Below are 72,089 nucleotides of genomic sequence, written 5' to 3'. Positions count from 1 at the left end.
ACACAGCTCCTACATTATAACAGAAGAAATGATAACCAGTTCATCCTAATTGAGCATGTTTTGATATATGATACCTCCTAACATCAAAATCAAAACTTGACATAGAAAATAATAGCCAAAAAAATAAAACCAAAATCCAAAAATTGAACCCAGCAGTAATAAATCCAAAAATTGAAAACCCTTATATGTCAATTTTTTTGGCTATCCTCTCCAAAAATTGAAACCCTCTCAAAAGAGGCAACTTTGGCACCAAATATTTATTAGAAATAAAAGTTGCTATACGGAAGGGGTTCTATACTATAGAAATAAAAGTAAATATATACAAAGACTTACAGCAATGGGCTCTGTGATTGATAGTTCTACTAGTGAGTTAGGTCTGTGTGAACTTGATAATTTTGCAGCCGACGCCCAACAGAGCCAAGACAGACGGGCGCAGTTGAGAAAACCATAGAAAATTGGAGAGGAAGCTATGAGGATGGGGTTCTGCCTTCTGATTTTGTTTCTAGAGTTTTGGGTAAAGAAAAAAGAAGAAGCTATGTTTAGAGTATTATCAAAATTAGAAAAAAAAAAAAAAAAAGAAAAAAAAAGAAGAGGTTTTGGCGGTTTTAGCAAAAAAATTGAGGTGGGAAATATGGAGAGAATTAAAAACCGTCCCAATAAAACTTTTTTCACAAGATTCGTTTTCCCAGATAACTCTATTGGGACGGTTATATAACAGAACCTATGGCAACGGTCTCCACACAATTACAACGGTTTAATAACCAAAGTGTATTGATAGCACCCAGACATTATTGTAACGGTTATAACCGTTGCTAAATCATGTCTATAGCAACGATTTCATAATTGTTGCCAAAAGGTCTGTCGCGATAGGCCCATTTTCCAGTAGATTGTCAGATTTGACCTATCGAATCTCTCCTGGAAATCGGCCCATACCTTTTTTGCATTCGATGCATATACGATGCTAGGCATTAATTCATTCGAAACAGTACTACCAATTCACGATAGAACAATTGCGTTACATTTCTCCCATTGCTTTGCTAATTCACCTCTATACATACCTTGTACACAAGATCCATCCACAAATCCAAGCTTGCTCTTTTCTCGGAGTGCCAATTTTATCGCCATGCTCCACGGTGGGTAGTTTTCTAGGCCTGTGAGCTTGAGCGGAATTAATACGAGTCCTGGAGCGTCTGAAGCTTGCAAAAACAACGAATGATTATGATCGAGTGAACTGACTTCGCTGTCTGCCATGGCTGCTTGAATTTGAGCTCGAAATTGAGGAATTTCTCAGCTCTGTATTTCGCCTTTATATTTTGACGAAAAGTTTGAATCTCGTCGGAAATAGATCGGAATTACAGTCCTAACGATTCCTGCTCTGATACCATGATAAATTATGAGGAAGAAGAAGATCGAGAAATGAAGAAGAAGATGATAAATCGAAATTGTATTCCTTTTATTTGTTAAGCCATCGTTCAATACAATGCTCTACAGAGCTTCTCTATTAACTAAATGACAGCTCTTGTACAGCCGTCTACTAACCACAGCCAGCAGGATCGACAAAGGCAGCGGTGTGAAAGACGCTACCACATCCTCGAAAAGCTTCCGATAAGCTTTCAACTTGAGTTAGACTTGCCATTACTACTTCTACGTTGTTGCTAGACTGTCCCATTTCCCCAGATATTTCCATATCTCCTAGCTTTTCCAAATCTTCAGCATTTCCAATTCAGTTTTGTTTTTTCAGTTGCAAATCTAAAATATTCCAAATGATAAATAACTTATTATAACATGTTATATATTTTTAATAATAAATAAAATTAATTACACAGTATATTCTTCTTAAATTCAATTAGTACTCTCCACGCAATATCTTCATCATCAGGTCTTTAAGCTCGAGTGACTATGATGTCGACTTAAACCATCCCTTTGAATATTCGCTACTAAAGATTTATTAATTTTAACCTCAGTCCTCAATGTAGCATTGCAAGAAATCAAACACATAAGTTGGGTACAAAGTTCGTGACGTGTATTTATAATATAAATCCATCCTTCTCAATGGTTGCATTAATACGTTAATTTTACAAAATAAAATTCTAGCTTCAAATACAGTAGGATATGCAAACTATGAAAAGTAGATGGTAACATAAATAGCCTTAAAACTTAATGTGTAATTTTTTCCGCACTTAATGTAATCCCTCTGGTCCATTTTACTTGTTGCTGTTACTAAAAATAATTGATCCAAACTAATTTTATTTTTCAAGACATGTCTTACTTTATAAGTGTGGAGGGAGATTAATTAATATATTAAAATTAAGAGTAGCATTAAATTAACATCAAAGAATAAATAAGAACAATTTAATCAAATTATCCTTGTACTTGATATTTCTTAAAGGGTGTAGAAAAAGACAAAACATGCAAGTACTATGGATCGGATGGAGTATGTATATAAACTAATTAGGGGATTAATGATCCTTTTAAAATTAAATTAATTTTTTAATGCACCTATAAATGTAATTCAATTTAAATCATAATATCACGAGTTTATCTAAGCAATTACAGGACCAACACTGCTGAATTTAAATATTTTTTTGTTTGAAATTAAATTTTTACATCAATGATGTATAATTTATTTACAATTAGGTCTTTTATCAGCCGAGTATAAATGAATCTCTTGATATAAATTTAGTTAAACCTGATAACAAATATAAGTATATAACTAACCTATCTTCGTCCCGACCGACTCGGCAAGTGGCAGAATATATAGTTTCCACTAAAATATGTGAAAACAAAGTCTTCCATTTTGCTCTTTTGTTTCTCTTCATTCTCTTCATTTTTGGGTTCAAATCACATCTCACGGAATAAAACTATTACGCTCCATATCATAACATGTACTCTTAGGGCCGTTTGGTACCTGAGATAATAATAATAATTTAGGAATAAAGATTGCGATTAACTTTATTCCACATTTAGTTTGAGTATTACCTAACCTTGGGGATAACTTTAACACTAAAATGGTGAGATTGGTTATCCTATATATAAGGTAAGATAATTAATCTCATGGGATATCCCATCATCATACCAAGCGACCCCTTATGTCTCAGCGACAAAGATTGTAATGCAGCCAGAGGTTTCGAATACAAGCTTTGGATATGAAGTTGTTTTGTTAGGGAGCACTTTACTTCCACTGTAAGATTTTTTCGATGCGGATCTAGATTAGTCAAGCTCCAATACAAATATGGAATATCGGATGAAAAACCAAAAAATATTTCTTTCTCAATTTATGGTAACTTCTATATTTTACAATTTTTGATAATATTGATTCTTAACTATTAAGAACTTAACTAGCTTTTATAATCTTTTATTGTAATGCCGTATAGCATTTTATCCACTAAATTAGCTTTGTAATCTCAAGTAGGAATCAACTTTTTAATCATTTTTTAGTGTTGACTTCGAAAGATTTAATTTTAGGACATACTATATATATATATATAGTACTCCCTCTGTTCACTTTTACTTGTCCACTGTACAAAAAATACATTTTCACTTTTATTTGTCCAATATACTAAATCAAGAGAAAAATAATTTTTTTCCCTATTTTATCCTTATCATCAACTACTCATTCTCCAATCATTTCTCAAGACTTTTGAAAATGCTATTATTATTATGGGTAAAATAGTAAAATACAAACTTCATTTATTTTTTGTTAAAGGGAGTACAAAATCAAAAATGAACAACTAAAAGTAAACGGAGAGAGTATTAATTAACAATGAAATAATATTATTGTGGGTGTAAAATAGCAGTTCGACGAGGGTAAAAACTATCAATATCCAAAGCCTTCTTGAGAAGAGAACCAAGAACGAGAATGGTGAACTGACTTTTCCATGTTCAGTGCTCAATAGCTAGCCAAAAATCCAAGATTGTAGAGAGCAAATGTGCCTGATTGTGTGTGAACATCTAATTTTTTATCGTGTTTGAATATTTTCGGCTCCCATCTTCCCACGCATGTCCCTACTCTTTGTCCCCCACACTTTGTTCCCACTCCACCAAACTTGTTCCACATGCTTTGTCCCTCATGCTTGTCCCCCATACACAACCCTCCACATATCCCCATTTTCTTTCTTCACGTGAGGGGGCAAAAATATCACCCATAAAATACCATCTTCTTCCCTCTATTGTGGGGAGCAAAAAAAAAAAAAAAGGGACCCACAAAACCAGCCCCTATTTTCTGCTCAAAAAAGGAAGCAAAAATAGCTCTCAAACCGACCAAAAAATCAGCCAAAACACAACTAAAATTGCTCCTTAAAACCAACTCAAATCTCACCCCAAACGGGTAGCAAAAACAGCTGCAAAAACGACCTCGAATCTGTCCCAAAAAATCAGCACCAAAAACCGATTGAACACTATCAAAATTCGGTCCCATAACAGCCCCAAATCAGCTGTAAAATCCAGCCGAAGAGAGTTGCAAAATCCAGCCCAAGAGAGCAGCAAAATAAGCTGCGAATCGGCTGAAAAAACTGTCAAAAACCACCAGCAAAGCATCTCATTTTCAACCCCAAAGCGCTGTAAAAAATACAGCAGTTCACCTCCCAAAAAAAGAACCTTTAAATACCATCCAAAAGCAGCTAAACATTCACCACCAAACAACTTCGAGTCTGTCCCAAAACTAGCATGAAAAATCCAATAAAACGCTGTCGAAAAGCAGCTCAAAGCATCCATAAAGCTCACTCCAAAATCACTGAAATACGATAATGTTTGTCCAAGGTTTAGTTAGTTGAGTTCGACCAGTTTCGAGGTCGTCGTTGAGGCTTTGGGAGTCGACGTTGAGTCTTACCATGTTCAATCAGTTAGAAGTTTTTGTTGCCTTTGTACAAGTTTTGGAGAATACTTTTCAACAATAAAGGTTCTCTCTTCACTTTGTTGATTATATCTTTTCTTATAAATTTTATATTGTTTGAATTTGCTGGTCAAGTCTTTGCTGGATACCATGATTGGTTTTGAGTTTGGAATGATTATTTTATGTGTTTAAATTGATGAGTATGAGCATGATTATCTAGTAGCTTAAGAATATTTGTTTTCTAACCCTTCTGATGTTGCAACATTGGACCATGTGCTATTGAGATATTTAGTTGATAGAACTTTAGGCCTATGGTAACTTAATAGATAGTGGACTGCCTTTAATTTGGAATAGATGGGGGCTTAAAATCAGATTTCTTTAGAACAATAATAGGCTCAAATAAGTCGATCCATGCTGGCCCGTTTCCTAAACCGATTTGTCCAATTTTTGTAACTACATAAGATGTCCTTAACTACTCTATGGATTAAATATCGTTGAAACTCTATATATATTTTTACAATGTTATATCCATGAAACAAGAGCCTCACGGTCAATATTAAAATAGCTTAGGAAAATATTTATGAATAAACATTGCTAGTATGCTTATAGGCGCGATTAACAATAAATTATCGTGACTATGGGTACGGTTCTAGTGGCATAGTCATGATACGTAAATCAAATTTCAAGTGCACATATACGGAACTTGATCCCAACTTCAAAATAATAATAAAATAAATATGTTTTAAATCGCGGGTACGTTTCACATGACGCGATTCACAATGTGCACAAAAACAAACGAGTGCGCGACATCGCGACTTGTTCAAACAAATTCCATAAATAATAAAAGCGGTATAAAAACGGTAATGTATAAAAGGTTCTAAAACATGTAATAATTCAGATATTCAAGCCAAGTTAAGTCAATAAAGCGACCGTGCTAGAACCACAGGATTCGGAGAATGCCTTACACCTTCTCCCCGATCAACAGAATTCTTTATCCGGACTTTGTTTTAGCAGACCAATAATAATAGAGTCAAACTTTCCTTTGACTAGGGATTCAAATAAAAGGTGACTTGGAACACCCAAAAAATCAATTCCAAGTGGCGACTCTGTAAATAAAATAATCCTTATTCAAGTTTGTCACTTTAATTGGAGAAACTCTTTAACACACCATCCACAACAAACCAATAACACATATATCTTTTGTGGGCAAAAAGGAGGTGTGACAGCTCTGACGACTCTGCTGGGGATTTCAAGAATTCGGGCTTGTACATTGACTTTATTTGGCTTTATTAATTTTTGTATATATTGTGATTTATTTGGGCCTAATGTGTTACTTGTCGAGTTTTTACCGTTTTGATATTGTTGAACTGTACATATAAATTGTATCTTCTCTCGCATCCCTCTGAGTCTTTTGATAATTAGTTATGTTGTGTTTGCCTACCAGCATCACAAAATTTCTGTCTTGAGATAAAACCAGTTAGCCTACCAGCTTCTGGTGAAGGATTTAGTCACACGTGTTTAGGCGGGAGAGCCGTTAGCTAGCCAGTGCTGTTCTACTACTGGTGACGCTTGACGCTCCTCGGCTCGGGTTGTCCGCTCAGGTAAGCCAGGTCTAGGTACCATCTCCTTTAGGATTTACAAACTTAGAAGAACAAGCCACAAGCAATGAATATCCCTAGTAGGCTACGCTTTATTTGTATCATGTGCATTTGACTTAGAAGCGCTCGACACAGAGGTCGAGTTGTGTTTTAGGACAAGCTTTGTTGAGATCATTATGTCATGTTATGTGCTACTTGTTGCATTATTTGGGAGGCTTGCATGTCGACTGATTTTAGCATATATCAGTTGAACGAAGAGAAAAAATGATATGGTTTAGTGCATATGGTTGTTAAAGATTAATTTTCATTAAAAAACAATTAAAAAAAAAGAACATAGTCGATCTTACCGAACTACGCGAGTCTGATTCTCACCGGATGTGAGATACGTAGGCAAACCTCATCGGTTCCGGCCCCCAATTTTCAAAAATCCAAAAAGATATTTTCCTTTAATTGCTTCTTTAGAATATTTTTTTTAGACCAAAAATCCAAAAAATATTTTCTTTCTTTTGAAATTTAAAAAAAAAAATCAAAATTCAAAAAAATTCTTTTTTCTTTTTTAGAAGTTTTTTGTTCACCAATTCCAAAAAATAAAAAAAATAAAAAAAGATCGAAAACAAAAATTGAAAATATTTTCTTTGCTAGGAGATTTTGTCGGATTAATTGTATATGAAAAAAAAAGAGTTAGTTTATCTATTTTATTTCTCATCCACAGAACTATGCGGGTCTGATTCTCACCGGATATGAGATACGTAGGCAAACCTCATCGGTTCCGGGCCCAATTTTCAAAAAAAAAAAAAAAAATTCAAAAATAGTTTCCCTTTCCTTGATTCTCTCTCTAGAATTCTTTCCTTAGAAAATCCAAAAAGAAATTAAATCCAAAAATATTTTCCTTCTTTTTCGAAGCCTTTCATTCGAAAAAAAAAAAGAACAAAAACAATCTTCAAATCAAAATCCAAAATATTTTCTTCCTTCTTTAGAATTCCTTCTTTTTAAAAAAAAACAATTCAAAATTTCATTAAAAAAAAAAACTCAAAAAATATATTTAAAGGTCTTTATATATAAAAAAAAAGAAAAGAAAATGAAAAATGGGTCTGTCTATTCCCAATCCTCCTGAACTACGTAATGATCTGATTCATGCGGCGACATGATACGTAGGCAACCCACAAAAGGTTCGATCAAAATATTTTTTCAATGATTCTAAGATGAGGGATCAAAATGAGGCATGAGTGAAAAAAAAAGAGCGTCAATAAGAAGCTACCTCATAAGCCGGAATGAAACATGAAGCCTCCAAAAGCATGTTAGAAATAGTGGCAATGATAGGAGCATGGCACATTATGTGTGATTCATATCTATAAAATGCTTAACCCTAACACGTTTGCTGTCTCTTACGTAGTAAGCTTAAGGTGGTTGGTTTGTGGTAAAACTGGCAACACACCATTACTTCACTAGATCTAAGGGAGCAGTAGTAATGGCCAACGATGATGAGATCGAGTTGATCAGTGACGACCCCCAAGGTCAATCAGTTGAACAAGAGTCGGAGGAAATAAGAAAATTGAGACAACAATTGTCTGATGTGTATCAAGCTTGGGTGTCTGGTCAGCCTCCACCCCATGGTCCCTCAAAGGGAACTTCCACCGTACCCCTGGCTACTCAACCACCGCCCCATGCAACGAGCGACCACATCCTACCACCAAGGTATGTGCCAAACTACAGCCTCCACGTTGCTCTCGGTACCTCTAATGTGCGACCTCCAATCGCACTAGTCAGGAACACTCCTCTAGTCGTGTCTAGCGCACCGGCATACACAATCCCGCCTCCACATCCTATGACGAGGCCAATAAACGAGCCACCATCTCATGCTTATGATGGACAATACTACTCTCCAAACATGGCTTTCGGGGTCTCGGCTCCATATAATCAGACTCCTCAGTACGAGTCACCAGTGAAAAATGAAAAGCCTGCCAAGACGGTTGAGCCGGATAAGATGGCCAGGAAAATAAAAAGTCTTGAACAGAACATAAAGAACATACAGGGACTAGGGGGTCACAAAAGTATTTCGTTCAGTGATCTATGCATGTTCCCTCACATCCATTTGCCACCAGGGTTCAAGACCCCAAAATTCGAGAAGTATGATGGACACGGCGACCCTATCGCCCATTTGAAAAGGTACTGCAACCAGCTGAAGGGTGCAGGTGGAAAAGAAGAATTACTGATGGCTTATTTTGGGGAAAGTCTTGTGGGGGTAGCCTCCGAATGGTTCATTGACCAAGATATCTCTCACTGGCATGTCTGGGACGACATGGCCCAAGCCTTCGTCAAACAATTTCAATACAATATAGATATTGCGCCGGATCGCAATTCCCTGACCAATATGAAGAAAAAACTGACTGAAAGCTTTAGGGAGTATGCAATCAAGTGGAGGGAGCAAGCAGCTAGAGTTAAGCCACCCATGGATAACCACGAGTTGATCACTGTTTTTCTGGAGGCCCAAGAGCCTGATTACTTTCAGAACATGATGTCCGCAATGGGTATACCTTTTGCGGAGGCGATCAAAATAGGAGAAATGGTCGAAAATGGCCTCAAGACTGGCAGAATTGTAAGTCAAGCTGTCTCAAAGCCACCACCCAAGCTATCCAAAATGGGTCGGGAAGTTTGGCAAATAGAAAGAAGAGAGATGAAGGGTCCATGATGACTTCGGGATCCAGGGAAGTTCAAAGAGGGGCATCGCACCCTTATGTGCAAGTTCAGCAGGGGCAATCTAGCTACCCTCAACTTTACTATCCCCCGCCAATTCCTCAGTACTCTGTGGGACCGCCACAATATACAGTGTTTAATGCTCAATCATATGCTCGTCCTCCCAATCAACAGGTATGGGCACCAGCTCCAAGATTCCCCCGACCTCAGCAGCAAAATTTTTGAGCACCCTACAATGCTCGTCCTAGGCAGGATTATGGTCGAGAGTAGAGGCCGGTGGAAAAATTTACTCCATTGGCTGAATCATACTCTAGTCTGTTCCAGAAGTTGAAGCAGATGGGTGTGATTGGACCCATCGCTCCCCACCATATGCATCCTGATTCACACGGATTTCAAGCAAATGCTAGATGTGAATATCATTCAGGTGCTCCGGGGCATAGCACTGATGACTGTTGGACCCTGAAAAGAGCCTTAAAAAGACTCATTGTTGAAAAATTGATTGTAGTCACGAATGGCGAGGACCCTCCTAATGTGACCAATAACCCGTTGCTAGAACACAATGATGTTCATTTTATGGGAATGTATGGCCGAGATCATGAATACAAGCCGGTTGGTCGAGCAGAAATGACAGTGATAACGATTCAAGAGGGAACCAAACTAGAAGTAAGTCCAAGCCTAGATGCACCGTTGATTGTGAAAGGCGCCCAGAGCTCAGAGAGGGCAACTTTATTTGTTCCAAAATCTCGAGGTTGGAAGTTCGCTCCAATGTTCCAAACCCAAAGTTATACGTCCTTAGAGGTCACCCCATCACAAAGCAGAATAAAGGTGATGCGACGGGTATAATAGAACCGATCATAATCAAGCCTGCCACACAACCCCGTGTAACAAATATGAAAACCATCCCTTGGAACTACAACAAAACTATAGTAACCTACAAAGGCAAGGAAATCATAGAAGAAGTGGGGGAAACTGGAGGTTTGACTCGATCAGGGAGGTGTTACTCTCCATAAAAGTTGAGGAAGGCTAAGCAAATCAGAGAAGGCCAAATGCCAATAAAGAAACCGGTCACTGAAGAAGAGGCGGAGGAGTTTTTGAAAAAGATGAAAGTTCAGGATTACTCAATCATTGACCAGCTGAGAAAGACTCCTGCCCAAATCTCTCTGTTATCTTTGCTCATACACTCAGGAGAGCATGCCCGTGTACTAATCAAAATCCTGAACGAGGCACATGTCTCAGAGAATACCACCATGAATCAATTAGAGAAGATGGCCAATAGATTTTTTGAGGTGAACAAAATTTCCTTTACTGATGATGAACTTCCTGAGGAGGGAGCCGGTCACAATAAGGCTTTGCACTTGATTGTAAAATGTGAGGGGCATTATGTGAAGCGAGTCATGGTTGATGGAGGCTTTGCACCTTTCTCTACCTTGCAAAGCATGAAGATCAATAAAGACAGGATCTTACCCAGCAATATTCACATCCGAGCTTTTGATGGCTCAGCGAGAGATACCGTTGGAGAGATCAACCTCACCATGACGATTGGGCATGTTGATTTTGAAATTGTCTTCCAAGTAGTGGACATGGAAAATTCTTATAACTTTCTTCTTGGAAGGCCATGGATCCATACGGCCCGAGCGGTGCCATCCACCTTGCATCAGATGCTCAAATTTGAGCACGACAGGCAAGAAATTATTGTTCACGGAGAAGATGAGTCATCTATTTATAAAGACCCGTTAATCCCATGTATTGAGGCCAAGGAAGGATGCGAGTCTATTGTCTATCAGGCTTTCGAAGTGGTTGTTGTGGACTATGTTGAGGAAGGAAAGCCCATTCTGCATCCTCGTCTCTCCGCCACATCTGTAATGGTGGTTGCACTTATGATGAAACAAGGTTATGAGCCAGGAAAAAGGCTTGGGGGCATCATTGCAAGGAATTTCAGAACCTATTTATCCGTTCAGTAACAGGGGTACTTTTGGTTTAGGCTTCAGGCCAACACAAGCGGATGAAGACAAAGCCAAACACCACAAAAAGTACGGGTGGGTCTTGCAGCAACCTATCCCTTACATTTTCTGTACCTTTGTCAAACCACGATTCAAACATGGTCAAAATTCCTCGGCGCATGCAAACATTGATGAAATTTGCCATGGCCTCAGCCAGATATTTTCTGAAGTGAATATGATCCAGGCTGGTGAAGGCCCTAGTCGTGCCGAAATACAACTAATTGGCCCAGACACCATGCTCAATAACTGGGAAGCAACTCCTCTCCCCACAAGGAAGGAGCCTTGGTAGTTGACTTTTGCAGCTTCTTTCTTTTGTACTTTGGGTTACTTTCAGGGTTGTAATCCAAATATCTTAGTATGATTGTTTTATTTTGACGTTAACCCTTCTATCCTTTCAAATTCAATGAAATGCAGTTCAGTTTCGTATTAAATTTTGTATCTTTTCCTTTTCCTAATTCCTGCCATTTTATTTCCATTTCAGTTTTGTTAATGCCGGCTTTAATAACATGACATGCATGCGGAATTTACGCCCAGATCTCAAAAAGCTGTCTAATTTCAAAATAATGCATCAAGAGGTCGAATATGATGAAGATAAGGTTTTTGATGAAATAAAAAGAGAGTTGGAACAATTTGAAAACAAGTCTAGGCCCAACCTCAATGAAACTGAGCCAATTAATATCGGAGGTCATGAAGAAGTTAGAGAAACAAAGATAAGCATTCACACTGAACAAAAAATCAGAGATGCCTTAATTTAACTTTTATTTCAGTATAGAGATGTGTTTGCCTGGTCTTACGATGATATGCCTGGTTTAAGCGCCGATTTAGTGGTTCATAAGCTTCCCATGTATCCTGATTTTCCACCAGTCTAACAGAAACAGCAAAAATTTAAAACGGACATGAGTGATAAAATCAAAGAGGAAATAATAAAGCAATTGAGCGCCAATGTTGTCAGAGTCGTACGATACACCATCTGGGTGGAAAATGTTGTGCCCGTGCCAAAGAAAGATGGAAAAACTAGAGTCTGTGTTGACTACAGAGACCTGAACAAAGCAAGTCCGAAGGATAATTTTCCTTTGCCAAACATCCATATTCTTGTAGATAATTGTGCAAAGCATGAGATACAGTCGTTCGTGTATTGCTATGCTGGGTACCACCAGATTCTAATGGATGAGGGTGATGCAGAAAAGGCCACTTTCACCACTCCGTGGGGTACCTATTGTTACAGGGTCATGCCATTCGGTTTAAAGAATGCAGAGGCAACTTACATGAGGGCCATGACCACCATTTTTTACGACATGATGCACAAAAAGATTGAAGTATATGTCGATGATGTCATCATAAAATCAAAGACACAGGCAGATCACGTGAATGATTTGAAAAAGTTCTTCGAATGGCTTCGAAGGTATGACCTTAAGCTCAATCTAGCCAAATGTGCGTTTGGGATTCCATCTGGGAAACTCCTCGGTTTTATAGTTAGTCGGAGAGGCATCGAATTGGATCCATCTAAGATAAAGTCCATTCAAGATCTACCACCCCTGAAGAACAAAAAGGAGGTCATGAGTTTGCTCGGAAGGTTGAACTACATCAGTAGGTTCATTGCTCAGCTCACAACCACATGCGAGCCTATCTTTAAGTTGCTGAAAAAGGATGCTGCAATCAAGTGGACGGACGATTGCCAAAATGCTTTTGACAGGATCAAAGATTATCTATCAAAACCCCTTGTACAGGTCCCACCTGAACCTGGTAGGCCTTTGTTTTTATATCTATCGGTGATGGATAATTCCTTTGGATGCGTTCTGGGGCAACATGATGCGACAGGCAAAAGGGAACAAGCAGTATATTATTTGAGCAAGAAGTTCACCAATTATGAGGTTAAGTACACCCTTTTAGAAAGGACATGTTGTACCTTGACTTGGGTTGCTCAGAAGTTGAGACATTATCTTTTGGCCTATACTACTTACCTCATATCCAGAATGGATCCTCTGAAGTATATCTTCCAAAAGCCAATGCCCACCGGCAGGCTCCCAAAATGGTAAATCCTGCTCACAGAGTTCGACATCGTCTATGTCACTCGCACTGCAATGAAAGCACAGACTTTGGCTGATCATTTGGCAGAGAATCCAGTTGATGATGAGTACAAGCCACTTACCACATACTTCCCAGACGAAGAGGTCAACTCAATAGAGGAAGTAGTTCCAGACGACAACCCTCTATGGAAAATGTATTTTGATGGAGCTGTCAATATCAAAGGAGTTGGGATCGGGGCAATCCTCATCTCACCTATTGGACAGTATTACCCTGCAACAGCCCGACTTCGGTTCTTCTGTACCAATAATACGGCAGAATACGAAGCCTGTACCATGGGTTTGAAAATGGACCTCGATTTGGATGTGCATGAACTATTGGTTATGGGAGATTCTGACTTGCTTATCCGGCAAGCCCAAGGCGAATGGGAGACTCGAGACATCAAGCTTATTCCATACAGACAATGTGTACAAGATTTGAGCAAAAGATTCAAATCCATCGAGTTCAGGTACATTCCCAGGTTTCACAACGAGCTAGCCGATGCTTTGGCTACTTTAGCCTCGATGCTCCCTTATCCGGGAAACACCCATATCGATCCACTAGAAATCCAAGTTCGGAATCAACACGGTTATTGCAATACAATTGAGACAGAACCAGATGGTGAACCATGGTATCATGATATAAAACGATTCCTGAAAATGAGAGAATACCTAGAGCATGCCAAGGGAGATAGAAAAAGAACTATAAGGAGGCTCGCCAACAGTTTCTTCCTGAATGGGGAAATTTTGTGCAAAAGGACCCCAGATTTGAACTTGTTGAGATGCGTAGATGCCACAGAAGCTGAGCGGATCATGAGTGAAGTGCATTCGGGGGTATGCGGACCTCACATGAATGGATATGTTTTGGCGAAGAAGATTCTACGGGCAGGGTATTATTGACTTACAATGGAGCGAGATTGCTTCAGTTTTGTTCGCAAGTGTTACCAATGCCAGATTTATGGTGACCTGATTCACTCGCCACCTTCAGAGTTGCATCCCATGTCCTCTCCTTCGCCTTCCGTTGCTTGGGGAATGGATGTTATTGGGCCAATTGAGCCAAAGGCTTCAAATGGGCATAGATTCATTTTGGTTGCAATTGATTACTTCACCAAGTGGGTGGAGGCCGTCACTTTCAAAGCAGTCACCAAGAAAGCAGTGGTAGACTTTGTTCATTCCAACATCATCTGCCGCTTTGGTATCCCAAATACCATTATCACTGACAATGCAGCCAATCTCAATAGTCATTTGATGAAGGAGGTATGCGAGTAATTTAAAATTATGCATCACCATTCTACCCCTTACCGGCCAAAAGCCAATGGAGCCGTTGAAGCAGCGAACATAAACATCAATAAGATTCTTAGGAAAATGATCCAAGGTTCGAGACAATGGCATAAAAAGTTGCCTTTTGCTCTTTTGGGATACCGCACGACTACTCGCACATCTGTTGGTGCAACTCCTTATCTGTTGGTATATGGGACAAAAGCTGTAATACCGGCTGAAGTTGAAATTCCCTCTCTTCGAATTATTGTGGAGTCGGAGATTGAAGATACAGAATGGGTAAATACCCAATTAGAACAACTAATGCTGATTGATGAAAAACGGCTAGCAACAGTGTGTTATGGCCAGTTATACCAGCAAAGAATGGCGCGCGCTTACAATAAGAAAGTGCGTCCAAGGCATTTCGAGGTAGGCCAACTCGTTATGAAATGCGTTCTTCCACACCAAGTAGAAGCTAAAGGAAAGTTTGCCCCAAAATGGAAAGGACCCTACATCATCAAGAAAGTGTTACCAAAAAGGGCCTTGCACTTGGTAGATAAAGATGGACGGGTACCAGACATGACTATTAATGTAGATGCAGTCATAAGATATTATGTCTGATATATACCCACTGTGGAACTTTCACGCATGATTTTCTTAGATCGAGATGACGAAGGCTACCATTTCTCGCTATTTCAAGCAAGTGTCACCCTTTTGTTACCCCTTTTTAAGCTGTATTTTTCTTCCTTGTTTTCCAAGGATAAGTTTTTGAGTCAAACAATAAAGTCAAACAATAAATTTTTTGAGTCATTGAACTACGTCCGAACTGATTCCAAAAGGATACGTAGGCAGCCTTACCCTGGGTTCGGTCTCATCGCAACAAAAATCCATATTCCCAATACTCCAAAACTGGGGCAGAAGTTTGTTTTTATCTTACGGTTTTCCCGTAGAAACAGTTCCAAAAGTTGTAATTCAGTTCAAGGTTCTTTTCACCTTTTCCTGTTAAGAATTTCTGATCGATCTTTGAGAATACTTGAAGTCCCCATGCTAGGGGCATTGGTCAACCTTCCGCATAAAATAAAATAAAAAGAAAAGAAAAGAAAAGAAAAGAAGAAATGAGAGAGTCTTATCGGTGAAAACCCGTATGAGCACTGTAAGGTAATAGTGAGCAGAGAAATGCAAGAATCTTATTGGTGAAAACCAGATGGGCACCATAAGGCAACAGTGATTAGAGAAATGAGAGAGGTCAGTTAGCGAAAACCCACAAAGGGCGTTACTAGCCGAATGAGGGTCTTCGATGTCTTCGATGCTCCGACATGAGCACAACCAAAACAGTTTCAAGATGAATATTTGCGATGTATTTTGAGAATTAGATAGCTCAGACAAATCAGGTGTCCAGTCCAAAATGCACGTTATAATTCATTGAAGTCGGCACATATCTCCAGATAAATCTCCTTATTTCTCTCCCCAAAAGGGACACCTTTAATTTAGACACAATTCCTTTTTCACATTCAATTGCTCTTCTATTCTTTTCCATAATTTTTCTTAGATTCTCTTTCGGTCTAATCTTGCATCAAAAGCAAAGCAAAAGTGGCTGCAAAACTGTCTTTAGTTTTCCCGTAATACCGAGCACAATTTGGAGCATATAAGGCATTGACGAAGGCAGGAATCCATCTGTGATCTCTTTTGATAAGGCAGACAAAGTGTCTCAAAGAAACTGAAAAGGTCCCCTAAGCAAGACTTGCTTCATGGGAAAAGTTGATAAGCACTACAGACACAAACTGGTTCTGAGTGCAAGACAACTAAGTTTGATTTTAAAGAAAAATTGCTTTGCCTTAGATACAAGGGTCAACGGTACCATGGACATCCGGGTATGAAACAGCCAGGGGAGACGTTAGAAAGACAAAGTCTCCAGAAAACGATACAAAGTATCCGAGCATCTCGGTACCACTCTGATAGAATCAGTTCTTCGACAACGGGGTGTCCGTGAACTCAAACTCAGTGCATCAAGGCCACAAACCGATCACCACTTTAAAAACTCACAAATTTTCTTTGTTTGAAGCAGGAACAAAGCAGTGCAGAATGGAGGCTCTCAAAGGACGAATGTCACCAAATGTAAGCTCCTTAAAATCTTCAGCATGCATCACTACTGTCCATACCTCTCATTTTCATAGCTTAACCCAGGCAAAACCTTTTCACCTAGGGGGATCCAGCTCATAGGTCCGGGTAGAAGTACTCTTCGCCCAAATTATTTTACAGTAGCTTAACTCAAGTAGAACCTTTTCACCTAGGGGGATCCAGCTCATAGTTCCGGGTAGAAGTACTATTTGCCCATGCTATTTTTCGTAGCTTTACCCAGGTAGAACCTTTTTCGCCTAGGGGGATGCAGCTCATAGTTCCAGGTAGAAGTGCTCTTCGCCCAGGCTGTTTTTCATAGCTTAACCCAGGTAGAACCTTTTCGCCTAGGGGGATCCAGCTTATAGTTTTCGGGTAGAAATACTCTTCGCCTAGGATTGGTTTTTGTAGCTTAACCCAGGTAGAACCTTTTCGCCTAGGGGGATCCAGCTCATAGTTCCGGGTAGAAGTACTTTTCTCCCAGGCTGTTTTAGGTAGCTTAACCCAGGTAGAACCTTTTTCGCCTAGGAGGATGCAACTCATAGTTCCGGGTAGAAATACTATTCGCCCAGGATTGGTTTTTATAGCTTAACCCAGGTAGAACCTTTTTCGCCTAGGGGGATGCAACTCATAGTTCCGGGTAGATATACTATTCGCCCAGGATTGGTTTTTGTAGCTTAACCCAGGTAGAACCTTTTCGCCTAGGGGGATCCAGCTTATAGTTCCGGGTAGAAGTACTTTTCGCCCAGGCTGTTTTAGGTAGCTTAACCCAGGTAGAATCTTTTTCGCCTAGGGGGATATAACTCATAGTTTCGGGTAGAAGTACTCTTCGCTCAGGGTATTTTACGTAGCTTAACCCAGGTAGAGCCTTTTCGCCTAGGGGGATCCAGCTCATAGTTCTGGGTAGAAGTACTTTTCACTCTGGATATTTTACGTAGCTTAACCCAGGTAGAGCATTTTCGCTTAGGGGGATCCAGCTCATAGTTCCGGGTAGAAGTACTTTTCACTCATGATGTTTTATGTAGCTTAACCCTGGTAGAACATTTTCGCCTAGAGGGATCCAGCTCATAGTTCCGAGTAGAAGTACTCTTCGCCCATGCTGTTTTAGGTAGCTTAACCCAGGTAGAACATTTTTGCCTAGGGGGATCTAGCTCATAGTTCCGGGTAGAAGTACTCTTCGCTCAGGTTATTTCACGCAGCTTAACCCAGGTAGAACCTTTTAGCCTAGGGGGATCCAGCTCATAGTTTCGGGTAGAAGTACTTTTTTCCCAGGCTGTCTTTCGTAGCTTAACCCAGGTAGAACATTTTTGCCTAGGGGGTCCAGCTCATAGTTTCGGATAGAAGTACTTTTCGCCCAAGCTGTCTTTCGTAGCTTAACCCAGGTAGAACATTGTCGCCTAGGGGGATCCAACTCATATTTTCGGGTAGAAGTACTCTTCGCCCAGGCTATTTTATATAGCTTAACCCAGGTAGATTATTTTCACCTAGGGGGATCCAGCTCATAATTCCGGGTAGAAGTACTCTTCGCTCAGGTTGTTTTACGTAGTTTAACCCGGGTAGAAACTTTTCGCCTAGGGGGATACAGCTCATATTCCGAGTAGAAGTACACTTCGCCCAGGTTTGCTTTTCATAGTTTAACCCAGGTAGACCCTTTTCGCCCCGGGGATTCAGCATCTTTTCAGTAATACAGGGCGCCAACCCCTGGTTATATTTCCTTTTCCAGTAATACAGGGTGCCAACCCCTGGTTACATTTCCTTTTCAGTAATACCGGACGCTAACCCCTGGTTACATTTCCTTTTCAGTAATACAGGGCGCCAACCCCTGCTTACATTTTCTTTTCAGTAATACAGGACACTAATCCCTGGTTACATTTCCTTTTCAGTAATATAGGGCACCAACCTCTGTTTATATTTTCTTCTCAGTAATACAGGGTACACCAATCCCCTGATTATATTTCCTTACCAGCATAGGGTACACCAATCCATAATCTCCTTACCAGTATAGGGTACACCAATCCCTAGCTGTGTTCTCCAATATAGGGTACACCACTCCCTAGTTGATTTCATTTTAAATGCAGGATACATCACTCCCTGGTATCATTGCCAATATAGGGTATCCCATTCTCTGACCACATTTTCCCAACATAAGGTATACAAATCCTTAGTTGAGACATTCTTTTAGGACAATAAGAAAAAAAAATCATCATGACCTTTTCATGGTACAACATTACTATTTTTTTTTATTTGTTTTCAATAAAGAAGTAGTTTAGAATTTTGTAACAATAACTCACGAAATTTTCCTAGTGAAAACTGGGGCAGATAAATTTAGTTCGTTTATTTTATTTTGGTGTCTGAGCAGGTTTTACCTCGAGGCACAGGGTTCGAGATGATTAAAAGAAGGAGTCTCAATCCAGAATAAAGAAAAGAAAAGAAAAAAGAAGGGAATCCAAATTGCAGATGAAAGATGTGAACTGCTGAAAAAAGAAGTGAATCCAAAATGCAGATGAAAGATGTGAACTGCTCAAGACGTGGCTGAAGTCACAAGCTCTGCATGTCCCCTCTTGATTTGAAAAGCTGAAGAAGAATGAACTAGCACCTGTAGCTAGCAAGCATCAAGGTTCAGATCAGAGTTTGCATGAATAACCAGTCAAGACTCAAGATCAAGGTTCAGAAGACTTATAAATAGGAATCTTGTAACTTATAGCTGATAGGCTTGTTTAGTTCCTTTAGATTTTGATGTAATAACAGGGCCACGGACCGGAGCCACGACGGAACCTAGCTCGACTTTCAAACTCATCACTCCATCATTCTTCTTGAACTACACGCGATCTGATTCCCTTATAACCCGAGATATGTAGGCTGTCCGAAACCAGGACTCGGTTGCACCTTTTTCTTTTATTTTCTTCCTCTTTTGAATAACGATATGGTCAAAAACTCAGTCACACGGCTCACTTTATCTTTGCCTGAAATTTTTTAATATTTTCAAGCAAAGAGGGGCATGTTGTGAGCACCTAATTTTTTACCGTGCTTGAATATTTCCGACTCCCAACTTCCCACGCGTGTCCCTACTCTTTGTCCCCACTCCACCATACTTGTCCCACATGCTTTGTCCCCCATACACAACACCCCACATATTTCCATTTTCTTTCTTCACGTGAGGGGGCAAAAATATCACCCATAAAATACCATCTTCTTCCCTCTATTGTGGGGAGCAAAAAAAAAAAAAAAAAGGACCCACAAAACCAGCCCCTATTTTTTGCTAAAAAAAGGAAGCAAAAATAGCTCTCAAACCGACCAAAAAATCAGCCAAAACACAACTAAAATTGCTCCCTAAAACCAACTCAAATCCCACCCCAAACGGGCAGCAAAAACAGCTGCGAACCGCTGCAAAAAACGACCTCGAATCTGTCCCGAAAAATCAGCACCAAAAACCGATTGAACACTATCAAAATTCTGTCCCATAACAGCCCCAAATTAGCTGTAAAATCCAGCCGAATAGAGCTGCAAAATCCAGCCCAAGAGAGCAGCAAAATAAGCTGCGAATCGGCTGAAAAAACTGTCAAAAACCACCAGCAAAGCACCTCATTTTCAACCCCAAAGCGTTGTAAAAAATGCAGCAGTTCACCTCCCAAAAAAAGAACCTTTAAATACCACCCAAAAGCAGCTAAACATTTACCACCAAACAACCTCGAGTCTGTCCCAAAACCAGCATGAAAAATCCAATGAAACACTGTCGAAAAGCAGCTCAAAGAATCCATAAAGCTCACTCCAAAATCACTGAAACACGATAATGTTTGTCCAAGGTTCAGTTAGTTGAGTTCGACCAGTTTCGAGGTCGTCATTGAGGCTTTGGCAGTCGACGTTGAGTCTTACCATGTTCAATCAGTTAGAAGTTTTTGTTGCCTTTGTACAAGTTTTGGAGAATACTTTTCAACAATAAAGGCTCTCTCTTCACTTTGTTAATTATATCTTTTCTTATAAATTTTATATTGTTTGAATTTGCTGGTTTGGTGGATACCATGATTGGTTTTGAGTTTGGAATGATTATTTTATGTGTTTAAATTGATGAGTATGAGCATGATTATCTAGTAGCTTAAGAATATTTGTTTCTAACCCTTCTGATTTTGAAACGTTGGACCATGTGCTATTGAGATATTTAGTTGATAGAACTTTAGGCCTATGGTAACTTATTAGATAGTGGACTGCCTTTAATTTGGAATAGATGGGGGCTTAAAATCAGATTTCTTTAGAACAATAATGGGCTCAAATAAGTCGATCCATGCTGGCCCGTTTCCTAAACCGATTTGTCCAATTTTTGTAACTACATAAGATGTCCTTAACTACTCTGTGGATTAAATATCGTTGAAACTCTATATATATTTCCACAATGTTATATCCATGAAACAAGAGCCTCACAGTCAATATTAAAGTAGCTTAGGAAAATATTCATGAATAAACATTGCTAGTATGCTTATAGGCGCGATTAACAATAAATTATCGTGACTATGGGTACGGTTCTCGTGGCATAGTCATGATACGTAACCCAAATTTCAAGTGCACATATACGGGACTTGACCCCAACTTTAAAATAATAATAAAATAAACATGTTTTAAATCGCGGGTACGTTTCACATGACGCAATTCGCAATGTGCACAAAAACAAACGAGTGCGCGACATCGCGACTTGTTCAAACAAATTCCATAAATAATAAAAGCGGTATAAAAGCGATAATATATAAAAGGTTCTAAAACATGTAATAATTCAGATATTCAAGCCAAGTTAAGTCAATAAAGCGACCGTGCTAAAACCACGGGACTCGGGGAATGCCTTACACCTTCTTCCCGGTCAACAGAATTCCTTATCCGGACTTTGTTTTAGCAGACCAATAATAATAGAGTCAAACTTTTCTTTGACTAAAGATTCAAATAAAAGGTGACTTGGAACACCCAAAAAATCAATTCCTAGTGGCGACTCTGTAAATAAAATAATCCATATTCAAGTTTGTCACTTTAATTGGAGAAACTCTTTAACCCACCATCTACAACAATCCAATAACACATATATTTTTTGTGGGCAAAAAGGAGATGTGACATTGTGGACATCATGGGTGTTTATTTATAGATTAATATTAGAAATTATATATATATATATATATATATATATGAGTTTAGAATCTTAGTTTGTTTTATTTAACCTGAGACTTTCTTATATTTTATGCAATTGAACTCTTGTAAGTAACCCGTTCTATACTCAACTAAGGAATAGAGTTCAAACAGAAGTTTTCCAAATTAACTCAAAACAAACAAGACTTGCTTCTCCAATAAATCAATTCTTTTTTAAAAACACTTTGATACCATTTTCAAGTTTCTTTTCCCTTTTGATTCTCACCTATTCTTTCTCACAATTATTACCTTTGTTTTATTTTTCACGATAGCGTAGATTAAATTAATAATCTGAATGTTGACATATCTGTAAAGTAAGGATTCGAGCTAAGTTTTCCATAATTGAAAAGAATAACTAATCCACATGAAAGTATTTTCTAGAAGCTCTTCTTCAAAATTGGTCATCCAAAAACAAATAAATTGCTTTTCATAATATTTGTCAAGAACATCTCTCTAGATCTTTTCAAAGTCCAAACATCAACTACGCACCGTAATTGGTTTGATTATTTACTTTATTCACTATCATTGTTAAGCTGTATGACTTCCTTGTCTACATAGAGTTATAATGACGTGATCAAAGTACCTTAAATTTCATATTTAAAATTCTTTTTTTAAATATTTTTTTAAAAACTTCATCTACTCTCAAGCTGCCCTTGAGATAAGGAAGAAAAAATAATAGTATGATGTTAACTAATAAAACACCATGTTTTTCCTTAAATCATTTAAAAGTTAATTAGTTACTGACACTACTCCCTCCGGTCCACAATAAGTGATTTTTTGGTTGTTTTCACACAGATTAAGAAATTTACCTTTTAACATTAATTAGCAATAAAATTGATCATATTAACATTTACTATCTTTTCACATAAACACTCCTAACACATACTCTAACACTATTTATTCCAAGGGCAGTTTAGGAAAAAATTAATTAATTCATTCTTGAAATCTGAAAAAATTATTTATTTTGGACCACAAAAAAAAGACAAAAAAATCACTTATTGTGAACAGAAGCGAGCACCAATTTGGCGCTTTGAATTGACATTAACTTTACGGTATTAAAGTTGAATTATTTATTCGGTCAAGACATAAACATGTGAATGATTTTCCGTATATTCTCTTACGAGTACATGTTAATAGATCAAAATAATTGCCAAAAAATCTCTCTGCTTGAAAAAGATCATTATATTGTTCGGAGAATGAAATAATTTTTTTACAACTATTATTTTTTAAAAGTATGTGTTTACCCTCAAAATCGGTAACATTTAAATTTGTAAGTGGTTTTAAAGATACGCGGATTAATTTTATACAAAACGATAAATTGGGTTAGAATGAACAAATAGAAATACAGTAAATTTAAACCACGCAAGGAGGATGATTCCAGCTTTATTGAAATATTCACCCTCGATCCATGCTCACAGTGGGCAATATTGATGAATGAAAGAAAAAATTTAGAATAACAGTGAAAATAATAGTATATTGCCTTGGAATGCGTGTTATCAAGTGTTTAAAGAATTATCAGACCCCCTCCCCTTTATATAGTAGGGGAATCCTACTCTAAGTACAACTCTATAAAAAGTAAAAAATCTTCTGTTTAACTGATTGATGGTTCTAAATCGATACGTGCCGAGAACTGCGCCATGATATCCGGTCGGTCGCGGATATTACAACCTTCTGTTGGTCGTGCTTGATTGTCACACAATCTTCTCCGAAGTCTCTCAGTATTTGGATCGATCTCGAATTATGACCCCGATATTCTCGAGGGCAAACGATCGTCCCCCGAACTCTGACTTGATGAGACCCTTGCTTCGATTCCGATCCTTCGCAATCATATCTCGAGCTCGTTTTATCCTGTTGGAGTCCGGAGTGTATCATGAGCTCGGCTTTTTTACCCGTATACAGATAGTCCCCTCGTTTCTTGGAAAGCAAGCTTGATAAGTGGAGATTTTGACTACTTATTGGCACCTTTTAACTTTTGTTTTAGTCTAAAAGCATTGAATGGTGTTTTCGAAACTGATAAAATGTGCAAAATTATAAGAATATTGGAAGTTGGACTCCCGAGATGGAATCCGACTCAAAAAGGAGTGATCTAAACACAAGGCAATAAAAGGCACAGAAGCTCAAAAAGTGCGGACCGTAGAATTCCATCTGCGGCCGTAAACAATGAAGAAAATTCCAGCAGGCTTTCTAGCAAACTGCGGACCGCACAGGAATTGTGCGGCCGCAAATGACGAGCCGGAGATCAACTTCAGAGGATGTGCAAATTTCCAAAGTCCAAGTCCCTCAAAACTTGCAGATCGCACAAGAATTATGCGACCGCAGAAGAAGTACCTTGCGGCCGCAGAAGACCATATTGTGGCCGCAGTGATAAATCTGCGGACCGCAGAAACATTGCCTCGCGGCCGCAGTTAAGAATTGTGCGGCCGTAGAATCTCCAACTTCTGCAAGATGAAGAATTCAACGGATCGTATATGGAATTGTGCGGCCGCAGAACCTCCTGAAGGGTATTTTTGTCCAAAATTTCCAGCCTTGTATAAATAGACGGGTTTCAAAAAATTAGGTTAACTTTTGATATCAGCAAGTCCTGTAGCCGTTTTTCTTTGCCTATTTTGGAAGGTTTCTATATTTTGGAGTATTTTACTATAGATTTTATCATTTTAACTTTACAATATGAGTTTATTTAGTATTTCTTCTTCTATTTATTCAATTTTAAGAATGAGTAGCTAAATTTTTACTAAGGTTGTGATCCAATCCTAGTGTGTAAACCTTATGGGTATCTAATTTAGTGCTTGTTTATGATTAGATGTTTATTATTTAGCCTTGTTCATGCTTTAATTTGTAGAATTAATGCTTGCAAACATTAGTTCATGCCTAATTGACTTAGTCTCTACTTGAGAAAGAGAGAATTAGTCTAGGAAAACTTGGCTAACAAGAAATTGGGTCAATTGAGAGATTGATTAACCCAATTAAAGGGTTCATCCTAGAGATAGTAATAACCCGACTTGAGCTCTTATCAACCGTTTTGTGTGATACCCATTTGGATTTGAGTAGGCCAAATTGGGAAAAACTACTCCTTGACCGAGAGGTATTGAGGGTTGATAGCTATAATATGCCCCGATAAATAAAATAAGCATTAAGGTTTATATCCCATTAGGCGAACACCTAGCGATGGTCATAGCCCTAGGCTTTTTATAAACTTGAAAAATAACAAAAACAATTATCCTAGTCTTATTTCTTTTCTTTGCAATCTTTAGCTTTAAAATAGAAATAGCAACAGAACCATTTTGTGGAAGTGCAAATTAAGATAGTTCAAATTCACGCATTAGAATATATACTCCTAACTCCCATCTTGCTCCCTGTGTATTCGATCCTGACTCTTCGTTGGGTTACTATAATTGCAATCGAACGATTTATACCTTGTATTGAGGTGTGCATTATATAGGATAGGTCAATTTTTGGCGCTGTTGCCAGGGTGTTAAAAACGGTGTTAGCTATATATTTGAGTGTGTTTTTGGAATATCTTATTTTCCTTTCATGTTACTAACGTGTTGGGAAATTGTAGGTGCAACCATGACAAATAATGAGATTAGAAACATTTCTTTGGGGGCTGTGGACGCTGAGGATGATCAAATGGATGGGGTTCCTCTTGAACCTTAAGCCAATAGATGAGGCCGGGTGCCTCATGATAATGTGTCCGCTCCACCCCCACCTCCACCACGAGCGGCTCCACACCGGGTATTGCCGAATGAAGGATATACAAGTGCAATAATCCCTCCCCGTATTAGGGAGGGCAACTTTCAAATAATCAATGTGATGCTCACCTTGCTTGAGCAACGAAGGTTCTTCACCGGTGCTCCGTGTCAAAATGCATATAAATATTTGAAGGGGTTCGTAGATACGTGTTGGGGGAGTAAACAAACAAATGTCTCCTGGGATGCTTTGAGGCTAAGGCTTTTTCCCTTCTCTCTACGGGGGAAAGCTTTGGATTGGTTGGAACGTTTGCCAAACCATACCATTCATATTCGAGATGAATTAGCGGAGAAATTTATTTCTATGTACTTCTCTCCAGGGCACATGGCTATACTTCAGGATGAAATTCTAGCATTCAAGCAAGAGCCCAATGAACCACTATACGAGATATGGGAATGATATAGAACAATGGTTAAAGAGTGTCCCGACAACGATATGACGGAGAATATGATTCAACAAACTTTCTATCGGGTGATCAACACAACAAACCAAAGTGTAGTGAATCAACTTGCCGGTGGGAACTTTATGACTACGCCGCATATGATATTTTGGATGAAATGGCGGACACTTCTTCGGCATGGAAATCCCGGGCTAATGTTCCACAAGGTGATCCCAATGTAATTCACCTTCACAAAGAGTTGCATGACCATGGGCAAGCCATAGCTGAATTGACCACCACCATGAACCAATTGGCAAAGGCTCAACTTCAATAAGTGCAAAACCCGAGGCAAGTCAACGCAATGAATGGGGGAAAGTATGATGGTGAACAAACGGAGAACAAAGGGTCTATAAGTGCAAGAAAGAGTGGATAATTTTGTGCAAGAAGATAGTGGGTTTGATCAAGATGACTCTTATAATGACCAAGAAGAAGAGGTCCAATATTTGAACAACTTTCAAGGGCAAAGAAATAACTTTCAAGGCCCAACCAACAATAATGGCAACCTCAAAACAATCAAGGAAATTGGAATTCTCACAACCAAGGTAATTGGAGTGGTGGAAATAATCAAAGCAATTGGAATAATAACAACAATCAAGGAAATTGGAGTGGTGGCAATAATCAAGGGAATTGGCATAACAACAATAACCAAGGCAATTGGGGAGGTAACAATCAAGGCAATCGGGGGTCGGGTTTTCAAAGGCTCCCAATGTATCAACAACTGAGCAACCTGCCTCCTTATCCTTCTCATGGTTTTAGTTCTTCCAACAATGAAATGTGACGTATTGAGAACATGTTCAAGCAAATGATGGAGAAGAATGACAATTCCGATGCCCAACTTGCCTCACACAACACATCGGTCCGCAACTTAAAAGTGCAAATGGGGCAAATCTCTCAAGCTCTAAATTCTCGTCCTAAGGGGGCACTTCCAAGTAACACGGTGGTGAACCCAAAGGGTGGAAACAAAACGGGGCATGCATGGCCGTTACTACAAGAAGTGGAAAAGGTGGGAATGCACCCACCTCAAGTCAAAGGCAACTTGTGGACGATAAGTAAGTGGTACAAGAAGAAGAGATCCCGAACAATGTAGTGCAAGCAAATGATGAAGTGCAGATTGATATTGATGACAATGTGAAAGATACTCAAGAGAAAGTGAACCCGTCTAGGGATCATGTTATTGACATACCGGAACCGGTAGTGCAAAAGGGTAAGGTACCATTGCTTAAGCCTCCTCCTCCATATCCTCAAAGGCTTGCCAAGAAAAATGGTGTTAATCAATTCAAACAGTTCATTGACATGATGAAGAGTCTCTCAATCAATGTGCCATTAGTTGAATCCTTGGAACAAATGCCCGGTTATGCAAAGTTTATGAAGGATTTTGTGACAAAGAAGCGATCGATGAATTTTGAAACAATCAAAGTCACTCATCAAGTGAGTGCAATTGTGCATTTAGTGGCTCCTAAATTAGAAGATCCTGGTGCTTTCACAATCCCTTGTACCATTGGAAGTGCCGAGTTTGCTAAAGCTCTTTGTGATCTTGGGGCAAGTATCAATTTGATGCCCTATTCGATTTTTAAGACTTTGGAAATTGGGAAACCAAGACCCACATCTATGAGATTATAAATGGGCGATCGTACCATGAAGAGACCGTTGGGAGTGATTGAAGATGTATTGGTCCATGTTGATAAATTCATTCTTCCGGTGGATTTTATCATTCTTGTTTGTGAAGTGGACTATGAGGTGCCGATTATTCTTGGAAGACCTTTCCTTGCTACGGGGAAGGCTCTTGTTGATGTGGAAGCCGAAGAACTCACTTTCCGGGTGGGTGATGAAAAGGTGGTATTCCACGTGTACAAATCTATGCGGCAACCAAATAGCAATGAAGTGTGTTCTTTCGTGGACTTGGTTACCGATGTGATTGTTGATGACACAAGTGCCACGATTAATGTGGGTGATATGTTGGAGGCCATCTTGATCAACTTTGATGATGACGATATGGATGGCTTCATGAAATGTGTGAACTCTTTGCAAGGGATAGGGTCGTACAACTATGCACCCCGAAAACTTTCCTTGGATCTTGAAAATAGAAAAACTCCTCCTACAAAGCCTTCAATTGAAGAGCCTCATACCTTGGAGTTGAATCCATTGCCTCCACATCTTTGATATGATTTCTTAGCCCTTGTTCTACTTTACCGGTTGTTCTTTCCTCTTGTTTGACTAACGTGTAGATTGACTCTACATTGGTGGTGCTCCACAAGATAAAGAAGGCTATTGGGTGGACTTTGGCAGATATTCGGGGAATAAGCCCCATATTTTGCATGCATAAGATTAACTTGGAGAAAGATACCAAACCATCTATTGAACATCAAAGGAGACTCAATGAGGCTAGGCAAGACATGGCCAAAAAGGAGATTATCAAGTGGTTGAATGTCGGGGTGGTCTACCCCATTTCCGATAGTTCGTAGACTTCTCCGGTGCAATGTGTCCCAAAAGAGGTTGGCATGACGGTAGTCACTAATGACAAGAATGAGTTGATTCCCACAAGAATGGTGACCGGGTGGAGAGTGTGTATGGACTATCGCAAGCTAAACAAAGTCACAAGGAAGGATCATTTTCCACTTCCCTTCCTTGACCAAATGCTTGATAGGTTGGCCGGCCGTGCTTTTTATTGCTTTCTAGATGAATATTCGGGCTACAACCAAATCCTTATTTCTCTGGAGGATAAAGAGAAAATAACTTTTACATGTCCCTATGGTACTTTCGCCTTCAAGCGGATGCCATTTGGTCTATGTAATGCACCGATGACTTTTCAAATGTGTATGATGGCGATATTCATGGACATGGTAGAGGACTACCTTAAAATTTTCATGGATGACTTCTCGGTGGTCGGGGGTTCCTTTGATGATTTCTTAGAAAATTTGGATAAAGTATTGGCAAGATGTGAAAAAACAAATTTGGTGCTAAATTGGGAGAAGTGTCATTTCATGGTCGAGAAAGACATTGTACTTGGTCACAAGATCTCAAAGAATGGCATAGAAGTCGACAAGGCTAAAATTTAAGTGATTTCTAAACTTTCACCTCTGACTTCGATGAAAGGCGTGCGGAGTTTCTTAAGTCACGCGGGGTTTTACCGGTGCTTCATCAAGGATTTCTCTAAAGTGGTGAACCCGTTGTGCAAGCTCTTAGAGAAAGATACTAAGTTTCACTTCAATGATGATTGCATGAGAGCCTTTGAATTTCTAAAGTTTAAGTTGACAACCACTCCTATTATCACCGCTCCTAATTGGCGTATCCCTTTTGAGCTTATGTGCGATGCTAGTGACGTAGCGGTTGGGGCTGTTTTGTGGCAACATATCAACAAGATTTTTCATCCGGTCTACTGTGCTAGTAAACCCATAAATAGTGCCCAAGTCAACTACACTGTTACAGAGAAAGATCTCCTTGCCATTGTGTTTGCAAAGGTTATTGTTCATAGGATCATGCAGCACTTCGCTATCTTATGAGCAAGAAATATTCAAAAGCTCGGTTGATGCGATGTGTGCTATTGTTGCAAGAGTTTGATATTGACATCCAAGATCGAAAAGGGAGTGAAAATCAAGTGGCAGGCCACTTGTATCGATTGGAGGAGGAGGGGAGGCCGCATGATGGCCTTGAGATCAATGACTCCTTCCCCTATGAGCAACTCTTAGCTATTTCAATGAAGGAGGTACCATGGTTCGCGGATCTAGCAAACTTCCTTGCGTGTGGAATCATCTCGGATGAGTTCTCTTCAAATCAAAGGAAGAAGCTCAAACAGGATTGTCAAGATTTTTATTGGGATGAGCCATTCCTTTTCCGGATCTACACAGATGGGGTAATTAGAAGATGTGTACCGAAAAAAGAGCAAAGTCAAATTCTTGGGGCTTGCCATTCTTCGCCTTATGGTGGTCACCATGGCGGAGCAAGAATGGTAGCCAAAGTGCTAAGTTGATATTTCTATTGGCCCACTCTTTACAAAGATGCAAGTGATGTGGTGAAAAGATGTGATGAATGTCAACGGGCCGGTGGAATCTCGAAGAAGAATGAAATGCCTCTCAATACCATTTTGGAGATTGATATGTTTGATGTGTGGGGTATTGACTTCATGGGTCCTTTTGTGAGTTCTTATGGAAACACCTACATCTTGGTCGCGGTTGATTATGTGTCTAAATGGGTTGAGGCCATTGCTCTATCCAACAATGAAGCGAGAAGTGTGGTGGCGTCCTTGAAGAAAAATATTTTCACAAGGTTTGGTACTCTGTGGGCTATCATAAGCGATGTGGGGTCGCATTTTAGCAACAAGGCTTTTGACACTTTGCTTAGCAAGTATGGTATCACTCATAAATTTACGACTCCCTATCATCCACAAGCTAGCGGTCAAGTGAAAGTCTCCAACCGGGAGATAAAGAGTATCTTGTCCAAAACAGTGAATGCTAACCGGACGGATTAGTCAAAGAATCGTGATGTTGCATTATGCGCTTATCAGACTACTTTCAAAACTCCTACCGGAATGTCTCCATACCGGTTGGTATTCGTCAAAGCTTGTCATCTTCTGGTGGAACATGAGCACAAAGCCATATGGGCTCTAAAGAAGTTGAATCTTGATCGGGATGCAGCCGCTAACTTGAGGGTTGCACATTTGAATGAATTGGATGAGTTGGTCCGTCAGAGAAATGGCCAATCTGCGGCCGCAACTCAAATTCGACGGTCCGCAACAAAACTTGTGGCCGCACACCTAATTCTGCGGACCGCAAAATGCCAGGTCAAATGGTCTCTCAGGTAACAGAGTACGGACCACAATTAGAATTTTGCGGATGTACTCAAGTCCCCTTCCCTTGCCAGAACCCGTTCACTATAAATAGAAGAGGCTAGGGCACTATTCCCTTTTTCCCTCTCTGAGCTCACAAATTGCACTAAATTGAATTTTTTTGTTAAATTATCTGCTCACAAGCCTAACAACTGTTGATCACTCATCTCTTGCACTCATTCATATCTGGTATGCATCATCATCTTGATTAATTATTTTTAATTTTTAGATTTTTAGTGAAATTTTGGACCATTTATTTGATTGAATCTATTTGAACAACCATGTGGGGTAAATATGTAGTAGGTAGATCGGTAAATTCTCTAAGGGGAATGGGAAAATTGATTTTCATGCTTAGATGTTGTTTCCATGGCAAAATTGTGCAAAACTTTCAAGCCCTAGGTGAAAAACGACCATCTGTTCGTAATTGTTTGAATATGCGACCGCACAAGAAATGGTGCGGTCCGCAGAAGTTAAAATCTAGGGCATTATAGTAAGGCATGGTTCTGCGGCCGCAATGAAAAATGTCTGGACCACAAAAATCCCATTGCGGCTGCAGAACAACCTAATCTCTGTGATCAAAGAGTTGTCATTTCGGTGACTCTCAAGTGCGACAACAAGACTATTTGTGCGGATCGCAGAAAACTGGTTGCAGCCGCAAAATAGCCAACTCTCTGTCATCTGAGAGTTGGCATAATGGTGATGTATGAATGGCGGTCACAATGAGAAATGTGCGGAATGCAATCCATTTCTGCAACGGCAAAGGAAAATTATGCGGTCCGCAATGCCCATTCTGCGACCTCAATGACAATTCTGCGGACCGCAATTCCTTACCCTACAAGAATGTCTTCTACGGTGTGTTTCACTGTAATCTCTGGTGTTTCCTTGCATTCATTCTGTGTCTGAACTTGAATTGCAACTAACAATCACCTTTTCTTGGTACAAAACATGGTTCAATTTAGAGGACGAGGCGACACTTCAAAAGGAAGGGATGACCCTTCTCGGGGACGAGGGAAGAGACCCTTACCTAGTGCCCAATAGCCTGAAAGTAGAAAGAAGTTAGCAGTCAGTAGAGGGAGAGGTGCAAACCTCCCGGAGACCAGTTCTTATGTCCCATCTAGGGACGTCTTAGATGGCAACTCAGCCTCTGTACATGAGCAGCCGGCCATCCAATCAAAGCCTCCAGGGAGGTATCAGCTCAGGGATGAGCCGTCATCATCACATAGCACCTCTGAGGGTTCAGAGAGTGCCGGTCAGACTTGTGAGCCTTCCACTACTCCTGTTCACCAAGCACTAGAGACATCAGTTCAATACATCCCCGATGATGGCAGATGGGGAGATTCTACTATTACCGACCTCGAGAGATCAAAGAAGAAAGAGGTGTGGGAGGACCGGTTTGTCAGTTTGGCTGCCTTCACCAGTTTCCGTCAATGGTGGCCAGTGAGGTCACTCATTCTTGAGCGGCGGCTTCAATTGAAAGATTTAGAAAAGTATAACCCTGCAGTTTTGAGGCAATTTTGGGAATGTAAATGGTGGATGTGGTTCACCCAGAGCGTGGTGGATGCAAAGGAATACCTTGTCCGGGAGTTCTACGCCAATGTGGCGCATATAAAGAAAGGGACAAAGGTAACTAAAGTGAGGAACCTCAAGGTACGATTTGACCCGCACACATTGAACACTTACCTGAGGTTTGATGATGTCGAGCCCACAGAGTAACTTGAGAAATGTGCACTTGGGGTTGCAGCTCGTCCTTGGCTAGCTGAGATTTTAGCAGCTCCTGGGCCACCACCACCATGGATCACAGCAGGGGTTTTTATTCATCGGAGTATGCTGAGCTTTGAGGCAAAGGGGTGGCAAACCGTTGTATGCAGCCGACTTGGCCCGATCCAAAATGAGACATATCTTTCTATCTCGCGGGCAGTTCTAGTGGCTTCCATCATGGCTGGGTACCCGATCATTGTGGGTGCCGTGATGTTGGCCAATATCTCCATGGTCGCCAGGCAAGCTGACACATCCTACCCGTATCCCAACACCATTACAGAGTATCTTACAGATGCGAGGGTGGAGCCGAGAGATTTTGATACAAAGGTTCAGGGAAAGAAAGCTTTCTCATGGTTCTCATTGATGGATGCACACAACCCTAAGAGAAAGGGTCAGCGGTCTACCACCACATGCCAGTCTGATGAGCCATCGATGGTAGCTGCAGAGGCAATTGACATTCCATCCACTTCAGCCGAGCCTTCAGCTAGTGCAACAACTATGCCTCTACCTCTAGCTTCAGTGCCTTCAGCAGCCCCTATTACATGTTACATCTCGACTTTGAAGTCGGTGTCGATGCCTACTGCTCCACTCTCTACATTGCGAGTCTCCCAGACATTGGCGAGCTTCAACAACTGGATGCAGACAACTACTGCAAAGCTGTCTAACATATCCAGTACTGTTGCAGCATAGTCCTCCATTCTATCTCCTCAGATGCTCCCAACAGTGGAAGAAACATTGAAGAAGCTCCTGGAGAACTAGAACACGATTATGGCTACATTGGTGTAGCATGGGTCAGTGATAGAAGAGCTGGGAAAGGAAGTGAAAAAGATGAGAAAGTGCCTGGCCTCCAAGAATTCAGTGTACAAGCTCCGGAGATAGGTTACCAAGCTTGCAGCAGTCAAAGACATTCCCTTTGACATGCTGATTGACCCACACCATCCAGGCCCAGATTCTGCAGCACCTGCAGCACCAACTGGCCAGTCTGAGGAGCCAGACCTTGCTGCTGACACTGCCGAGGTAGTACGTCAGATGTTCACCAACCCAGTAGCTGTAGAGTTGAGGATGATGAGATCTAGTTGGATGAGACTAAGGTCGGTGACGCTGATGTGGACACAGAGATGGACAAGGAGCCATATGGAGTTTTCTTCACTCTTACCCTTCCTTTACTCTTATTTTGTTAAGCATTGGAGACAATACTTTTTTTTATTCGGGGGGTGGAGTTTATTTGATCTAATTTGATGATTCTGAGACAACTGGTTTGTAATAATTGACAGTATTTTCTTCTCTTCCCTTATTCTGTATATATTCTCTCTTTTCTTCTCTCATTATGTATATTCGTTATGCTTTAAATAGTTTTTGCTCGTAGCTTCTTTACATTTGTTTTTCTTATGAGTTAGTTTTTAAATTAGTATCCTCTTTTTTATTTAGTAGCTTCTTCTTATGTTTTCGTAGATAATAAGCCTTTAGTTTTCTTAATGCCATGGTTCTTTCCGAAGGTAGTTTTTGTATGAACCGGGTGACTCTTCCCAATGATGGATGGCATGACAATCTTCTTGAGGGACTGAGTCCGTTTTTTGTGTTTAGGTAATAATAGTAGTAGTAATGAATAAAAATACCTAATTAAGTCATGCTCGAAGAGTCAAACATGCTTCAATTGGTACCAACACACTTAACTGTGTGCTTATGGTTAGAAACAAGTTTTTTGGAAAGAAATAGCTCTAGTTAGTGACTTTGTGACTCTTGTGTTGACTTAGGCAATCATCGAGTGGTTTAATCGAACCATAGTGATTTTCAATCTTGAATGTGGTCGTTGTGGGCCCTCAACTCTATCATCTTTAACAATCCAGTTGCGTGAGGGGTGAGATGTTTTGTTGCAAGTCCAAGTACCCGTGCGAATGGTCTAGAACTTGCCCCGAATGTGTTTCAAGGCGAAATCTTAAGTTTTGCTTGGCTTGAAAAGTGATTGTAGGCTTTCCTTGGCCAGCTTGAATTTTTCATTTCCTACCAATGTTGTTATCCCTAGTCAACCCATTTGAGCCTCGAGCCTTTCTCATTTGATAATCATGTTACAAGCCTTTACCCGTTTTGTCGTGACCCTCTCTTGGCACCCGAGCTTTCCTTAACACTCTTTTAAGACAATTGGATAAAAACGTAAGTTTGGGGGAGAGACGAAGAGCTTGAAAGAGGTATCAAGGCACAAAAAGAGAAAAGAAATAATGAGAAGGAAATGCAAGAAAAGGAAAGAACAAAAAGAAAAATGCAAAAGAAAGTGAATAAGTGGAGTAGTTGAAGGGATTCAAAGAAAAGTAATGATACAAAGCATGGAGGAATCAAAGAGGGAGAAAATGAATGTCATGATCAAGAAAGAGTGATGTTAAGTCTCTCTAGTTCCCCAAGGAAAAGAAAGTGCCTCAAAGAATTGGCAAAGCATGAGCCGAGAATAAAAAATGGAGTGCTTAAGGAAAGGTGAACCCACTCAACCATAGTGTATCCAACATTAGTCCAAAAGCCTTCATTACATCCCGAAAAAGCCCTAAGTGATTTCAAGCTGAATGAGCTTACATTAGTGGCGATTTACATGAGGGCAAGCCTATGGTACTTGAAGCCGTACTTGCGACATTCTCTTGAGAGGGATGAGTGAACCTTTCGCAAATCTTTGGATTAAATGCTAAAATTCCTAAGTGAGCTAGGAAAACGAAGAGTAGAGGAGGAGGATTTTGGGATCCACAATGACCTACATGAGAGAGCGAGCTTCCTTGATGAATAAAGTCAACTCTTGATGCTCAAGTGTCACATTAGAACTATATGTGCATAAAGGTTTAACTTGTCACCTTGTTGATAATACATAAGTAGTGTGGGTATTTGTTGGTCCCAACTGATGTGTGAATGGCTCACTTTTGACTGGCTGAAATGACCCTTAACTTGTGGAGGTGGGAACTATTTTGTTTGCTTGAGGACAAGAAAAAACTTAAGTTTGGAGGAGTTGATAAGTGGGGATTTTGACTACTTATTAGCACCTTTTAGCTTTTGTTTTAGTCTAAAAGCGTTGAATAGTGTTCTCGAACCTAATGAAATATGCAAAATTACAGGAATGTTGGAGGTTGGACTCCCGAGATGAAATCCGACTCAAAACGGAGTAATCTAAACACAAGGAAATAGAAGGCACATAAGCTCACAAAGTGCGGACTGCAGAATTCCATCCGCGGCCGCAAACAATGAAGAAAATTCGAGCAGGCTTTCTAGCAAACTGCGATGATGAGCTGGAGATCAACTTCAGAGGTTGTGTAAATTTCCAAACTCCAAGTCCCTCAAAAATTGGGGACCATACAAGAATTATGCGGCCGCAGAAGAAGTGCCTTGCGGCCGCATAAGTAAAGATGAGGACCGCAGAAGACCAGATTGCAGCCGTAGTGATAAATCTGCGGACCGCAGAAACATTGCCTCGCAGCCACAATTGAGAATTGTGCAGCCGCAGAATACTAGCTCCTACAAGATAGAAGAATTCTACGGACCGCACATGGAATTGTGCAGCCGCAGAACCTCCTGAAGGGCATTTTTGTCCGACATTTCCAGTCTTGTATAAATAGACGGGTTTCAGAAAATTAGGTTAACTTTTGACATCAACAAGTCCTGTAGCCTTTTTTTCTTTGCCTATTTTGGAAGTTTTCTATATTTTGGAGTATTTTACTATAGATTTTATCATTTTAACTTTACAATATGAGTTTATTTAGTATTTCTTCTTCTATTTCTTTAATTTTAAGCACGAATAGATAGATTATTACTAGGGTTGTGACCCAACCCTAGTATGTAAACCGTATGGGTATCTAATTTAGTGCTTGTTTATGATTGGGTATTTATTATTTAGCCTTGTTCTTGCTTTAATTTGTGTAATTAATGGTTGCAAATATTAGTTCATGCCTAATTGACTTAGTCTCTACTTGAGAAAGAGAGACTTAGTCTAGGAAAACTTGGCTAACAAAAAATTGGGTCAATAGAGAGATTGATTAACCCAATTAAATGGTTCAACCTAGAGATAGTAGTAACCCGACTTGAGCTCTTATTAACCGTTTTGTGTGATACCCATTTGGACTTGAGAAAGCCAAATTTGGCAAAACCACTCCTTGACCGAGAGGTATTGAGTGTGTATTTAAGGGTTGATAGCTATAATACACCCCGATCAACAAAACAAGTATTAAGGTTTATATCCCATTAGGCTAACACCTAGGCAATGGTTATAGCCCTAGGCATACTCCAAACTCCCATCTAGCTCCCTGTGGATTCGATCCCGACTCTTCGTTGGGTTACTATAATTGCAATCGACCGATTCATACCTTGTATTGAGGTGTGCATTATGCGCGATAGGTCAAAGATGACGAGAAACGACATGAGCATCTTGATTCCTTCTTCAATATACCGTGACATACACGACAAGAAGCCCGAAACATCTCGTCAGTCATGTCATAATGGCATTAAATGCGCGTCAGCCGCCAGTCGGGTGTCTCTGGATGCGAAACCACTATAAATAACCCCTTTTTTGTTCAGTTTTTACTTTACATCAAACCGTCTACCCTCGTACCCTCAGGATTTCACTACTCCTTTTCATATTCTAGCATTTTTAACTCCATTATTCGAGATTCCTTTCAAAATTTTACTCATCATCCACTCAAACCACCACGTCTGACCTTCCAGCTTTCAACCTTTTTTCTATCTACTTCAAGCTTTCCCTTATAATAATGGCAAAAACCTCAAAAATATATTCCCCAAAAGGTTGCTTCTACCTACCAAACGACTACTAGAACCTATGAAACTACTTTCGATGTCGTCGATATCGGGAGATCCGCTGCTAACGTGGTCATCGATGAACCGGCTCCTGAACCTCCCTTGAAGATGTTCATTCCGGTGGTTGTTCGATTGCTGATGACTTCATGGTCGAGAAACCCTCATCGGTGCAGGGTCGGTGTGAGGAGGCATCGAGATTTATTTTCTCGATCATCGAAGACGATTTGCATTAGTCCGAAAGGACGATTCACCCTTTACTGTGAAGGATCGTGATCCTCCTCTAATTTTTTGTAAATAAAATATATTCGTGCACCTTCACGATCGATCATTTGCTATGTTTATACAATCCGCGAATCTTCTGGGGAGGGCTGATAAATCTTGTTTCCCGGGCCAGCAAAGCCCCATTTTTGAGTATCAACGAGGACCAAGACCGAGGCTGGCAGGGTCATTTTGTCCGGGTGAGGACCTCATATTTGATGCCGGCCGAATTGATACTATTCCCCAAGAAGTGGAATGCATCAGGTAAGTAAAACTTTCCCTCGCATGTTGATTTCGTGTTCATCTCTCTTTTTCTCATTGGTATTCTTGGTGGTATAGCTGTCGCCCAAGTTTCGAATATTGTCCCTCGACTTAAGGAGTGGGTCGAAAGTATTGTCTCACAAATGTCCCACTCTGAGCGCTCATGCCGCAAACTCTCGAAGGGTCGTTGGGAGGCCCATTCTCATGGTAAGATTCCTTTCATGAGTAGGTTGAGTTAGGCTTCTTCTCTTAACATTACGTCCTTATTATTTTTTCTTTACCTTTCTTTTGCAAGTCTGCCTAAGACCGCCGAGCTTAGGCCCTCAGTTGGGGATGAGGAATTACCTGCCGATTCTTCCGCTTTGGGACAATAGGGGAGAAGAAAAGAAAAAAGGCCCCGAGTTCACCGAGCTCGGAGAAAAAGAAAACGAGAAGGAGGATGGTTCGTAAGCCAAAGGAAACCTCCATCTCCCGAGTGCTTGACTTGGAATTACTCCTCTAGCTCAGAGACGAGCCCGATGTTAATGAAATCTTCATGGCCCATGAGCCATCTGTCCCCAAGGAACGGGTGGCAGCCGAGGGGGAAATGACGGAAGCGAATCCTCCTCAAGTTCATGAGGCTGATGCCGAAGTAAGGGCAGAAAACTTGCGAAACGCCGACCCTGCCCCTCCCGATGTTATAGATATTTTGGAATCGCCGTCATTCACAGAATCAATGTTTGATGAAGCCCAAACGATGAAGGAGCGATCCCATGAAGGGGTCCATGGAGCGGGTGATCCCCTCCGAGGCCTTTTTGACTGTGTGGACTCATCCGCCCCGAAGGATTTTACCGGATTGGGTGACTTAGAGGTGCCGAGAAAAAAGTCCATCCTCGGAGGCTGGCGGGTCGAGCTTGAGCCCGAGATTGACCAATCGGTTCCCCGCCCCAAGCACAGATTCTGGTCGAAAGCGGACTATCGTTATCACCGTTCCGGAGGATGATCAAATCCTTTCCTCTCCCGTAGGGATAGCCAGTTACCTCCGGTGTCTAGTAACCGAAGAAGACCAGGCCAAAATGAATGAGATAGACGCGCCATGCCTGTTCAACAAAGCATAATAGGCGCTGAACCAGGTAATTCATAATAATTCTCGATAATTCTAATGTCTCTTCCAATATTTGAAATAATTTTTGATAATTATAATATCTCTTCTCGTATTTGTAGGGCTCGATGCTCCACCACGAAACCTTCCTCCGGTACCGGGATTAGCTGAGCTAACTCAAGGCCGAAGTCAAAGAGCTTGCTGAAAAGAGAGGCATATATAAGCTTCTCAGCGAGCAACGTGAAGGAGAAGTCAAGAGCATCCGAGTCATGTTGGACGCGGCCCAGAAAGAACACGCCGACATGTTGGAACGTGTAAAAATCTTTGAAGTTTGTAAACATTTGTGTGTATATATATATACAAGGATTTTTTCCTTTGGAAAATTTCAAGCCTGTTTCTTTTTGCTTTTTCTTTTATGATTGCAAAGATTTCGGATGCCTTAGCACGTAATAATTAGGTCTTGTTCGAAGGTTCGAAGAATGTTCATTCTCGATTTTATTTTGCTTAAGACTCATGGGGGCTTTGGTATGAGCGGAAGCTTTCCTAGAAGTGTTTACTTAGAATATTTTATAATATTTCCGAGGGTATCCTTCAAACCGGTTTAGAAATTTTGAAGGCCTTATGGTTTGGATACGGATCTCGGACGTCTACGAGCCGTTCTAGGATGTCCGTAGCCTTTTAAGTTCGGGTGTTGCCCAATGGGCTTATTACCCCCGGGCTTCGTAGAGCAAGCTTACCCATGACGATAGTCCTCGAGCGGGGGTTATCTCTTTTATTTAGACGGAGGTGGACCTTAGGCCCGATGTCCTTAAGGTACAAAATTCAGTAGTTCTTAAGAGACAAAATATGTATCTGCAAGGTAGAAACTTTTTTTTATTTCTATGCAACATACAAGATTGCGAATGTGTACAAGTTTCATGTTATGGCTTAAGTGGTCTATGTAGGCACAATTCATTTGACCATTTGGCCCTTACAATAAATCATATCCACCAAGCCCAGACTTGTTTGAGCATGAAGTTTCCTTTCTTGCTAAAATCATTACCCGAGGGTGATGGCCCCTAGTATTCGATACCGGTCTTCGAGAGGGCTCGTATACAGTTGATGTGAACCTTGACTTAGATTCATAGTCGGTCTTCAATTCTAAGTTAGAACGATCCAATGTTGCCTCGTTAAAAACCTTGCTGGAAAATCCATTTGGGACAAAACTGGTTCAAGGGAAAAAGAGTACAATGCATGCTTTCAGGCCTAGTAGTTGCATCATTCCGTTGTCGTCACCTGCAAGTGTTAGTCCAATCCGTAATATATTTAAAGAAAGGTAATGAATGGGATGGTACCTTAGCATTAGTATCAGTTTTAGTGGGTTATGTTCCAGTTGTTCGATAATCGCTTACCATTTTCTGTTTCGAGTTTGTGCGATCCTTTGCCGGTGATCTCAATAATTCGATATAGGCCTTCCCAATTCGGTCCCAGCTTCCCTTTGTTCAGGTTTCGGGTGTTCAGTGTCACCTTTTTTAGCACTAAGTCCCCGACATTGAAGTGTCGAAGGTTGGCTCTCTGATTGTAATATCTTTCGATTTGTTGCTTTTGGGCGGTCAGCCGGATGAGGGCGGCCTCGCGCTTTTTATCTAACAGTTCTAGGTTCATATTAATGGCCTCATTGTTTGACTCTTCGGTTGCATATCAGAACCTAATGCTCAGTTCTCCTACTTCGACCAGTATAAGAGCTTCGGCACCGTAGACCAATAAGAATGGGGTGGCCCCGGTACTGGATTTTGAGGTCGTACGATATGCCTATAGGACTTCGGGAAAGATTTCCTTTCATTTCCCTTTGGCGTCGGTCAACCTCTTTTTGAGGTTTTGGAATATGGTTTTGTTTGTGGACTCTGCCTGCCCATTTTCACCAGGGTGATAGGGCGTTGATAGGATTCTTTTGATCTTACGGTCCTCGAAAAACTTGTTCACCTTGCTGCCGGTGAACTGCTGCCCATTATCGAACACGATCTCGGCCCGCATTCCGAATCGACATATTATATGGTCCCAAATGAAATCAATAACCTCCTTCTCCCTGACTTTCTTAAATGCCTGGGCTTCCACCCACTTAGAAAAATAATCAGTCATAAATAAGATAAATTAAGCCTTACCGGGCGCCCAAGACAGGGGACCAACGATGTCCATTCCCCATTTTCATGAACGGCCAGGATGACAAGACCGAATGTAGCGATTCCCCAGGCTGATGGATCATCAGAGCATGCCTCTGACATTCGTCGCATTTTCGCACGAACTACTTTGCGACTTTTTCCATGTCGATCCAGTAGTAGCCGGCTCTGATTATCTTCCGAACCAATGACTCGGCGTCTGAATGGTTCCCGCAAGTGCCCTCATGGACTTCTCTTAAAATATACTCGGTGTCTCTAGGCTCCAGACATATGGCGAGTGAGCCATCAAATGCTCTTATGAATAGGGTATCATCTTCGGACAAGCTGAACTGGTTTCTGAGGGAAGTTTTTCGGGATCTGAGGGAAGTTTTTTGGTCTTCAGGTAATCTATGTATTTATTTCTCCAGTCCAAGTTAAGCTTGTTGAATTTATCTCTGCATGGCCTTTCTCCACTACCGATTTCATGAGTTGTACGACCGTTCCCGAGTTCAATTCATCATCGTTGGCCGACGATCCCAAGTTAGCAAGAGCATCGACCTCGCTGTTTTGGTCCCGAGGTACATGTTGTAAAGTTCATTCACTGCACCGATGTAATGTTACATGTAGTTTATCTAAGTATCTTTGCATTCGTTCCTTTTTAACTTCGAACGTTCGATTGACTTGGTTCACCACAAGGAGGGAATCGCACTTAGCTTCGACTACCTCGCCCCCAAGGCTTTTAGCCAGTTCAAGATCTGCAATCATGGCCTCATACTTGGCCTCGTTGTTAGTCAATTTTACAGTTCTACTAGATTTCCTAACTACATTACCCGTCGGTGGTTTCAACACGATGCAAAGTCCGTACCCCTTTGCATTCAAGGCACCGTCCGTAAAGAGGATCCAGATTCTAGAAGAGGTCCCCGAGTTCAACAACGACTCCTTCTCGACCTCAGAAATTAGGGTCGGCGTGAAGTCGGCCACAAAGTCTGTCAAAATTTGAGATTTGATGGCGGTTAGAGGTCGATATTCGATGTCGTACCCGTTGATCTCCACGGCCAATTTGGCCAATCGTCCCGAGAGATTGGGCTTATGCATTATGTTTCTTAAGGGAAAAGTAGTCACAACACATATGGGATGGCATTGGAAATACGGTTTTAGCTTCCTAGAGGCGCTTAGCAAAGCGAGCGGCAATTTTTATATATGAGGATACCTAGTTTCGGCCTCGCCTAGAGTTCTGCTAACATAATAGATAGAAAATTGCATACCTTCCTCTTCCCGAACTAGGACTTCACTTACCGCTACCTCGTATACGGCTAAGTACAGGCACAACTATTCATCTGCCTTCAGAGTATGAAGCAAAGGTGGGCTTGAGAGGTACCGCTTGAGTTCCTCCAAGGATTGTTGGCACTCAGGGGTCCATGAGAAGTTATTCTTCTTTTTCAATAGTGAAAAGAACCAGTGGCTCTTGTCGGAGGACTTCGAGATGAATCGACCCAAAGAGACTATGCGCTTCATTAACCTTTGAACGACCTTGACATTATCCACAATGGTGATGTCATCGATGGCCTTGATCTTATCGGGACTAATCTTGATTCCCCTGTTGGACACCATGAATCCAAGGAATTTTCTGGACCCGACTACGAATGCGCATTTCTCCGGGTTCAGCTTCATATTGTCTTTATTCGCGGATTGACTTCTTTGCAGATTGGTAAGAAGTCAGTCTTGTTTGGTAAGACGGAGATCCATCCCCTGCTTCTCCGGTTCCATCGAAGCTGGTATCGATAATTGCTATTTGTTTCATCTTTGACCACCGGACTCAGACCCTTGCTTCGATTTCGATCCTTCACAATCATATCTCGAGCTTGTTTTACCCTGTTGGAGGCCGAAGTGTATCATGAGCTCGGTTTTTTACCCATATACAGTATGTTAATTATATATAAAAAAAAAGATAGAGATATATAATCCTTTTATGTAATTTCTGAATGTGTAACTATTTTTTAAAAATTATGAAATTCAATTTGAACCAACACCGATATTATAATATGCGTTAACCCTCGTATTCTAGATGTAATTCATTTGAGAAGACAATTTTGATGGTATAGGATCGAAGAAACCATTGCAAAAGATAACATGTTATACTGCACGTCAGGAAAATTGTAATCACTTGGGAAAATTTCTAGAATTCTATGTAATCTCTTGAGACAATTTCTAGAAGTTACAAGTATTTGTTATCACCCCTTTATGTTTTCAAAAAAAAATGATTAAAGAGAGGCTAGTTGGAAAATGGTATATATGTTTTGTATATGGTCGAAATCGGGCATACTCGATTTCGTTGGCAGGGGAGTTGCCTCGAGGGTAACCTTATAATAGATCGGGCTCAAGCTCGATGACAGAACATCACACCTGGAGATCGAAATGTCCATTGAGATCGAGGCCATCAGTAATTGAGATCGAGCATGATTGACTTCGAGTAAGGCATAATAATGAAATGGCGAGATATTAGTGACCGGTCGAAAATCAGGGTGGAAATCCCGGAACAGATCAAATCAAAGCGGTTATTAACACCAATCATGGGATCTACTTCCGTTATTAGAGTTGTACCTTATTTAGGATTCCTCAATTATATAAAGAGGGATCCTATTCACTTGTAAAAACACATTATTCACTGATAAGAGTATACATATACGTTGTACGCTGTTTTCTTTGTTCATCACTAATCATCGATGTGTGTTCTATCCTATATTGTTCTTATTACTTAACCTCGATACTACTTCGAATCGAGGTCGAGGCATCATTTGCAGATCTGTTTGATTTATTTTATTGTCCAAGTTATCTATTTAATTCGTTGTTTATCAATTAGTGCTGGTTTAAATCACATATCCTTAAAACCACAATATAAGTTTAATTGTTACTCAATTTTTAGGGTAAATAGTTTGGCACCCACCGTGGGGCTAAGGATAATAGTGATTGTTCAGTGCTAATTCTAGTAAAATACACTATTTTACGCTTGTTCTTGTAAAGTATCTTTGTTTTCAGGTTAAAACATGTCAAACTCACAAAACGCATCCACACACAGTGACAATGGCCTCGGATTCCACGGTGAAAACAAAAAGGTGATTGCTCCAGGAGTCAAGGTGCCACAGGTTAATCTCGGGGAAGCACTGGTTGCCAACCCAGTCGATGTCAGTTCGCACGTTGCGCTAAATGCGGACCTAGGCGTAGGTCTCGATGGAAGCGTATGCAGAGAAGGCCGAACTAGTGACCAAGGAACACAGGGCAGAGTAGACGAAAGAGTCAGTCTCCAAGTGATATTCGAGATGCTTCAGGCTCAGCAAGCTGCTATTGCTCAGTTACAAAATCAACATAGAGCTTCGATTAGGGTTGAGCCGGAAATTACTAGCCGTACCGAGCTAGTACCGGAAAGGTCGAATGGTAACGAATCGGGGACTGATCCTGCGGTAATGAAAATGTTCGAGGAGCTCGCCAAAAGAATTAAATCAGGGGAAAAGAGAATCGAAGCAAACGATAAAAAAATGGAGACATACAACTCTCGAGTTGACCAGATACCGGGGGCACCGCCAATCTTGAAAGGGATGGATTCGAAGAAGTTTATACAAAAGCCGTTTCCTCCAAGTGCGGCTTCAAAGCCTATTCCAAAGAAGTTTCGTATGCCAGACATACCCAAATATAATGGGACCACCGATCCCAACAGGCATGTCACTTTATATACATGCGCCATTAAGGGTAACGATTTAGAATATGATGAAATCGAATCTGTGCTATTGAAAATATTCAGAGAAACCCTTTCGAAGGGAGCAATGATTTGGTATCACAACCTGCCACCAAATTCCATCGACTCATTTGCCATGTTAGCAGATTCTTTCATAAAGGCACACGCTGGGGCCATAAAGGCCGCAACGAGGAAATTGAACTTTTTCAAGGTAAGACAAAGGGATACTGAAATGCTGAGGGAGTTCGTGTCCCGATTCCAAATGGAACGCATTGAGTTGCCACCGGTCACAGATGATTGGGTCATTCAAGCTTTCACCCAAGGGTTGAACGAGCGGAGTTCGATAGCATCACGTTAGTTGAAACAAAATTTGATCGAGTATCCAGCTGTAACTTGGGCAGATGTGCACAATCAATATCAATCGAAGATCAGGGTCAAGGATGACCAATTAGGAGCCCCTTCCACTTCAGTACATCCAAACAGGTCGACAGTTAAAAACCAAAGGGACATTGATAGGGAGCCAAGATCGAACAGAGACCGGTATCAACCATATACCGCAGATCGAAGGAACAATGGTTCAGGATGCAATTCCGCCCGAAACGATCGAAGAAGTGATCAAAGACAGAATTCTCGGGGACTTATGAGAAAGAGTGGTTTTGACAAGTATGCCGATCCCACAGAGGCACCTCGGTTATCGGAATATAACTTTAGCATCGATGCATCGGGCATTGTATCGGCAATTGGAAGGATCAAAGATACTAGGTAGCCCAGACCCATACAAACTGATCCTTCCCAAAGAAACCCAAATTTTATGTGCAAGTATCATGGCACGCATGGTCACAAGACTAAGGATTGCTGGCAATTAAGGGAGGAGGTAGACCGTCTATTCAATGAGGGCCACCTTCGAGAATTCCTCAGCGATCGAGCCAAGAATCATTTCAGAGAAAGGGACGCCAATAGGAAAAATGAACAGGAGGAACTCCAACATGTCATTCATATGATCATCGGTGGGGTCGACATCCCACAGGGACCCATATTCAAATGCACTAAAGTATCAATCACTAGGGAAAAATGAACCCGAGATTATGTGCCCGAAGGAACTTTATCATTCAACGACGAAGAAGCAGAAGTCATTTCCCAGCCCCACAACGACGCTCTGGTAATTTCTATCTTATTAAATAAAGTTCAAGTTAAGCATGTTTTAGTGGATCCAGGTAGCTCGGCGAATATCATCCGATAGAGGGTCGTGGAGCAGCTTGGCCTACTAAATCAAATTGTGCCCGCAACTCGGGTCTTAAACGGCTTCAATTTGGCCAGTGAAACTACCAAAAGGGAGATTATTCTACCGGTGAACGTGGCTAGAACCATTCAAGATACCAAGTTACACGTAATCGAGGGAGACATAAGGTACAATGCCCTACTTGAAAGGCCTTGGATCCGCAATATGAGGGCATTCCCTTCGACTCTTCACCAAATGATAAAATTCCCGACGTCGGCTGGTGTAAAAATAGTACACGGGAGCAGCATGCTGCAAAGGAAATGTTTGCGGTCGATGAGGTAACACCGATATCGATACTATTAACCTTGGAAATGTCGAGCATCAAAGGTAAACAGGAAGTCAAATAGCAATCGCAGCCACCTGCCTTGACCGAGTCAGGGAAGAAGGAGATATAAGAAGAAGGAGATAGAAGAAGAAGAAGAGGATTTTCCGACCCCTCAAACTTTTATTGTTCCCGAAGATTCTGACGCCACCAAATCAACAGTCGAAGAGCTGGAACATGTTATATTGATCGAGTACCTGCCCGAGCGAAAGGTATACCTGGGAATGGGGTTAACCCCCGAACTCCGAAAAAAGCTTATTCAATTTCTTTTTGATAACATAGATTGTTTTGCTTGGTCTCATTTAGACATGACAGGGATCACGACGTATCGGCTAAGCCTGGACCCTAGGTTCAAACCGGTGAAGCAAAAGAGAAGACCTCAGTCCGAGGTAAAGCACGCATTCATAAAGGACGAGATAACCAAACTTCTCAAAATAGGGTCCATTCGGGAAGTGAAATATCCCGAATGGTAAGCCAATGTAGTTGTAGTTCCTAAAAAGGGGAACAAACTTAGAATGTGTGTAGATTATAAGGATTTAAACAAGGCATGCCCAAAGATTCTTTTCCACTGCCTAACATCGATCACATGATTGATGCCATGACCGGCCATGAGATCCTTACTTTTCTCGATGCCTATTCCGGGTACAATAAAATCCAAATGAACCCGGAGGACCGAGAAAAAACTTCATTTATCACCAAGTATGGAACATATTGTTATAATATAATGCCTTTCAGGCTAAAAATGCAGGAGCTACTTACCAACGGTGCTTCAAATGTGAAGGGGTCCGGGCTAGGCATCGTTTTGAAGCCTCCCACGGGTAGCACTATTAGGCAATCTATCAATACTTTTAGGTTGAATAACAATAAGGCAGAGTACGAGGCCATGATTGCAGGTCTCGAGCTAGCTAAAATCTTGAGAGTGGAAGTCATTGAAGCCAAGTGTGACTCTTTACTGGTGCTGAACCAAGTAAACAAAACCTTCGAAGTGCGAAAGGATAGAATGCAAAGATATTTGGACAAGCTGTAGGTAACCTTGCACCGTTTCAAGGAATGGACTTTACAGCATGTGCCTTGAGAACAAAATAGTGAGGCCGATGTACTTGCAAATTTAGGGTCATCGATCGAGGAAGATGAGATCAGCTCGAGGACTGTCGTTCAACTCTCGAGATCCGTGATCGAGGAAGGTCATGCCGAGATAAACTGTACAAGCTTAACCTAGGATTGGAGGAATAAATATATTGAATACTTGAAGAACGGAAAGCTCCCATCGCACCCTAAAGAGTCAAGGGCCCTACGAACCAAAGCCGCTCGATTCACATTGGCTGGAGATGGAACATTATACAGAAGGACATTCGATGGACCATTGGCAGTATGCTTAGGACCAAGAGACACTGATTATGTTTTACGAGAGGTCCACGAATGCACTTGTGGGAACCACTCCGGCGTAGAATCACTGATTCAAAAAATCATTAGAGCGTGATACTACTGGGATAGCATGGAAAAAGACATTAAGGAGTTTGTTAGAAAATGTGATAAATGTCAAAGGTTTGCACCGATGATCCATCAGCCCGGAGAACAACTTCATTCAGTCCTATCCCCATGGCTATTCATGAAATGGGGGATGTATATCGTCGGTCGTCTGCCATCGGCCCCAGGTAAAGCCAAGTTCATTTTATTTATGACTGACTATTTCTCTAAATGGGTTGAAGCACAGGCGTTCGAGAAAGTGAGAGAGAAAGAGGTTATAGACTTCATCTGGGATCACATCGTATATCGATTTAGGATACCTGCCGAAATAGTGTATGACAATGGAAAACAATTTAACGGCAGAAAAGTGACGAAATTCCTTGAAGACCACAAAATAAAAAGGATATTATCAACGCCATATCACCCTAGTGGGAACAGACAGGCCGAATCGACAAACGAGACTATTATTTAAAACCTAAAGAAAAGGTTGAACGATGCTAAGGGAAAATGGAGAGAAATTCTACCCGAAGTCCTTTGGGCATATCGAACAACATCAAAGTACAGTACAGGGGCAACCCCGTTCTCCTTAGTATATGGCTCCGAAGCCTTAATTCCAGTCGAAGTCAGAGAACCCAGTGCCAGGTTTCGACATATAACAGAAGAGTCAAATCACGAGTCTATGAATACTAGCTTCAAATTATTGGATGAAAAACGAGAAGCCGCACTCGTTCTAATGGCTGCACAAAAGCAACGAATCGAAAGATACTACAATAGGAGAACCAACCTTCGCCACTTCAGAGTCGGGGACTTAGTCCTGAGGAAAGTCACCATCAACACTCGAGATCCTAATGAAGGGAAGCTCGACCCAAATTGGGAGGGACCCTACCAAGTCCTCGAAATCGTCAGAAAGGGATCTTATAAGCTCGGCACGATGGACGACGAACAACTGCCAAATAATTGGAACATATTGCTTCTCAAATGGTATTATTGCTAATGTACGACTTTATTCCCTTTTTTCATTTATATATTCAGCACTAAATCACTGTAGGTGTTCGATCAAAGACATCGAGACCCCATATTTTAAAGCACGCATTGTACTCTTTTTTCCCTAGATCGGTTTTTGTCCCAAGTGGGTTTTTTGGCAAGGTTTTTAACAAGGCAACAATTATGTTCTACCTGAGGACAATTCAACAGTATCTAAGGCTTCTTTACAATCAACCTCGAATATTGGGGGGAATCACCCTCGGATGTTACACTTTCGAGGAAAATACTTCGTGTCAAAGGGTCTCGATAAAGAAACTTTGTAATGGGCCAAACGGTCGAATGAACCGTGTCCGTATAGATTAGTCGAGCCCCGATGGCAAAACATGTACGCATGTATAAATTATACAAAGAAGAATTATTTTTATATTATACATCTTGTGTCTTAAAGAAAATTTTCTACTATACAAGCTCCATACATATGATTTTGTGAGAAATGGATCAAAGGCCAAGTGCAAATATACCTCGTACACTCGGGGACTGCTGTCGACAATCGACAAATTCGAGTAATCTAAACTCAAATTCATAAGACCTCAAAGAGGCACCCCTCGATCTATAGGCCAAGGCCATCATTCTCGGGGACTAACACTTCAAACAAGTTCGAAGTGTTATTTGGAAATAAGCCCAAGAGGCATACCCAAAGGCTACGGCCAAATTAAGGCGGCTCGGAGACGTCCGAATCACGCAATAAAAATTGGCCTTCGAATTCTTTGAAAAATCGGTTAAAAAAGGCTACCCTCGGCAAGTAATCAAAAGGGTTTCGATAAAATCAGTCCTCGAAAAACCTTAAGAGGTATCAAACTATCTTAACACAAACGTGCTACGGCACAAAAAACAAAGGGGTTTCAATCGACATCGAACCCTCAAAAACCCCAATGGGAGAAGAATACGTGTTAAGGCATCGAACCCTCGGGGACTCGCCCTCGCTTAACTAAAAAACCTAAGGGTTTGTTCTACTCTGAGTTCGAGTTATCGCTCACTCGGTTATAAAGGCTACAACAACCGATTGCAACAAAGTCTTCACAAGGCAAAGGCAAAACAGAATTTATCATAAATCAAAAATCGGAGACGAAATGGAAAGAAAAAGAATCTTTCATATATGCAAAGTATTTATAAAAACCAGTGCCTAGTCCGCCTCGGGAGCCGCATCTTCGAGAGCATCATCTTCTTCTCCTCCGCTCTCGGATCCACTCGCAAAGTCTTCATCATCAGAAAGCAAAGCCCCGACCTCATCCTCCAAAACCTTCGCATTCTCCATATCAGCTGTGAGGTCGAAGCCACGAGCATGTACCTCCTCAAGAGTCTCTCTTGGAGACTGGCGCCTAGCATGCTCGGCAACACGGGACAATCTAACCTTAGCAATATCAAAAATTTCCTTTGCCCGAGTGTTAGCGGCTTCAGCATCGGCTCGGTAGGAGGCCACGAGTGCCTCTACCTCAGATGTGGCCCTTGCAAGTTCAGCGGCCAACCGAGTCTCGAGATCTTTGACCTTTTGGGCTCGGGCCAAGTTCTCCACCTTTATACTTTGGAGTTGACACTCTACCAAAGATAGTTGGGCCTGAACCACATCTTTCTCCGAGGCGAGACGGTCCATGTTCTGCTTCCACCCCAAAGTCTCTGCCTCTTTCATCTTGGCCTCCTCATGAAGCTGCTCAGCCAATTCGGCCTTCTGCTAAACCTGTCGGATCAACGTGTTAGTCGCCAATATCAAGTTAATATATAACATGCTCCCAAAAATTTACATTACCCGTTCAATGAGCTCGGTCTGATCTTGATGAGCTCTTGTCAGCTCGACTCGAATACTCATGATCTCCTCTTCTTTGTGCACATAGAGGAGTTTGAGAGCATTTCTCTCCTCCGTAAGCTTTTTGAGATCGACCTCGCATCGAGCCAACTCAGCTCGGTACTTGAAAGATGCTTCTCGATGAAGCGTTGTAGCCTGCACAGAAAGAAAGGAAATCAGACTTAGAGAAATAAGAACAAACACAAGCATGGTAGCATGGACTCACTTGGTTCAGAAGCCGCTGAGCCTCATCAAAAATGAGTGATGCGTCAAGGTAGGAAATATCATCGACCCCTGCAAAGCAACCGTGAAATATGTCATCCCCTTCGGGGTCCGTCCCGACATCGGGGGTCCCCATGGATCGGGCATCCCGAAACTGCCCCTCAGAGAATGTGGGGCGGGGCGGCAAATCATCAATATTAATTTCCCCGAGCGAGTCACTTGGGGCATTCTCTTCTCTTTAAAGGGCCTCAGAACTAGACCCTTCGGGCACATCCGCCTGGTGCTCATCACGGTAGGAGGCATCATCAACACCCGATGATTCGGGGACTCTGCTCGGACCTTCCCCCGAGATCACTTCGGTCTGCGGCTGAACCCCTCGACCGTCACCGGCTCAGCAGCTTTTGAAGCTTCGATGCTTTCCCTCTTCCGAGCCACCAGCAGGTAGTCGGTATCTTCTCTCTCCTCATCTTCATCTCGTAGCGTTTGGACTAGATCGGCAGGAAGAACGGCGAGATCAGTCTTCGACTTTCGAGCCTTGCTTTTCTTAGGCCTTGGGGTATCTGGTGGCGAGGCCCTTATACATTTTTTTATCTTTGGTTGGCTTCGGGACCTCCTCTTCCCCGAGTGGAGGCGACCTCATAACGACATTATCTCCAAGACCTGTATGAGAAGAAATCAAGTTAAAAGGAAGTATTTCACAGGAAAGCATCAAACTTGGACATGGGAACTTACCATGATTTTTGGCCTCCCATCGACCCTTGGCCAAATCACGCCATGAGCGCTCAGCATACGAAGAGGTTAAAACTAGTTGTCGAACCCAACCTACAAGGTCCGGGACTACACTAGGAAACCAGGGGGAAGCTGTACCATAAAGAAGAATATAGATGAGAAGAGGTAAAGGAAACATAACAAGTGGCCAAATGATATTGGTGAAGTTCTACTTACGCTTCATGTTCCATTCTTCAGGGAATGGCATCTTCTCGGCGGAGATTAAATCGGAGGTCCTAACTCGGACAAACCGACACATATATCCTCGGTCCTTGTCCTCGTGTATGCTCGAGAATAGCACCTTCGTGGCCCGACGCTGATGCCTTATCAGTCCTCCCCGATAAAGACGGGGGCTGTATAGCCTAGTGAGATGATCGAGGGTGAAAGACATCCCCTCGATCTTGCTGGAGAAGAATTTGAGCAAAATGACAATACGCCAAAAAGTGGGGTAGATCTGGCCTAGGGTTACCCGATATTGGCGGCAGAAGTCGATTATGACGGGATCGACGGAACCCAGTGTGAAAGGGTAAGTATACACACTTAAGAACCCTTTCACATGAGTGGTGATGTCCTCTTCGGGGGTAGGAATTACCACCTCTTTATTCTCCTAGTGGAAGTCCTTTTTCACCTGCTTGAGATCGAACAGATGTATCTAGACATGGGCTCGCATCGGCCAGGAACCGAAAAGGGTTTTTCGACTTTAAAGTCGGAAGTAAGTTCACATGGCCCGGGGATGCACTTTCGATATGTGGCTCCACCGATGTTTTGTCACCGGCCGACCACGATGAGGAGGCTTTTTCCTCTTGAGGAAGGGTCTTTGATGTTTTTGCCATTGCTATATGAAGTTTAAGGAACGAAAAGAGGAACTTGCGGTTTAATAAGAGATTGGCAAACGGAAACCGACAAAGTTGATGGACTTGAAGAGAATAGAAGAGCTTTTGAAGATTAGAAGAAGTTTGAAAGTAAAGTTTGAAAAGATTATGAAGGTAGTCTATTTATAATAGTCACTTTGACGGTTTGAAAACACTGGTGGCAGACCATCAACTGGCGTTAATTAATAACCTTGGGAACTGCGCAGACGCGGCGCTTCAATCGCTTATGTCGCTTACATCACGATGTTGACGTCATAATTGATCGAGGTATTAAATAAAAGTCTCAAATTCGTTTCTTCTCGTTACACTCCAAAAAACGAGGGGACTATATGTATACGGTCGAAATCGGGCATACCCGATTTCGTTGGTAGGGGAGTTGCCTCGAGGGTAACCTTATAATAGATCGGGCTCGAGCTCGAAGATAGAACATCACACTTGGAGATCGAAGTGTCCATTAAGATCGAGGCTAGCAGTAATCGAGATCGAGCATGATTGACTTCGAGTAAGGCATAATAAAGGAATGATGAGATATCAGTGACCGGTCAAAAGTCAGGGCGAAAATCCTGGAACAGATCAAATCAAAGCGGTTATTAACGCCAATCATGGGATCTACTTCCGTTATTAGAGTTGTACCATCTTTAGGATTCCTCTATTATATAAAGAAGGATCCCATTCACTTGTAAAAATACATTATTCACTGATAAGAGTATACATATACGTTGTACGCTGTTTTCTTTGTTCATCACTATTCATCGCTGTTTTTTCTACCTATATTGTTCTTATTAATTAACCTCGAGACTACTTCGAATCAATGTCGAGGCATCGTTTGCAGACCGGTTTGATTTATTTTATTGTCCAAGTTATTTATTTAATTCGTTGTTTATCAATTGGTGTTGGTTTAAATCACATATTCTTAAAACCATAATATAAGTTTAATTGTTACTCAATTTTTAAGGTAACACATGTATCTAACTACTATCACAGATTCACAATGTGGTGTTTAACTGACATGCTTTACCTGCCACGTGTGGTGGTTTCGCGCTTGGGTTCAAAATCAATAATTTACTTATATTTTGAAATTTTAATTCAAACATTAAATTCGAGCTAAAGTTATTAGGTTTAAATAAATTGATAACTAACACGCTTCATCCGTCCATGCGGCGGATCCATGATTATGGAATTATAGGTGCTTTATGGAGTGCACAAAAGTGAAACGTACGTTTAGGAACAGAGCCCGAAAATTTAGGAAATTCAAAAAGATTAAAAATGCCATTTCTATTATTTTTTAAACTACATTGTTACTAAACTAAAACCTTTCTTAATTTCAAGACAATTCAAAATTTTAATTATATACAAAATTTATTTTTAACCTATTGCAAAGTGAAATTTTCGGAGAAGGGGATTATTGAATCTCCTTCCATTGATGCGACCACTCTTAGTAGGTGTTTGGACATAAGAATTGTAAACTTCGAAAAAATAGTTAAAAATTTTTTTAAGTGAAAATGGTATTTGAAATTTAGAGTTGTGTTTGGACATAAATTTCAGTTTGGGTTGTTTTTGAAGTTTTGTGAGTGATTTGAGTGAATTTTGAAAAACAGCTTTTTGCAGTTTTTAAAATTTTCGAAAATTTCCAAAATGCATATTCAAGTGAAAATTGAAAATTTTATGAACAATCTGATTTCGAAAAAGTAAAAATTTTTTGAAAAAATCTTCCATCAAATTTTATGTCCAAACGGGCTCTTAATATCCATATTGACGTGCATAATTATTCCGCTGCATCAAGGAAGCTTGTTCTAACTCCAATTTTAACTCTATTATTGCCTTCAGACACTCTCTATATTCTATAAATATTCTCATACCTATTACACTTTGCAATGCTTATATTAATCGAAATGATCATAATAATATTCGATAATGTATCGAATGCGATTTCTCTCAAATTAATAGATAGTGATGCATGCTGATGAATGTATCTACCTAATTAGGGTGTGTTTGGTACGAAAGAAAATGTTTTCATGAAAAATGAGTGGTTTTATGACTTATTTTCCCTTGTTTGGTTGGTGAGTAAAAACAATTTTTCCGAAAAATATTTTCTAGTGTTTGGTTAGAGAGTAGAAAATATTTTTTAGGAAAATAATTTTTATGCTACTCTCCTCACTCCCTTCCCCCAAGTCCTCATGTTTCCTATGCTCTCCCCCCTCCCCCCCCCCCCTCCCAAATTCAAAAATTTAATTATTCTTCTAAAAATTCACACAAACTCAAATGAACTAATGTGTTGCTTTACTTTTTTTACACAAAAACAACGTTAAAATTTGTAATCCATAACTAAAAAAAAATACTCTTTTTTTTTTGTTGAAAAAGAAAGTACTCTTTCTACAACATGAAAATAAAATACTCATTGTGTGAAAATGAAAGAAAATACTTTTTTTACATCATGAAAAGAAAATACTCATTTGTTGAAATGAAAAAAAAGTACTCTATTTATAACATGGAAAGAAAGTACTATCAATAATATTTCTATTTAGTGTGCGGGTGTGGGTAGGGGTGAGGGAGTGGTATGGGGTAGGGGTGAGTAGTTTGGGGGTGTAGGGGTGGGTTGGTGGGGATGAGGAATAGGGTGGGGAATGTTAAAAAAGAGTTTTGAAAAATATTTTCCCTTCTCTTGAGAGGAAAATATTTTCCTCCAAATTGAAGGAAAATGAGTTCACGAGAAAAATATTTTTCAAAACATTTAAGCCAAACAAACATGAAAAAATTGAAATTTGTTTTCCGAAAAATATTTTCTTTCATACCAAACACACCATTAATGTCGTCATTACTTCTCCTATCATATAACTTTTGTTGTAATACACACCAAATTCTCAACCCAAACGAGCATATATATAGCATGCGCCTGATGATCATATGCAGAGCTTAATATAGCTAAAGAATTCATTTTAATTCCCTGTCGAACACTTAATTATAATACGTAAAGAAGGCAAAAACGAATATTTTTGGGTATATCTGAACTGTTGAATCCCCTTAACATAATGGAAGATTCTTTAATAGAGGCAAAGAGAGTTCAAAATTGGGGTGAAATTAAAAAATAGCCAGATTTTTAAGTGGTGATTGAAAAATAGTCACAATTTCAAAAATAATCGAATTTTAGCCACTTTTCATGTAAAGATAAATCTAAACGAAAACACTGTTCAAAATTCCGAAAATATTCCAGCATAATGTACTGGAGTTCGAATTTTTCACATGTGAATTTCCAACATAATATACTGGAAACTCCAATATATTATGATGGAGTTCCAGTATAAATACACTAGAACTCCATCATAATATATTGGAGTTCTAGTATAATATACTGGTCCAACATAATATGCTGAAAGTTCATACATAGGTGCTCCAATATCCAGTATATTATGCTAGAACTTTCTGTTGTTGCAGCAAAATAATGGCTATTTTTCAATGACTTTACAAACGCTGGCTATTTTTCAATTACCAGTCCAAAAACTGACTAGCCCGTACTTTTTTTTTTACTCAAAATTGCTATAGCAACTTTAAATCTCAACTATGACATTTTTGAATTTTATATTTTATTTTTCTTCCATAAATTTCTGGCTCTGCGACTTGCATATGATGCTTGTCTTTACTCTGCCAATTATTCATAATATATATATATATATATATATATATATATATATATATATATATATATATATATATATATATATATATTTCCCCATATGGGCATGAAGTATTTATATCGATATATAAAGTTATTGGTAATGTTGGTGTTTAAAGAGTGTTTAAGAAGCAATTAAAGTGCCACTAATAATATCAGCATAATAATTCAAACTGATCAGATTACCACCTGATATTAGCTGAAATTTCTTCAGGTTCTTGCAGTTAAGTATAGATGACGCCTCTTGCCACTAAGATATGGCAACAAAAAAAGAAGGGAATAAGTTTAACTTACCAACCTCTAGTCATTAATTATAAACTTACTTAAATTAGTCAAACACATATAAAAATTAAAAAATTAAATAAATAAGGTTTTTTCTCTCAAAAAATCATATGCAAAAATCTCATTCCATATTTTAAGCGTCATCAACAACAGTAGATGCAAGAATGAAAGAAATTTTCATAGATGAGGTAGCAAACAAGGTGACGATTCCAAAAATCTAAGCAAAAAAAGACATCTATCAATGGGTATGGTTGAAATTCACTGAAAACATATAGATGAGTCAATATATAAATTTTGAGGAAGATTTGAGGTGATTTGGTATCAAAATTCGTAGTTAAAATCGAGTTCAAAATTTTTTACTGCAACACATGTATCATACAAACATATATACATGGATACACATTTGATACAAATATGATACCACTACTAGAAACACATGATTTTTTCACGACAAAATTAGTGGAAAAATTGAGTTTTCACACCGCATTCCCACCGAAACGAATCACCCGGAAAAGACCTGGTCGAAAAACACTTCCCAGAGAAGTAGTAGAACGTTTTCCACGGTTTTCTCAGCGAAGATTTAATAGGAAAAATAATGAAGTTTCGCACCAATAATCTGTGGGAAGTATTATTAGTAATTTTTATTATTTTAATATATTAGCGAGGGAAGTGGTGAGAAAAATGTATGTAATGAAAATAAAAGTATGAACTTTCTCACCGATATCAGTGAGAATCATGCAATATTTGTAACTAAAAGGACGAACCTTCCCACGGATTCAGTGGGAAGTTTGGAATTTTTTTTTGTGGATTGTGCTATTTTTTTTATACTGAACCACCTACCAAACAAAAAATACAACCACCACCAACAAGCCTAAATACAATTAAACATTCACATACAAAATTCAGCATTGATTCTGATCCATTTCATAAACATCCAGCCAAAACAGAAAATACAATAAATCAATAATGCAACTAAACACTTAAATAAAAAATTCAGCATTCAATCTTATCCAATTGAATGAACTCCTCCAACGATTGTTTGAAATTCCGCAAGTCCATATAACTCTCCTTGGATGGTTGGATTAGCTTACCTTGATCATCGGTTGGTTAGCTTTCAATGAACTCCTCCAACGATTGTTCGAAAGTATTCTACAAAAAACTTACAACTATTAAATCAAAGGAAAAACTTTTAGGCTTCATAAAGCTAAATCGAGTTTAAAATTTAATATTAATCCTCTAACCTTTGATTTTACATGAGTGATATGACATTACCTTTGCTTTTACATGAGTGAAAGCTCCTTGGACAAGAATGGAGGATTTGCAAAGAAGAGAATGAGAGAGAATGAGAGTGAAAATAAAAAGAAAGAATAAGGGATGTACTATAATAGAAAAGACATTCCCACTTATTCAGTGGGAATATTTGTGGGAATTGTCTTATTAAATTTATTTTTTTGGTGTAATTTTTTTAACCTCGCGAATTTTTTGGACCAAAATTCAAAATTTAAAATTTTGAATTTCCCACTACATCTGTAGGAATATTTAAAAAAAAATTTATCTTTAAATTCTCACCGCTTCACTGGGAAGAGTTTAATAATTTTATATAGTAATTTTTCTAATGTATTTCCCACTGATTCAGTGGGAAACAAATTATACGTTTTTTGTGCCAAACAATTCCCACCAATATTCTATGGGAACCTTTTTAAAAAAAAAGTTAAAGAAAACCCTTCCATTTCCCACTGAAGTTTTCTAAATTGCAGTGGGAACTGCCACTGATAATATATCTGTGGGAAATTTTTCCGAGAAATTTGTATTTTTCTAGTAGTGTACATATGTGATACACAATATTTTTTTCATGTTTCATCTTCTACTTTGAATTTTCAATTCAAACCACTTCAAAACTCCGCCAAATCATCACAAAACTAAGATTCAAATTCCTTAAGATGTACCAAATCTATTCTAATAACACTCACTCAAAAGAAAGCAAAGATTTGACCTTTTTTTTGTCTAATATTGGTAATATTTGGCTAATATTAGTAATATTTAATGAGTTGGCCAGGTTTTGTGATAAGTTACTTATAAATGGACATAACCGGTAATATCCCAATAAAAAAACAAAAACAAACACCAGCTGTCCGAGCCCAACAGGACATAGCCCAACAAAATAGTAAAAATTGCATGTGGCGCCCTATTTGGTCACCCCCATTTAACCTATACTCATATTTTTAAAATTCTTTAACCTATACCCTAATTTTGACAACTTCAGACGCCTCCTCTTCTTCCTCATGACCTATGCGCTCCTTTCTTCCTCCTCTTCTTTTCCTCTTCTTCTTTTCTCTCTCAAACGCATGAGACTTTGTATAAGTATTATTGATTGGATCTGTAAAGTTTTTATTAAATCTTATCAACTACCATATTCTATGTTGAAGGACGAGTAAATAAAACTCCACAAGCTGGTTAAAGTAGGTGTGATCTGTGTCTTTCCCTGATCCATCCTTCTTAAATATACAATAACAACTGACTACTACATGTGCTCTCTTCCAAGTTACCTGCCACAAGAATGACACATGCATGTGAAATTTATTATACACAATAGTTGTTCTCGCGATCTCTTGGAATTAGCTTACCCCTTGCTTTATGATATCATCTGCAGGAAAAACGACAGAAAAGGGCTGCAGAACTCAAAAATAAAAGATAGAAAAAATAACTTCAGAATATTATCAAAAAAATCAGTTAAAACTTCAGGACAATTTTGCTTAAGTTATATTTTAAAGCCATCTAACTTCAAAGAAAGGCAGAACACAACTTCAGCTCTAAGACTGCTGAAGTTTAGCAAATATAAAATAAAAATTTCAGCTCCTAGAATGCTGAAGTTTAGCAAATACAAAATAAAATTTCAGCTCCTAAAATGCTGAAGTTCAACAATTACAAAACAAAATTTCAGCTCCTAGAATGCTGAAGTTCAGCAGTTACAAAACAAAACTTCAGCTCTTAGAATGCTGAAGTTCAGCAATTACAAAACAAAAACTTCAGCCAAAACATGCTGTAGTTTTATTGAACTGAAGTTTGCCATTGCACTATGAACTGAAGTTTGTGTTATTGCCTTTGCAAGTCAGGCCAAACTTCAGGCAAAAACATCTGAAGTTTTTCTTTGATAAGGCTACACTTCAGGCAAAACATTCTGAAGCTCAAACTTCAGACATAAATTTTTGCTACTTCAGGCCCGTATGTCTGAAGTTACCCGAAAAGTGAGTACGCTTGTAATTTGTTTTGCAAAGCGGGTATAAGTTAAAATGTGACCCAAAAACTAGGTATAGATGCAAATCTCCCGACAAAATATTCACTTTGAGTATAAGTCTTCAAGTGAGGTCATAGCCCAAACATGGTGTGGACTGACCCAATAAAAAGTTTGAAGTGCTTACATAGCCATTGATGTATTATCTTTCTATCTAACATGATTAGTACGCAAAAACAATTGATGGACAATTGGACATTGACAGAAGCAGAGCGCTTTTTGCTAGCAAAAGCCAACACGATGTTGAACTCTTTATCTGGCCAGTAATTAAGGCCAGCACCGAAATAGATGGCCACACCACATTTTTTAATGGGATCTCAACACTTTCAGTGGCTAAAGATTTTTCACCCATCTAACCGTAGTCGTTCGTATAAATAAAGATTAAGACTATTTTTTAGGACAAGTTACACATATGGCCGGTTGGCAAAAAATAATTACATTCGCTAGTTAGATATATAAAAAGTATATAATAAAATTTGTATATTATATATTAATATACATTTTACAGGCTATTATTTTTGGAGCGGCTACGCTATATAGTTTTCCCTATTTTTTATTGTGGGCTTCGTTAAGCTGCTGTATAGTGTAAAAGTTCCTTTTTTCTAATCCATCATAATTTTGATAAGGCTAGCACCACTGTCACATTAACTTATTACATTAATAGACAAGAGGAGGTTCCTTTTATGTGTTCTACGCAGTGTGAATCTAAATTTGTGTGAGTTCCGAATGGTTTTTATAAAATAAAAAAAATCGCACGCTATTTCAAAAATCTTGGTGAATACTGGTAAGTATATGTCACAAAGCCCTTTCCAGTTGAATTGAAAGGAGAGCTATCTTCTCACTTCACGCTACTATTAGAACTTCAAAAGTGCAACTTCATGCATCCCAGATGAGTTCGTTTGCTCGTTTTGAATACTGCCCATATTTTTAATATTTCAAGACCTTATCATTACACCATGGGTAAAGTATCTGTTGAGTAGTGACTGATTCATTGAAACGCAATAATTAGTTGAAGATCATGGCAAGATTGGATAGATATAAGATAAGGAATTTGAAGTTGAATTCAAATACCACAAGATCAACTAGGATCTCTTTGTATTTCAAATTATAGCTGCCTGTGCAAATAAATACATTGTACATGTATTAATCAAATATGCATCAGACATGTAAGAACATTTTTCCATATCCATATAATATATATACACATAGTTTTCCAATGTTAAGAAGCTCAAATAACGTGTAACCGTATCTAAGTTAAAGCAATTCATTTTTCCCTCAATTTCCTGAGGAAAAACTCTATATATGTTTCATATACTATAAAAAAATGTCGCTTTAGTGTGCATGTGTATGCATGTAGGTACAACTAAATAAATTAGTATGTGTGCACCAAAGCGGCTATGTGTGCACGAGCGTGGCACTTAACAAAAGATAATATGCCAACAACAATTGCATGTGTCTGGTGTCAAATGCGGATCTAGAATTTGAAGTTTATTGATTTTCATACGATCTCAACTTAATATATACTACTAAATGGGCCACACTTAGCTATTTATATATAAACAGTCAAACCTCTCATTAACAACATCATTATTGTATTGGGTAAAATTTACAGTTTACAGGTGTACGCTTCTAAAGTAGACATGTGCCAGTGATGACAGGGTGAAGATGAGTTAGCAAATAGTTGATATCGGACATGCATGTGACTGGTATTGTATAAATTCCGAAGGCAAAGAGGTGGGGAAATAGAGTTTGAAAGTAAGACATCGGTTGGAGAAGACAACATTAAAGGAGCAGCCGTTATGAAAAATTATAGTATTTATTCTTAAACGTTATATAACCATTAAGAGGGGTTTATATGTCTTTAAGAAGAGCATGATTTGAGGATCTTGTTTACTCAAATTTAACTATAAATAACAACATTTATAGTCATTGAAGGACACACAATACTTGTATTACAAAAGGCTGATATTTTTCTCTCATTCTTACAATGCTCTATACAATTGCTATTAAGATTTTTTAATTGTGTCGCTGGGATCAACTTGAATTCCAGGCTTGTTCTATCTTTAATTATTTTTATTTTATTTTTTTGTATCATCTTATTAATCAGGTCAACTTAATCCATGTATCTATAAACAACGTTACAAATTCAACCGTACTTTCTTAAGGATAAACAATTTGGCATCGTCTCTAGGGAATAGACAATTGTGGTGTTACTCTGATATATTCATCTTATAGTAACGTGCTTTAAAGGTTTTTTTCTATTTTAAGCATACTCCAGTTATGCTACACAACGATGTTAACAACTTGCTCAACATTGGTGTTAACAACAACAACGAACATGTGGATAATTTACATGAGAGGACTCAACATGATGACTCAACGAGTGAAATCCATATTGATGGGAATGAATCAACTCCGAGCCAGGTGAAAAGGAATACTCGACGTGTGAGGAGCCCCACTTCTGATGATTTAGATGACGAGCCCGTGGCCGATAAAAAGTTTGAGAGCCCAATCACGGAAAATTATGAATAATCTCTCAAGACAGGACCAAACAATGACTGAACTTTAACAAGTGTTATCGGTGACTTCAAACAATTAAAATAGTGGAGCTTGAGCCCCTCTTGGCATGCTTGTAAATCAAACAACACCAAAAATCGGTAACACCGTTACCAGAGGGGAGTTTAGATCATATAACAATCAAACAGGCGGTTCATGTAGTGGATCCGAAAATTAGACGATCCTTTCAAGACCAAGATCATGAGGTTCATGAGAGAAATAAATGCTCGAATGGATCAGAACGCTAAGGAATTTCATGCTCGAATGGATCAGATCTCGGGGAAACCTATAGTCCTGAAGGGCCCAGACTCAAAGAAATATATACAATTATCGTTCAAACCCACTGCGGCTTTAGAGTTGATCCCAAAGAGATTTAAGATATCGGATATTCCGAAGTATGGTGGAACATCAGATCCACAGGAACACATTATAACCTACACTATAGCTGTGAAAGGAAACGATTTGGCTCCATATGAGATCGAATCAGTTTTGTTAAAGAAATTTGGCAAAACCTAACGAAAGGAGCTTAACATGGTATTCACTTTTACCTGAACTCTTAATTGATTCTTTTGAAATGCTTGCAGATTCTTTTATCAAAGCTCATACTGGAGCAAGAAAAGTCAAAGCTAGGAAAGCAGATATATTTAGAATTGCAAAAGGAGACTCAGATTTGTTAGGAGAGTTCGTGATCCGATTCCAAAAGGAAAGAATGTTATTGTCGGAGGTACCAGATGAATGAGCGGCAAAAGCATTTATTTACCAAGGGTTGCAGACCTTTAAGATAGGATGCCTCAAGGAAGTTGAAGGAGAGTTTGTTGGAACTCCAAGCAACCATATGGGCTGATGTCCATAATCATTACGAATCCAAAATTAGGATTGAAGATGATCATCTGGGTTCTTCAGTGTCTTTTAAAGGTGTAAATCGTGATCGGAATCCAGAAAAGTTCAAAGGTGGACCGGAGGCCATCTAGGAGTCGTTTTCAATCGTATGTGTCAAACAAAAGGGCAGATACACATACATGATAAGGGCATGGAATTAGAGGTTTTCAGTCGTTGGAAAGACCCGGACAAGGCATGAGGACTGATCGTGGGTGAAGTAGCAGAAATTTGCAAGATAAAGAGCCATCGAGGTCTCAGAATTCAAGCTATCCCTGGTTATCAGATTACAATTTTAATATTAGATTGGTGCAGTTGGTTTCCTCCATGAGAAACATTAAGGAAGCAAGGTTCCCAAAACCAATTCGATTGGATCCTAGTCAGACAGATCGTAATTTATGGTGTGAATTCCATGGTACACATGGTCATAGGAATGGGGACTATTAGGCATCTTTAGGAAGTAGCAATGTTATTGAAAAATGATCATCTAAGAGAGTTCTTAAGTGATCGGGTTAAGAGTAAATATGGTAAAGGTTGTGATACAATGGAATTGGCAAAATCGGTAAGGTCTTCTCGTCTCACAATAAACATGATTTTTGGTGGAGTCGTAGTGAATGGAGTGACATATTTGGCTGCAAAAAAGACGAAGATATAAGTCACTCATGGAAAGAGGATACGAGAAGATGAAGAAATTACTTTTAATGAATATGCAGATAGCCTTATTTTACCACACAGTGATGTTCTAGTAATATTTTTAAATGTTTTAATTTTTAAAATTAAACATGTGTTAGTTAATCCAAGTAGTTAAGCTAATATTATTCAATTGAGATTCCTAGAACAAGCAAAGTTGATTGGTAACATAGTTTTAGTGATAAATCTTTTCGCTGGGTTCAACTTAACAAGTGCGACGATCCGAGGAGAGATCGTGTTGCCTATGTATACCGAAGGGGTGGCGAAATCTATATTATTTGAAGTTGTGAATGGTGATATGGGATATAACGTAATTCTCGGTAGGTGATAGATTCATGATATGAAGGATGTTCTATCAACTTATCATCAATTGTTGAAGTTCCCAACATCAGATGGAGTTAAGCAGATTAGAGGTGATCAACCTGTTGCAAAGAAAATAAATAGAGCTTTGTAATGATCCAACAGGTTATTTTGTGTAATTGCGTCCCGTTACCTCTTTTTAGGCTTCACACATATGTGTTTATTATTTTATGACTTGCGAGGTTGGTTAGTTTCATTTCAAAAAGCTTTCGGGTTAATTTGGATCCTTTGATTCTTGACCGTCGGTTGACTTTTAGATATCGAGTTCAGAATTTTATTTTGGGATTTGGAATAGGTCTGTTACGCTATTTAGAACTTGTCTGTAAAATTTGGTATCATTTGGAATTAAATTGATAGGATTCAGACGTCTTGTTGCATTTCTAGAAGTTCTTGAAATTTACTTTGAAACTTATGTGTTTTAGTGTTTAATTCATAGTTTTTGCTGTTATTTTTATATTTTGATCACATGAGCGAGTTCATATGATATTTTTAGACTTGTGTGGATATTTTGTTTGGACCTCCGAGGGCTTGGATGAGTTTCGGACATGTTCAGAAGGTTTTTGAACTGAAATGCAGAATCTGCTGTGCTCATGCTTCAAGTATCGCATTTGCGAACACTAGGTTTGCAATGGCGAGCTTAGCAGAGGGGCCTCTGGTATTGCAATTGCAATACATGGATAGCAATTGAAAAGTGACTTAGGATTTTGGGTAGTTCGTATTAGCGATTAATCTGTCGCTTTTGCGAGGGGAACATGGTTTGCAATCTTCACATTTGCGAGAAGTTCCCCAGGCCTGTCAATGCCGCAATTGCGATTTTTCTTCACAATTGCAAGGGTTCGCAATCGTAAACACATGTCGCAATTGTGATAACTGCAGCTGAACGTAAGGGAAGGAAGTCAGGATTGCATTTCACATTCTCTCATTTTAGAATCTTAGACTCTGTAGGAGGTGATTTGGAGAGAGAATTTTCATCTACAAACTTTGCGTAAGTTATTTTAATCTATTTTCAATCATATTCTATCAATATATCTTTAGATTTTAACGTCAACATCATGTGAATAAAAGTAAAAATTTGTGAAACTTTGTCAAGTTTTTAAAAAATAAGAATTTGAGTTTTGAGAGTTGATTTGGATTTGAATTTTGAAACTAATCACATATATGAACTCGTGGGGTCATAGGTAGTCGGAATCTACCATTGGACCAGGGTTTTGACTGGGCAAGCCCTGGGTTGACTTTTTGGGAAAAGTATAAAGATCATAGCTTTATCTATTGTAATTGATTTTTCTTGCATTGTTTGATGATATTAAGTCAATTTTGGTTAAATTTGAGCCGTGTGGAGGCGAATTTTAAGGGAAAAGCTATTTATGAGAGTTGAATTGGCCTAGTTGAGATAAGTATCTTGCCTAACTTTATGGGGGAGGGGGGGGGGGACTACCCCTTAGGATTTGGGATTTATTGTATCTTTTGTGCTATGTGAAAGCCGTGTACGCAAGGTGACGAGTGGGTACACGAGTCGTACGTGGTATTTGACTAGTTTAGGCTACTTAGACTCTTTCCATGCTTTAATTGAAATGTCATATCATGTTCTAAATTCTCATAGTCAATCTATTCTTGTGTTAGTCTATCCTTACATGCTATAAATGACTTGTTTAACACTTGTTCTACATCCTACTTGATAAATTGCTCTCATGCTTTTGTTGAACTTGTTGCCCCTTTTATTGTTACATGTTATCTCTTTCGTTGTTGATTATTATTATTTGAAGTCATTGTACGTGTTATATTTTTTATTGTTTATTATCATTATTTGAAGTCATTGTTACAAGTTATCTCTTTCATTGCTATTATTCTTATTTGAAGTCATGTTATCTCTTTCATTATGAGTTATTTGTATTTAGTTCATAGTTACACATTATTTTTCTCATTGTTGAGTTATTAGTGTTAAAGTTGTGAAAGTCGTATCACTTTGAGGCGATATTGTAAATTGTTGAGATTTCTTTCTTGTTGAGAATTTTACATTCATTGTTATTGTTGATATTCTTGTACACGTTGTGGTGGAGCCATAGGCTATTATTATGAAAACATTGATATTGTTGATTGTTGGCAAATTGTGATGTATGTGCACTTGTGGTGCGAGTTGTTATTGTGATGTGATATTGACGCGCATGCGGCGGCATAGGGTGGGACTTATGTGCGTGATGCTTGTAGGGGAACTATATGAAGTCACATGGCATTATAACGTGGGATAAAGTGCGTGTAGCTATTTCGGACAAAATTATTTTCAAAACTACTTAAATGTAAGGCTCACACGGCGGTATAAGAAAAGATTGTGATTGAGATTGTGAATTGTGAATACAAAGGCGGTACCACAGTTGTGATTCTTGATATATATATGAGGCGGTACCTCGGTTATGATTCTTGATATATACACGAGGCAGTACCTCGGTTGTGATTCTTATTGTACACGAGGAGGTACCTCGTTGTGACTCTTGTTGTTTATCTCATGTTGTAAAGAGTTTTGGTGGGAACACTTCTTGTTATTTTGTTTTTCCTTGTTCTATCAGTTATTTTCCGTATATGATCATTGTGGTTCTCTTTAATTAATTTCTTTATGTTATTTCCATACTTACAATTCCGATATTAGTTCACGCTATTCACTTGTTTCGTATCAGTTATTTTTTTGCCTTCCATTATTTATCCTTATTATGTTTTCATATTGTTTATTTATATTCTAGTAGGTGTTTTGACCCGGCCTCGTCACTACTCTACCGAGGTTAGGCTTGATACTTATTGGTTATTGTTGTGGTGTACTCATACTACGCTTCTGCATATTTTTTTGTGCAGATCCAGGTGCGTCTGCTCGTTCCGTACATTAGTGATATGCTATTTGCTGCTTACAGAGACTTCAAAGTATGCATTCTCGGTGTACACATGCCTCGGAGTCACCTTCCTTTACTTTTACTACTATTGTATTTTTCATTAAAATAGTGATATTGTAGACATTTTAGCTTACTCTGTATATGACTCAGTTCCACCAGCTTTGGGAAGTGTATTGTTGGGATTCTATTTCGGGAGATTATACGAGTTTATTTGTCTTGATTTAGTATTTATGTAATTATTTATGTGAAGTTAATATTAAAGGTTAGTCTTACCTAGTCTTAGAGATTATGTGCTATCATGACATCATACAGAGGGAAATTGGGGTCGTGACTAGTTGGTATAAGAGCTCTAGGTTCATAGGTATTACGAGTCATAAACAGGGTTAGTAGAGTCTTGCAGATCGATATAGAGACGTCTGTACTTATCTTCGAGAGGCTACAAAACTATTAGGAAAATATCACTTCTTTGATTCCTTATCGTGCGAGTTGGTTTACTTCGAAAACTAAATCTTTGACTTTCTGTTCTCTCACAGATGGTGAGAACACGCACTATTGGATCAAACGATTAGATACCCGCACCCCCTAGTAGAGCCGTGAGAGATCGGGGCCAGGAAGAGGCCGAGGAGGGGCACATGGTGCATCCAGAGCACCTGCCCGAGCTACAACAAAGAAGACACCAGTAGCTCCAGTTGAGGGGCAGGAAACCGAGGCGCCTGTTGCCACCCCTGCACTTCAAGAGACCCTCGCACAATTCTTGAGCATGTTAGGTACCTTAGCTCTGGCGGGGTTGATTCCACTTGCACCAACCACATCTCAGGCTAGGGGAGGAGGTCAGACTCTCGTGGCCCGTACCGCTGAGCAGCGGGTCCATGTTGATCAGGTCCCAGAGTTATTTTGATACAACCCGTTGTTTCGGTTCAGCCCGCGGTTAGGGATGTTGCATATGAGGAGGAGCATATTAGACTTGAGAGGTTCAAGAAGTATCACCCTCCTATTTTCAGTGGTTTAGCTTCAGAGGATGCACATGGTTTTCTAGAGGAGTGCTACCGTATTCTCCATACCACGGGTATTGTGGAGATGAGTAGGGTTGCTTTTACTATATTTTAGCTGTTAGGAGCAGTGTATCAGTGGTGGCAGGTTTACGAGGAGGGTAGCCCAGCTGATGCAGCTTCACTTACATGGACTCGGTTTTTGGAGTTGTTCTTGAGAGGGTTTTTTCCTTGAACCCTTAGGGATGCATGGCGTACAGAGTTTGAGTAGCTGCGCCAGGGTATTATAACAGTGACAGAGTATACTGTCTGATTAATAGATTTGTCCAGACATGCACTTGCTTGGTCTTTACCGTCAGAGAGCGAGTTCGTCGATTTATCGAGGGGCTCAACTATGGTATTAAATTCAGCATGGATCGAGAGTTGGAGACAGACACCCCATATCAGCAGGTGGTAGAGATTGCACGGAGGTTGGAAGGTATGTAGAGCCGTGAGAGAGAGGACAGGGAGACGAAGAGGCCTCGAGGTACTGGAGGATTTAGCTGTGGTCACGCTGCATCTACTGCCCATCATGGTAGAGGCCATGTGAGCCGTCTAGTTCACACAACACTTCCAGCTTCTAGTGGTGCTCCGGTTATTCGAGATATCAGGTTGCACACTTTGCTTAGCCACTTTCTAGTGCACCTCCTGCACGGGGTGCCTTCAGTGGTCAGTCCAGCCGACCAGGCCCGAGCTAGTCCCAGTAGCCACACCCACCGAATGCTTACTTTGAGTATGGTGATACCCGCCATATGGTTAGAGACTGTCCCATACTAAGTAGGGGTGCACCTCCACAAACTACTCAGGCTACATGGATTCAGTCAAGTCACAGACTTCTCAAGCCATAATTGCTGCCCAAGTTGCCACTCCACCCGCACACCCAGCTAGGGGTGGGGAACAGGTGGGTAGAGATTGCCCTAGAGAGGGAGGCCAGGACAGATTCTATGCTTTTTCGGGTAGGACAAAGGCATTTGCTTCAGACACAGTCATTACAGGTATGGTTCCGGTTTGCCAAAGAGATGCCTCTGTATTATTTGATCCGGGATCCACTTATTCATATGTGTCATCTTACCCCCTCCATATTTGGATATATCTCGTGATTCTTTGAGTTCTACTGTTTATGTGTCCATGTCTTTGGGAGATTCTATTATTGTGGACCGTGTGTATCCGTCATTTTTAATTGTTATTGCTGGTTTTGAGACCAAAGTTGATATATTGTTACTTAGTATGGTAGACTTTGATGTTATCTTGGACATGGAATGGTTGTCGCCCTATCATGCTATTCTGGATTGTCACGCCAAGATTGCGACATTGGTTATGCGAAGTTTGCCACAGTTAGAGTGGAGGGGTGAATTGGATTATGTTCCTAGAAGGGTTGTGTCATTTCTAAAGGCATAGTGGATGGTTATGAAGGGGTGTGATGCTTATCTAGCCGTTGTAAGAGATGTCAGTGCTGATACTCCTGTCATTGAGTTAGTTCCGGTAGTGAGAGACTTCCCAGATGTATTTCCAGCGGATCTTTTGGGTATGCCACCCAATAGGGATATTGATTTTGGTGTTGACTTGTTGCAGGGCACACAACCCATTTCTATTCCACCATATTATATGGCCCTAGCGTAGCTGAATGAGTTAAAGGAGCAATTGCAAGAGTTGCTTGATAAGGGCTTCATTCGGCCTAGTGTGACGCGTTGGGGTGCTCCAGTCTTGTTTGTGAAGAATAAGGATGGTTATATGTGCATGTGTATTTATTATCGGTAGTTGAACAAGGTTACAATGAAGAACATGTTTCCATTTCCGCACATTGATTACTTGTTTGATCAGCTACAGGGTGCCAGAGTGTTCTCAAAGATTGATTTGCGGTAAGTTATCATCAACTAAAGATTCGGGATCCAGATATTCCGAAGACTGCCTTTAGGACTTGATATGGTCACTATGAATTCCTTATGATGTCATTTGGGCTGAACAACGCCCCAACAACATTTATGCACCTGATGAACAGTGTATTCCAGCCATATCTTGATTCATTTGTCATTGTGTTTATTGACGACATCTTGGTGTACTCCAACAGCTGAGAAGATCATGATGAGCACTTGAGGATTGTGCTCCATACCTTGAGAGAAAAGAAGTTGTATGCAAAATTCTCAAAGTGTGAATTCTGGCTTGATTCGGTAGCGTTTTTGGGTCATGTGTTGTCGAGTGAGGGGATCGAGGTAGATCCGAAGAATATTGAGGCAGTCAGAGTTGGTCCAGACTATCCTCGGCTACAAATATTCGTAGTTTCCTTGGTTTGGCAGGGTATTATCGATATTTCGTAGATGGTTTGTCATCTATTGTTGCACCTATGACCGGATTGACCCAGAAGGGTGCTCCTTTCATATGGTCAGAGGAGTGTGAGGCGAGCTTTCAAAAGCTCAAGATTGCTTTTACTATAGCCTCAGTATTGGTGTTGCCTATGGGTTTGGGGTCTTATACTGTGTATTGTGATGCATCATGTACTGGCCTTGGCACGGTGTTGATGAAAGACGATGGGGTGATTTCCTACGCATCTCGGCAATTGAAGACCCATGAGAAGAATTATCCAGTCCACGACTTAGAATTGGCAGCTATTGTTCATGCATTAAAGATCTGGCGACATTATTTGTACGGTGTCCCTTGTGAGGTTTTTATCGACCACCAGAGTCTACAACATCTGTTCAAATAGAAGGATCTTAACTTGCGACATCAGAGATGGTTAGAGTTGCTTAAAGACTATGATATCACCATTCTATATCATCCTGGGTAGGCCAATATGGTGGCTGATGCCTTGAGCCTAAGGCGGAGAGTTTGGGCAGTTTAGTATATCTACAGACAGCGGAGAGACCATTAGCATTGGATGTTCAGGCCTTGGCCAACCAGTTTGTTAGATTGGATGTTTCAGAGCCCAGTCGAGTTCTTGCTTGCGTAGTTTCTGGGTCTTCTCTATATGATCATATCAGAGAGTGTCAGTATGACAACCCTCATTTTCTTGTCCTCAAGGACACGGTTCAGCATGGCGATGTTAAGGAGGTTTCTATTGGATATGACGATGTGTTGCGGATGCAGGGCCAATTATGTGTGCCCAATGTAGATGGGTTACGTGAGTTGATTCTTTAGAAGGCCCACAGTCCGTGGTACTTCATTCATCTGGGTGTCGCTATGATGTATCAAGATTAAAGGAAGCACTATTGGTGGAGGAGAATTAAGAAAGACATAGTGAGTATGTAGCTCGGTACCCAAATTGTCAGCAGGTGAAGTATGAGCATCAGAGGCCGGGCGGTCTGCTTCAGAGACTCAAGAATCTTGAGTAGAATCGGAGCGTGGCACCATGGACTTCGTGGTTAGGCTCCCACGGACTCAAAAGAAATTTGACGCGGTATGGGTGATTGTGGATAGGCTGACCAAGTCAGCTCATTTTATTCCGGTAGTGACTACCTATTTTTCAGAGCAGCTCGCTCAGATCTATATCCGTGAGATTATCCGACTTCATGGTATGCCGATATATATCATCTCTGACTGGGGTACGCATTTCCCATCGCATTTATAGAGAGTTGTACAACGTGAGCTAGGCATACGGGTTGAGTTGAGTACAATATTTCACCCTCAGACGGATGGACAGTCCGAACGCACCATTCAGATATTGGAAGATATGCTCCGTGCCTGTGTTATGGATTTCGTCGGACGTTAGTGATCGACTGTTAGCTGATTACAAAGACTTCAATGTATGCCTGCTCAGCGTCCGTAAGGCTTCAAAGTCACCTTTATTTACTTTTACTATTGTTGTATTTTTCATTCAGACAGTGATGTAGTAGATATTTTAGCTTACTCTTTAGAGTTTATGACTCAGTTCCACTGATTTTGGGAAGTGTATTATTGAGATTCTATTTCTGGAGATTATACGAGTTTGTCCGTCTTGCTTTAGTATTTATGTAATTTTTTCTGTCAAGTTAATATTAAAT

General features: G+C 39.9%; 1 protein-coding gene across 1 annotated transcript; it reads right to left on the bottom strand.

The window, feature by feature from the left end:
* Positions 1–49,966: 49,966 nt before the first annotated feature.
* LOC138905527 (uncharacterized) lies at positions 49,967–50,981 on the bottom strand. Its single transcript, XM_070194051.1, has 3 exons — positions 50,850–50,981; positions 50,588–50,779; positions 49,967–50,509 (listed from the first exon to the last, which is right to left on the bottom strand). Exons 1-3 carry the CDS (start codon positions 50,979–50,981, stop codon positions 49,967–49,969), a joined length of 867 nt encoding a protein of 288 aa, XP_070050152.1.
* Positions 50,982–72,089: the final 21,108 nt, after the last annotated feature.

This window comes from Nicotiana tomentosiformis, chromosome 2, assembly GCF_000390325.3.
Source record: "Nicotiana tomentosiformis chromosome 2, ASM39032v3, whole genome shotgun sequence".
NCBI lineage: Eukaryota > Viridiplantae > Streptophyta > Magnoliopsida > Solanales > Solanaceae > Nicotiana > Nicotiana tomentosiformis.
The sequence above is the reverse complement of the archived record's forward strand: the minus strand, read 5'-3'. Positions and strand labels throughout refer to the sequence as shown.

What these genes read in the sequence shown, in the direction of transcription:
- LOC138905527 (XM_070194051.1), bottom strand. Translation starts at nt 50,981, where the DNA reads ATGGGGACCCCCGATGTCGGGACGGACCCCGAAGGGGATGACATATTT. An exon ending in CTCAGCGGCTTCTGAACCAA is followed by an intron (nt 50,780 to 50,849) that starts GTGAGTCCATGC and finishes CTTTCTGTGCAG; the next exon opens with GCTACAACGCTTCATCGAGA. An exon ending in AGACCGAGCTCATTGAACGG is followed by an intron (nt 50,510 to 50,587) that starts GTAATGTAAATT and finishes CAGGTTTAGCAG; the next exon opens with AAGGCCGAATTGGCTGAGCA.